Source organism: Hydractinia symbiolongicarpus, chromosome 3 (assembly GCF_029227915.1).
Source record: "Hydractinia symbiolongicarpus strain clone_291-10 chromosome 3, HSymV2.1, whole genome shotgun sequence".
NCBI lineage: Eukaryota > Metazoa > Cnidaria > Hydrozoa > Anthoathecata > Hydractiniidae > Hydractinia > Hydractinia symbiolongicarpus.
In genome coordinates, this window is record NC_079877.1 from 18,943,705 (window position 1) to 19,015,793 (window position 72,089).

Below are 72,089 nucleotides of genomic sequence, written 5' to 3' on the forward strand. Positions count from 1 at the left end.
ATCATCGCACTCGCCGGCGCAATCAAGATGTTGTTGTTATACCCCACAATTTTACCAATACGTAGGTTCATATCGGATGGTAGCATGTACACGTGGTGCATCACGGCAAAATTCACTGGGGTCCTGGCATATTGAAGCACCTTTTGAAACTCGGTGATATCGTGGCCTACGTTCTCATCACGTTGTACCATGGCTTCGAATTTCTGTAGTAGTATCTGTCTAGCTGTAAAATTGTCAGCATCCGAACCTATAAGGGATGCCTTGGCATCAGCTTGGGACCCTAGTAGTAAAATCACGTAAACACGAATACTCTCGCTAAGCTTCGACAGACCTTCCGATGTCAGGCCTTGGCTCGTAGGCATGATAAACTTAGCCCAATCACCATCTACTTGCGGCCACCATTTACCATTTGTGAGCGAGGACATGAGAGCCTTAAACTTGTATTGGGCATTGGGGTCGGCACCATATTCACGACAAATCTGGGCATATCCAGATGTAGAGTAGGGGTTCTCGTATTGGGAAAAGCCGTCATCGTGTGGCATGGGTACCTTCATTCTTGCTAGGATACGCCGCATGTGGTAATAGACGTGGAATTTAAAGATACTGTTGATGAGAGCCACGGAGCCATTCAAGTGTTTGGCGGATATACCCAGGGCGGTGCTAGCGCAATGACAAGCGAAATTAACTTGTATATTCCAGTAGCCAAGGGCTTGACCGGTCCAATTTACACTTACGGGGTCGTTCAACAGGTTAGTGGGGACTTTTATTGGGTATTTCGTGAACATTGATGTTCTAGATTAATTACACCGAGAGGCCATTCGCCTCTATTGGACTTGTATTTTGCCTTGTGGTTATAGCTATAAATGTTCATGTTTCTTTAAAGAAACATGAGACAGCTGTATGTCACGGATATAGAGAAGCCTACGATTTTTGACGATTACCTAGGGCAGGACACGAGAATTGCCCTGAAATCAATAAGTATCAGGCCCGTATGGCTGAACCTTTACAGTAACAACGATTTTGTCATTCGTATGACAGGACCTGATCAGACTGTTACCCGAATTGAAATAATGAACGGCCTGTACAAGATCGAGGATATCGCGGCCATCGTCAACAGTCAAGCACAGGACAAGATTAAGCTGTTTGTCCTGAAAAATGGACTCTGTAGGCTTAGGGTTAGTGACGGGTATACTGTGGTAATTCATCAAAAACTGCAGGAGCTTATGGGGCTACCCTACGACCCTGCAAAAAAGTATTTTACCAAAGGCGACTATGACAGCTACTACAAAACTGACGTATACCAAAGATTGAGACTCGTTTGCCCCCAGCTGGATGAAGACGATTGCCTACTGGATGGGAAGAAATCAAAAATTCTTGCTTTGCTTCCCACCAAAGATTTAAACGCATGGGGAGACATGCTTACATGGAATTTTGACACTCCAATCTACCTTCCTTTGAAAGGCTCAACAGACAGACTGGAGTTCATGCTGACGGACGAGCATCATCATGAAAAAAATGTTTCGTTCGTCGGAATTACGATGCATTTACTCATAGAATAAATGGTTGATACAATGAAGCTTTACCCAACTTTGCCGCCAAGTGCGCCTGAGCAGGAGCAGCCTGATCGCCTGGCGGCTCCGCAGGAGCAAGAAAGTCAGGTCTACAGACTAAAAAAGATCGAAGAAATTGAGCAGTACCTGCGGTCTGAGATCAAAGAGAGAGAAAAACTCTACAAAAAGTTCAAGCTTTGGGGGATGGGGCTTCGCTATGCTGATCATGGCATGATTGCTGTTACTGTCATCACCTCCGCAGCAGGTATTGCCACGCTTACAACCGGATTCGGAGCCCCTATAGCAATTGGTCTTGAAGCCGCGGCTCTTGCAGTTGGCATAGGCCAAGTAGGTTTGAAGAATGCTTCCAAAAGGATACAGTATAAGGTGCACAAGCACGAATGCATCAAACTCCTGGCAGAGTCGAAGCTAGACACTGTATACGATAAGATCTCCAGAGCGATCCAAGATGGTACAATTTCAGACTACGAGTTTACATGGATCATCCAGGAAAAACAACGCTACATGGTGCTCAAGGAGCAGATCCGACAACGAACGAAAAAAGCTGTGAAATCTATCAACGAGAATGAACGCGCAGAGTTGCTGGTGCAAGGCAGGCAAGAAGCCAAAGACGAGCTTATGAAAAAACTGCAAACTGCGCAATATGCCAGCGCTACTTAGAGTCTCCACCCGCTTACAGAGTCTAATATGTTGGTCAACAAACTAGACAATTTCGATCACTTCTCCCGTATCTTGATCTATGAGCAAGTCGCTATCATGTACGACACGTCGCTGTTTTTTAGCGAGATCCCTCAAATATTGTTCAAGATTTTTCTCCCATGCAATTTTAGCACAAGGCTCGCAGTGCGGTCCGTCCGTTTGTGTCGACGCATCCTTATACTTGACTTTGCATATGGCTTCAACAAGGTCTATTCGCTTCAACGTAGAGTACCCTTTGAGACCTAAGGCTTTAGCTTCTTGTCGCAGTTTGTCCATTTGTTTATGTGAACAGCGCCAGGCTTTCGTTATTTTTGTGACTGTCTCTAGTCACAAAAGATTACTTTTTTTGTCTTTTTAGTCCTCCACTTCCACAAGGTCGTAATCATAGTAAAATTGACCAGGATTCTTCGTAGATTGTTTCTTTCCCAGTGATTTGATGAACATCTGACCTGTTCGACCTATCAAAGCTTCTCTCAGTACACTCGTTGCCCATGCTTGAAATCGTTCACCATCGCAATCGATCAATGTGATGACAGTTGCATCACCTTTTTTGGTCTTGATCTCTTCAACATACTCAATTTTAAATATGATTCCAGTGGGAACATCACGCCACTTCATAATGCTCTCTGATTTCAAGGCATCAAATTGTTCTGCAGATAGGAAAGGCATCTCTTTATTATAGATTTTTTAAACCTCAACCAGGATCAAAATACTGGACATTACTTCCATAATTTAGATATCTCGCGCTTTTCTTCCTCATCTAAACACCAATTCCAATATCGATCCGGATGCCACGCCACTGGCATTACCTCATTCCATAGTTTTGCATAAAAATTACGCTTGTGATGATGTCGCAGCAATTCATCATGAATGACATCAAAACCACGCAGCAATACAACAATCTCGATGTGACCATTGAAAGCTGCAAGTTTCATGGCCCAATTAAAGTTCGTTGCACCCCACTCTTTGCACAGTTTAACAATCTCGATGTGACCATTGAAAACTGCAAGTCCCATGGCCCAATTAAAGTCTGTCACACCCCACTCTTTGCACAGTTTAACAATCTCGATGTGACCATTTTCAGCTGCAAGTCTCATGGCCTCATTAAAGTATGTCGCACCCCACTCTTTGCACAGCTTAACAATCTCGATGTGACCATTTTCAGCTGCATTTCGTAGAGCCCAATTAAAGTCTGTCGCACCCCACTCTTTGCACAGCTTAACAATCTCGATGTGACCATTTTCAGCTGCATTTCGTAGAGCCCAATTAAAGTCTGTCGCACCCCACTCTTTGCACAGCTTAACAATCTCGATGTGACCATTTTCAGCTGCAAGTCCCATGGCCCAATTAAAGTCTGTCGCACCCCATTCTTTGCACAGTTTAACAATCTCGATGTGACCATTTTCAGCTGCATTAAGAATGGCCCCATTAAAGTCTGTCGCACCCCACTCTTTGAACATCTTAACAATCTCAATGTGACCATTTTCAGCTGCATTTCGTAGAGCCCAATTAAAGTCTGTCGCACCCCACTCTTTGCACAGCTTAACAATCTCGATGTGACCATTTTTAGCTGCAAGTGCCATCGGCAAATCAAAGTTTGTCGCACCCCACTCTTTGCACAGCTTAACAATCTCTATGTGACCATTTTCAGCTGCATCTCGTAGAGCCCAATTAAAGTCTGTCGCACCCCATTCTTTGCACAGTTTAACAATCTCGATGTGACCATTTTCAGCTGCAATTTTCATGGCCCCATTAAAGTCTATCACACCCCACTCTTTGAACATCTTAACAATCTCAATTTGACCATTTTCAGCTGCATTTTCTGGGACGCTGGACATTTTATTTTATGTTGCGACCCCAACCAGGGTGACAACATTGCGTTCGTACGAGAGTGCTGCAGGAGAGCGGTAATTGCCCGCGGTATTGACCCTTTGCGTAGAGGATCAATATAGCGAGGAAACAGTGCTGTCTCAGACCCTTGAAATTGGGGTTTGAGTGGAAAACAGCGACCCTTTGCGCAGAGGATCAATATAGCGAGGAAACAGTGCTGTCTCAGACCCTTGAAGTTAGGGTTTATGAAAAATGTCCTAGGGAGCTCCACTTTCATTGCCTGTAATGGTCCGCTTTGCAAACTGTTTTCCATAACGCTTGACAAGCTCATAACAACTCAGACCGTTCTCCTGATGCAATATCCTCAACTTCATGGAAGTTTGTAGGTCCATTTTTTGATACTTACCCCGACTGTTTTTTGGAGACATTTTGATTTTGCGCTGGTTGTATGTTTATATATATATCTTTCTAGAAAGACGAAAATATACATGTTCTTGTTATCATTGTTTCTGTTGGCAGTTATGTACATGCAAAACAAACATAAACAAGGTCCTTTTTTCAGTTCGATCTTCCCTTACAGAGCTTAGCACTACCTTATTGGTACTAATTTTTTGAATTTTTTACTCAATATACATGTACCCTTTCATTCTTGAAAAGGTATATATATATTTTTTGCGCGTAGTACTTTTCACCCAAAACATTTTGCGCGTTGCTTCTGTACTAAATTTTGCGCGCAAATAATTTTTTTTCGCACAACTGCGTCAAAATTAATACCCACAAAAATTAGTAACAATAACGTATTCATCTAACTACAATTTTTCACGGAATATTATAATGTCTCGCGATTATCGAAAAATGCCCCATTCGCCTCGTCATCTATTGTTTTAGCATTTCTATTGTTTCCAATTTTAGCATGGCACAAAAGAAACAATGCTGGTACATACTTCAAAACATATATATAGTATCCACCTTTAGAATTAATTTAAAAATTAAGTCAAAAAAATTACTGCAAAAAATTGCCGAAAAAATTCTAAGTCTAAAATTTCAGAGACACTTCCGGTGAAAATATATTGGCTGTAAGCTACAAAAAGTGCAGTATAATCCTTTCTTACCCCCTCTCCCCCATTATCAATGTTTGGAAACGCGTTAGCACAACTTTTGATACTAGGGGGAAAGGGGGCTTTGTACTTATCAAGCTCTTGCTACACATGAAAAAAGGGTTTACTGCCATTATTTTTAACCGGGATTGTAGCTAGCTACATATGTTCCAATATCTGTAAGCAACTGTAATTATATTTTTGACATAAAGACTTGATTTAATGTAATAACTTTACGTATCTCCTGCACATTTAAAAATTTCTTGCATCTCATAGCAGCACACATGTGAGTCACCATGCCTGGTTACTTATTAGTCTTGCATGCTTTCATTTGGTCCGAAAGCCCTTGATTGCTTTAGTTTGGTCCAAAAAAGCCCTCCTAATTGCTTTCGTGTGATCTGAAATTTAAATTACACGGCAATTATTGAAAATACATGCTGTGTCACATTTCGAATGCCGTAAATATGGGTCAAAGTTGTCAGTTTTTTGTAAATCAATCAGAATACGTTATTTTGGCCGCCAAGCCAATCTTGCATGAAAATTCTTCGGATGTCAGACGCTTTTTGCCGTATCAATCAACTCAGTCACACAAAAGGAAAGTCCGTAAAATAAAGGTCAACGGTCGAAGGGACTTCGGGATCACAGTACCCTATTATTTTTTACGATTCTTAGTAAACATTATGTCAGTCGCGTGACGGCGTCGACAAGTGTAAGTCCCTATTCAGGAGAGTGATCCAAATCTAAACGAAAAGCTTTAGTTGATGTATAATGTTTTCATATTAAAAGTTGTCACCAATAGAAACATTTCAAAGTGTTGAGAATGTTATGATTGTTGATCTAGGGATTTCGTGAAAGCATGTGGTCAAGCAGTGGAGTTAAATGCTGTGCTGATCAAACCAGACCAAATTGCTTACCACGAAGATTTAAAACAACGTTACGCTGACTTGAAGATGGAAGTTGCTTCATACTTAAAAGAGGTCAGTTTTTTGTAGTTGTTTTTTTCAACTTTATCTTGTGATGGTGTTCTGCGTTATCCCAATGTTAGCTCTTATTTCGTTTCGGACCTGTGTGGTCTCAAGCCGTACAATGTAAATATCGCAACATGCTCATTGTTTTGTGGCTTTACTGATTGGTTCACATAACAATTGTTCATTTGTTTGAATATTTTTAATGCGGTATACTACGCGAAAAAGTGGATTCGATCCCACTTTTTCACATATAGCCAAAACGTCAGGCCTGTTGAAATCATATCAACTGACTTTCACGTACGACACGCGTACCCACAATTTTAATGAAAATCTAGCTTTAGCTAGTATTAACAGTGCATGGAGCCAATAGGTACAGTAAGGCATCTTACTTTCCAAGAAATTGCCCGTGTTTTTGAATATTTGTTTGAATAATGTAGAACAAATATTGAAACAGGGTTGCCACATTTAAAATTTAAAAACTTAAGGTTAACCAAGATGTATGTCAGGAAAGTTTGTGGGTTTTCCGAATTTAGCCCAAAATCCTCCTAAATTTTTCTAAAATCTCTTAAAATTGTAAAATCTTAAAGCTGTGACCATCATGGTAAAGAAGCTACTATAAAACGACGCTGTTCGGTTATGTGAGAGACGCTGCAATGCAAGCCATCATTCTGTTTTAAATAACTCTGCTTATTTCATGTTGTTGCTTCTTTTTTATCATTTCAGGATACTGCATTGGAGTTTCAAACTTTTGGTTCTCCTACTCATTCGGAAGCTTAAAGGTACAAAATAGCTGTGTCGTTAGAGGTACAAATTAACTGCGTCGTTAGAGAGAAACATTGTGTGTATAGTTGTGTACATAAACATGTTATTTGTGAACAGGATATCTTTATTTTTATACAGTAATTTAGGTTATATTTATGTGAATATTGATTCTAATTTTTATAATTTTAATTTTAATTCACATCAGCTAGAATAGATAATTTATATTTTTCGTCACCATAGTGTTTTAATTTTCATCTAATTATTTCTTTATCCTTGTTTTATTGAGACAAGTGTTAATCTCTCTTTGAGATACTACAGCAATTTATTCAATGCTATGCTGCCCAACGTCTGTTGAGACTTATTAAAACTAGCAGATATTTAAGACGAATTATTGAAGACCGTAAAAATAAAGCTGATCAAATAAATGAATGAAATTGAATTGAATTGAATTGAAAATTCGTCAATGTTGACATAGTTAAAATGTAATTCAGGAAAAGTATCTGGAGTTCAAAAGTTACTTGCGATGCAAATGTTACATAGCTGAAGTGAAGTGTTTTGAACTTACTTAACCAATTTCTGCTGTGCACGAACAAGGACTAGACGAATCGTTGATGCCATTCACTGCGTAATTGCTTGTACGGCGTAAGAACATATAGGAGATGTAAATGATGAGATAAAAATGCTCATAACTACAGTAGACTCCTGGTAACTCGAACATCGGTTAACTCGAACTTTTATTAGCTCGAACTGTTTTCTACGGTCCCTTGGACATTCCTTAATACTTCCTTAAAAAAACTACTCGTTAGCTCGAACCCCGGATAACTAGAACATTCGTTTTCTCAAACCATTTTTTGGTTTCCCTGAAGTTAATTTCTTCGGGTAACTCGAACTTTTTAGTGTCTAACATAGTTGATAGACAAAAACCCTGGTTTAGAAACTTTCGAGTTTCTCATTCATATCTTATTCAGAACGTTATTCTATTGTTCTTTTTTCTGACCGTGCACAACTCAATTTCACATTGCGCATATTACGCAAAGTTTCATAAGAAGTTGAGAATAGTATATCACCAAAGTTATTATTTTCATGATATAGAAGTATTTTTTAACCAATAAAATGTTTTCGTATAATGAAGAGAGTTATGTCTTATAATTTTACAAAAAAAATAAAACGTAAAGTTCAGCTATTCTCGCATAATCGCAAAACATGTTAAGGGAAAAATATTTTCGATTTTTCTTGACTGTTCATATATATAATTTATCAACGTGAATAAATTCATTTTTGTGTCTAGGAAACAAGATTATCATGCTTAAGTAAGTGCGGAAATAATAATACTATAACCTGTTCCCACATGCAGCTACTGCATTTCGAAATCGCGATGTGTTATAAATCAGTGTGTCAGAACAAAAATTTATTATCAACATTTTCTATAGGGTAATAGTAAAAACAAATAAAAAGAAAATATAAACTGAAAAGCTTCTGGTAATTTTAACTTCTGTGTTTTTATTTGTTTTTACAAGAACAAAAATTGATTTTCAAGTATCCAGATGCGATAAAATGCCGGGAGATAATTGTTCTATAGTTGGATGTCATACTAGTAGAAGAAAAAAAGGGGTAGGGATAAGTTGCCCTACGAGAAAGTTAATAATAAAGAATAGAGAAGGGTGTGGCTGAATGTAATAACAAAAGGTAGGGAGCGCAATAAGAATTTAAAGCTGTAGATGAAAAAACTATCGAGTTTACAACTGCGAAAGATATTTTCATGCGAAAGATATAATTACATGTAAGTAGCGTACCTTGAAAAATTACAAAACATATCATGCGGTCCGAAATATAAACTCTTTTTATAAGAATAAATGTAGACTCAGAATCATACAAATTCTAAGATTATTTACTCAGACTCAATAGCCTCAGGATAGAGGCTGTCTAAAATCTTTTTGCAGGAATCATTTACAATACAAGAAAATCTCTGAACAGTTTTGATTTACAAACCACTTCTTCATTATTTACTGCTGTTGTTGATGTATGCTTTATTTTATGGAGTTTTAACCCACCTTTACTCTTGCAACGTTTTTTCACACATTCCGCACATAAACGAACCTGGGTCAACCTATAAATGAATAAGAAATTAGCTGGATCTTTTTAAAAACTACAGTTTTATTAACAGAAGTCAGATAAAGTTAGCTAGCTAGCATGCTAAGCGTGAATTTATGATAATGCATTTTCTTAAAAATTACAAAAAGTACTTACATTTTCTGCGATAGATTGTATTTCATCTTCTGGTATTTCATTTTCTTTTAAAAACTCTGAAATTTCATCAAAATTGTCGTCTAAATAGCAAAAAGTTTCTTCCTTATGCAATGTTTTCTCTTGTCGCTCTGCCATTTTTGAATCAGCGTGCACGGTTAGCTTAAAAATGCGCACTTTCAACATTAGCGAAAAATTGATCTTTGGCCCTTTGCAGTTTACCGATTTTCTAAACCAGGGTTTTTGTCTATCAACTATAGTGTCTAAGTAGAAAATGTTTGAAAAATGAATACTGGTATGTAACGTAGCCAGAAATTTCGAAAAAGATATTCTTAAATGGTTCTCTTTACAAAGGAGCCAAAAAAGATTTCAGTGAAAACGTACTAGATTGTAACATTTGTAAATTTTATACAGTCTGAAGAAAAAATCGCCTTAACTCGAACTAATATCTAATTTTTGTCTAAGTTCGAATTAACGGGAGCTTCGTTTAAGTTGAACATTCGTTAAGTCGAACTCTTTTCTCTGGTCCCTTGGAGGTTCGAGTTAACGGGAGTTAACTGTATTTTATTGTTTTATATTTGATTTTTATATGAGTACTCCTATTTCACAGTTTAAATTGTTCGCTCGTTTTCTTTATTAAAAAGGCTTGAGGTGGATTTATAAATATTTTTCTTTTTCTGAAGTAGTAATTAATCTCACAGCATCTAGTATTTTATTATAGGTGGTAACCCCACTTAAACCCGACAAAAAGCATAGGCAGGATATTGCACTTTGGAATAATAATACTATTTTTTTTTGTTTCTAAAAAACTTTTGTAAAAGTCCTAAATATGATACACGTTTTTTAAAGTATGCCTTAAAATTAAAATTGTCGTGTGAGTTTGTATTTTTGCATGTGTCCAGGTACTAGACACGGTAGTTAACGGGCGGACATTCAGTCTGCGCATGCGCTTATTTTGTTTACATTTTTTAAAAAAATCAAAATGGCGGCCAGTCGCGTGTTTGTTATGTTTTTTCACGCCTTATTGAATTTGATCAATAAGCAAATTTAATTGCTGAAGAATTGCTGACTCAGGTTTTTGAGCACGCCGTGGAACATTCTTTTGAAGAAACGTGAGCAAGAAGGTCGGATGTCTTAAGAAAGATAGATTCTCAGGTCGAAAAATGTGCAATCAAATTTCGCGAAAATTTCAATTCCTGGATTAAATAGCTTCAAATCAAACCTCGGCCGGTTATGTCGGCATTCAATCTCCCTTGGTATTGAATTATCCAAATTAAAAGTCTTTTCAAAAAGGGGTGTTAGGGTTGTTTTCGGGAAACAAGATATTTGATGTTCTAACAATGCCGCTTTTGATTTAAGTGGAAACAGTTTACCACAATGCTTATCACATGCAACTCGGAGGCATTTAAGCATTTCCACGTGATGTTTCGAAAAACGAATTGTTCCCACCAATGATTCACTGCCGCAAGTGGGGCATTTTGCTTCCTCTTCGGTTTTCCCTTCACAATGTTTGACAAGGCATGAAAGGCAGTATGCATGCTGACAGGACAGTAAAACAGGCCGAGAAAGTAGGTTGTGACACATGGGGCACAAACACAAATTTAAGTGTGCATTGTGTTCCGGCTTAACTGCACCGAGGTCGTAAGCAGGTTCGTTTTCAGGGGTCATGCTTAAAAATTCTTCAAAGTCTTTTCTCCTCCACAGTTTTTTACCAGCTTTTGGTCTGCCTGATTTTGCTTTGGGTATGGGTTTACCCCACCTTCTAGAGCTCCCCTCCTTGCACACTCGACAGTTATCGGAATGGGGTATCCAGGATATATGCTCGTGCTTTGTTGTTGTAGAGCGATCTCGAATGTTTTTTATACGTGCATAACATTTTGAGCAAATTTTTGTTGGGTGAACTTCGGCGGAATCTTTCTCCACATTAAGGAATAGGAATCGGTTGAGGTCGTTAATCCTATCACTCACGTTATAATTGCATTTCCTTTTGCCAAGGTATTCACCACAAACTCTACAAAGCTTTGCTAAGTGCTGAACGTGCTGTTGCATATTGGCAGCCATCTTTGTAAACAAAAGTGTTGTTAATGCGAGCTAGGCTTAAGGACTTCGCTGGATAAGTAGTAGGTGTAGGAAATCGTATGTAACTTTCTCAAAAAAAAGTGGCCATCAGTTAAGATTTTCAGGTCTCTTAGATTATTTGCTAATCTACTTCAGGCATAAATTTCAACACCGTGCTAACCGGCCAGCAGAAGATATAGGCCTTGAACAGTTGTTATTTTTCCAGTCAAAGTGGAGAAGAAAATGTACGTGTTTTTTGATATATTTTTTAATGTTTCAGAATTTGTCATGTATTCCAAAATGCATAATGGAAAGTGATAAATTTCTGCAAATTTGAATATTTAAATCAAGTTTTGTTGCTACCTTTATTTTAGCTAGGTAAAAAACTGAAATTTTTGTTCCCAGAAGTTTGCGCATGCGTACTCTGAATGTCCGCTCTTTTAGTCGGGCTGAATGAACGTGTATAACGCGCAAGTTTAAGCGCGCGGAAATTAAATTGGGCGATTATGAAAATATAATGTGAATATATGTGCTCGACCATGTGAGAAAACACGCAGATTGTCATGCTTTTTAGGAGAAGTCCTATCAACTTATTTTTTGTAATCTTACAGGGTTCCTGGAAGGAAAGATTAGCTTCTTATGGAAAAGCGTGCAACACTTAATTTTAACTAATTGCACGTACGAAATAGTGTGATTGTTGGTTTACCTTCCATCGCGGCGGCGAAGTTTAGGACATTTTCATCACACTGGATTCGAATCATTGTTATTGCTCATTTCTCTACTCTATGTCCTCGCGTAAACCGTAAACGGAAAGCTGATATTGTTGTGCTTTGCTGATATAAAGGTATATAAAGATATAAAGTTAAAAAAAGTTCTTCCTCTTTTATCGAAGCACGGCCCTTAGTTAAGATGAAACAAGACGTATGATATACGCAAATAACCTCGCGGATAAAGTTCACAAAAAGCTGTCTATCTAAACGTGATTTTTGTTACGAAGTTAGACACGACATATTTTGCTATTCAGATAGGCGATATTTATTACGCACTACGCAGTTATTTTTCAAAATTAATTTGTGAGATCTTTTTGAACGGAAAATTTCTCGAAAATTCAATTTTCGATGGGTCCGTCTTGGGTAAACTGACTAACAGGAAAAAGAAAGACTCCAAACCCCACCTAAAAGTTGCTAAATTCAGTAATCCAGCATCTTATCTTTTAAAAAAAAAAAAAAAAAAAATAGTTACCAAGATGAGATTCGAACACATGACGACTCCCGTGTCGGTGCTCAGAGAGGCAAAAATTTCCATTCTTGTAGGACACATTTGCGTTTTAATACAAGCTCACGAGCTTGTAAAAAGAAGCTGTTATTGCTGTGCTATCTCTGAGTTTTCGAAATTTTGCAAGCAAAAATGAAGTGAAATGAAAAATATTTTTAAAATCAAATATCAACAATTTTAGGATGACTTGAAAGGACGCTATGTTTTTATGTTACAATACGTAATATTTCTTTCTCTCTGTAGAGTTCGTTATGGCTACCTAGAATTTTCAGAGTTTATGCAGGGAAATTTTTGATTTTTCTTTTTAGCGAAACAAACGAACAGGCAAACAAACAAAAAATTATTTTTATTATGATGAGTATATAGCTAGCTATGTAGTTACGAATCGTAGCAAAGAATTTATTTGCGGATAACTTTTGTGTACCGGATAATGTGTTAACATAAAGTTTCAATTTTTTAAGAAATTATCAGTTCATGTTTTGATTTGATTCTTTCACCTGCGCTCTCACAAAAGCGCAACTCATATTCGGTTTTTCTTTCTGCATATTCTTTTGAAATAAACTATCACGCGCAGAGAATGACAACTTTCATACAAAAAATGTATTTTTGAAAAGAAGCACCTGTCCGGAGTGATAAGAATGGTTAAAGAAACTTAAAAGCATGCAAAAGTTTGACGATCCTCGTAAAATGGACTTTCTTAAAAATCTTATTCAGAATATATGTCAGAGTTTGGCTTAATTCTTCACTAGTTTTTCTTCTTCCTTTGGCACACCATGTTCTAATTATTTTCATGAACAATTTAGTTTGACTTAAATTATTTAATTTTATTTACCCGCCCCTAATGCAGAATTTACGTGCACGTGCAACCGATGCAACTGTATATGTCTAATTATTTTTTCCATTGATATCTACATCGGTATCCTAGCTTCACATTCTTCTATTCTTGGCCGGAACGCGTACGGTGGAATGTTTTTTGATAAGTGTGATTTCAAACCGTCTGCGGTTTCTTGTTTAATGCTTAAAAGCATGCTATTGGCGCAATGTCTGTGTTGGAATGTTCTCCTTGATGTCTGATTAAACGCTGGGCAAGTTGGCGCGCCTCTACACGACAAAAACGGGATGAGTTGTCTTGGCATTATATATATAAGAGTGCCCAGAGGGATGAAAAAATACATATGGAGGTTGGTTTAACTAAATAAAACCTCCCCAAGTTAAGACAGAGGTAACGAATGATTTCCGTTTTCTATTCCGTTATTTTAGTCTCCGAAATATGAAACGGCGGCCGGCCAGGGTTTTGATGGTCTTTTTTTACGTACGCAAAAGCTCTCGGTTTTTACTCTCCCGCTTGAGTAAAGAGGTTAAATTTAAAATTGTAGGGAAGATAATTCTAAATTTATTAAAAATTACTTGGTCATGTAAAACATAATTTTAATTTTATGTTAACATGTTTAATCGATATTAATTGGTAAAACAATAAACCTACCTCTAAGTTGTGCCTAAGAATGGTGGAGGAGGGTGGCATTTGTTTTTATCATAATTTATGCAAATCAACCAAATCTCGTAATTATTTCACTTTTCACCAATTAAAAGCTGAAACTAAATCACGTGGTCGAACAGAACGTCGTGGTTCTATTTCAGCCTCTGGCTCCGTTTTACTCGATTAGTCTAGATCTGTCCTGCAAAGGGGAAACATGTGTTCTAGTTTCTCATCCATAACTTTGACTGTGATTTTAAAACCACATAAATTGACAGAAAACAAAATTTGCCATGGTCTTACTTGTTTTTTTGGTAGATACCAGCGCGTCTATGAACCAAAAGACGTGTCTTGGTACCACCTACCTTGACATGGCAAAGGGAGCTGTGGAATCTTTTCTTAAAGTAAGGATTCTCTGCGGTAGTTAAAAATGGCGTCTTCTGAGAAGAATTTTTTAGCAGTAGTATACAATTTTATTTTAATTTCAGTATTTGTTTTTTGTCAGATACGGTCTCGTGAAAACAACGTGAGTAGAGGTGATCGTTACATGCTGGTTACCTACACCGGACCCAATAAATCAGTACAGGTGAGGGAATAACATCCTGGCAAGACAAGAGAGATGGGACGAGATCTTATTATATATGGACGAAGACAGGAATATAATTTTTTAAGACACCTCGGCTACAATCTTTTTTCTTCCAGGATATATTTATAGCTAGATATAGTTTATATCAGTCACAATTAATTTAGCTAGCTACCTTAAACTTTAGTTTCAATAAAGTTTGTAATCTTTGTGCAACAAACAAATATTCTACGAAGTTAGTTGTGCAAATATTGCTTTGTTGTACAACATGCATTTTTTATATCGCTAGTTGATAAAACTGTGGAAAAATCCACTTAGAAAAACATTGGAAAAGAACCGTCGTTCGAATTTTGATGTCAGCAATGACCTTTTGATACACTAAAACAAAATTTGTTCACCTGTCGGCATGAAATTCTAATCAAAATAATGTATATGAACATAAGTTTTTGTTAATCGGTTGAAAAGATATTGTGGTTTAAAGTTTTTTTATGATATTATCAACCCCTCTCTGTTCTGAAACTAATGGATTGACTCACCTTTAGTTAATAGGTCCAAGTTATTTTCCAATTTATTGGGCCTCAAAGTTATAAGTTCAATGTAATGACTTTGTTGATTTAAATTAAGCTATTGATATTAAAATACTGTTGTTGCCATACACCATTCTCCGATTTCAGAGCGATCATAAATTTAAAATGACGTAATCTAATAATGGAGGAATTCGTATGTAAACAAACCTTAAGCGTGGTCGAACACAGAGCGTTACTATTTCTTATGGTAAACAATTAATTAAATAGACCTTTAGATTATTTTAAAATAGTTTTTTTAGTAATATATTAACTTTATTTACATGAAAAGATGCAATATGTGTTTAACGAGTCAAGTTGATGTGCTAAATGCCATCAATTTCTCAGCGTCATTTTTGTAAAAATAGTTTTACTATGCTTCTTATTATCAATATAGAAAGGGTTGCGGAGAGGTTCTCAAGGCAAAGGCATTAAGCACGGCAAGGAAATAGGAAGGGGAATCAGCATGCAAGGGTTAGGCAAGGCATGGGAGGCACAGGCAAGGGCATAGTAGTAGGCAGGCACGATAAAAGGCATAGGAAGGGTAAGCAGGGGCAGGTACCTCAACAGAAACTCTCCCCCCCCCCCACTACAACTCAAAAATTACGTATACTCAATATAATAATGTAAAATACAACAATATAGAAAGGAGAGCGTGGGACATGGTCCCCTAGGTTTGCAAGCAAAAATTTTTAGTGGTCCTTATTTTGAAAAGATTCCTTGGCAGGACGAACATGTATAATTGCCTTTTCTAAACTTGGCATTTTTGTGATGTGTAAATGAAAGTGGTTGTTGTAGATGCAAGATTATCATCTTTTACTTGCCCTGTCCAGGATTTGAACCTGGATCTCTCATTTTCATGAGTGTCTTAGCCATTAGACCAACAGGGCATAAATATATATATAAGTATATCTATATGAAAAATTTTACAGGTGCAACTTATGCTTATGGATTTACAGCACATATAGCCGTTTAATTTTTCTTGTGGATAATAAAATTCAATTTTTTCTACTAAATAGACGGGGGATCTGGTGTTGAAAAGTCTGGATAAGGAACTTTATTACCCAGTGTTAAACGTCTGGTGCAGCAATTAATAGGAAACTGTGCCACCATTCATGTGGAGCGCTTTAGTAGAAGTATGCAGTATATCGTAAATAGTGTGAAGCACACACACACAGCATTAGGGTGTTTTAGTTTAATATATTTTCCAAAAATAACTTTCCTGCAAAAATACAGTTTACATGTTGTGTCATCATAGCGAATTTTCTCAAAATATTTGCGGAAAAACTTAAAATATGAATTGTAATCCATGTAATCATGGTCAATAAAATCGTAAATTGAAGAACTAAAGATGCGAATTGGTGGTGCAATCATGAAATTGCAGAATTACAGATTGTGAATCCGATGTTGTGTAATAAAATTGCGGAATTTAAAATTGTGAATTGAAGCAATGATCCATAAATTTTTTCCACCAAGTCGCTTGATAATTCACACAAATATAGAGCATTTAATCTTGAAACCAATTTTTGAGAGTTGGGTTGTGAGAATTTAAAGAAAATAACAGAATTATGTGTATATATGTGTTATATGTTTCTTGGCAATATCTAGCCTATGTTGTGTGAGATTCAGAGTTTTTGTTTGAGAATTTTTAAAAAAATGTTCAAAATCACATTCTTACTACTTCATCAACTGCAACAAAACAAACTTCAAAAAGTTATTTGACATCATTATTACCATTGTGAAAACGGTTTTTAAATAAAAAGAAGAAGCAGTACTTACCTATATTTTGTTTTTTGAGGGGTTGGCTGTTTTTAAATGCGATCCATTTGAGATTTCATTGCTCAGACAGACTTTTAGTGAATCTAGGAGAAAAACACATACAAACTAAATGCAAAGGTATCACTCTATGTATGTTTTTTGATATCTAGGCTGGTTGGAGAGAAAATCTTCAAATCTTTACCAGGGAATTGAAAAATCTTCAAGGATGCAGTCTGTCAAATGTTGGTTGTGCACTTAAAGACGCCTTTGACCTGTTAAACATGCACCGTCTGCAATCTGGCATTGATAATTATGGAATGGTTAGTGCTTCATTCATTAGTTGACTCTACAGCAATTTGCATGTGATTCTCTGTTGGGTGAATTACATTAACAATAGCCTCATGATTATGATTTTTTTATTTTCTGTTATTTTTCTGTTTTTCTCTGTTCCGGTTTTTTGTTAAAATATATTTAAAAATTGTATAAATGTATTTTCTATTTTTTTAAAATAATCCATGGGTAAAACCTTGGAAATGCCCTAACAGAAAGAAATGGTGTCCTTAAAATAGGCGTACCAATGTGCAAATTGATTATAATCCTACCAATGTGCATCAGCCTATGGTGTCCTAATTTTTTTGGATATTGATACTGTGGCAGTATAAGCAATTTATTATTCTTTTGTTTCAGGGACGCAATCCTTATTATCTTGAACCTGCAATTATTCTCTTATTTACAGATGGATGTTCAGCTATGGACATAGACGGTGTAATCCCAGAAGTATGTTCATATTTTTTAAAGGGAATTTTTTATGTACCTAATACAGTAGAAACAAAAAAGAGTTGCTAGAAACACATGCTGTAAAACGCCTTTTTCTCAACTATTTTATAATGCACCTCTGGGCAACCTAATAATGTCAAATCGGATTAAATCTGAAATATTTTTTTTTAACAGAAAACCTTTTTAAATCACAGGAAAAGTGATAAAAGGTTAATTTCTTAGTTTTAACGATACTTATTTGCAAAACAAATGGGTTTTTTGTTCAATGATATGTGTTACAGAAATATTTTGGAGCCACAGGTAAGCCTTAGAAATTAAACCGAATCTTACAAAGTTCAGTGATCACATTAGACTATGATTTATTCATGATCTTGTATATACCTTATTACAAATACAACAGGGTTCTAACGTCTAAAAATCCTAAAAAATCCAAAAAAATAAAATTATTTTTTTGTGAAAACTCCTATATATAATATAATAATTTTCGTGGGCATTGTGTTGCCCTTAGGTGTCAACAATCACTTTCGTTCTTCTCCAGGTTGCTCTTTCATCTGCCATTTTTGTCAGCTTGTGTAGCATTGTATTTGACCATTCTATTAGACTGTCACTCCATTTTCTTTTTGGTCTACCAACTTTGTTCTTCCCTCAATTGTTCCTCGCATAACAGTGTTCATAAGTTGTTTGTTGTCGATACAGCAGATGTGGCCAAAGAGACCAAGCTTGCGTTGGATGACCGTTTGCATTACTAGTATTTTGGGTTGGACTCGTTCAACGATTTCTATGTTGGCAATCTTATACAATTGTACTCCAAGCAGTCTTCTGTAACATCTCATTTCAAAAGCTTCGAGTCTTTGTACATCTTCTTTGCGAAGTGTCCATGTTTCCGATGCATAGAGTAAGATGCTGAAAACACATGTTTGTAGCACTTAGTACTTGGTTTTTACACTGATTTCATTACTTGACCAGACTTTGCCAATGCCAGAAAGAACATCATAAGCAAGAGCTATTCTGCGTTTTATTTCCTTCTCACAACTACAGGCTGAAAACAGACTTTTTAAATATACAAAATGATCAACCGTTACAATGTCCTCTCCGTTTAGCTTGATGTTTCTATTAGTGGAATTTGTTCCGAAAACCATTACTTTCGTCTTGCTGGTGTTTATCTTCAACCTATAATCTAAGGCATCTGCTGTTATCATGTTGAGATTTTCTAGTAGTTGTATCCAATTCTTTTCTATTAGGTCTGATTGTTAATGGTATGTCCATGTACTTCAAGTCCCAGCATTGACTCTTGAGTGCGTTCCATTGTTCTTTCTAAGTAAATGGTAAAAAAGCAAGGTGATATAGGGTCCCATTGTTGAACTCCTTTCTCTTGTTTAAACCATTCACCTACCTCAGATCCTACTCTTACTGCAGCCTTAGCACTTGGGTGTACACTCATTAAAACTTTTATAAGTCCATTATCAACTCCATAAGATTCTAATACACCCCATATCAAGTCATGTTGCACACTATGGAAAGCATTTTTGAAGTCAATGAAACAGTTGTAAACATACTTTCTCTGCTTCATTGTGTACTTCTCTTCAATTAATCCTAATGTTAGGATTTGTTGAACCATACCTCTGTCACTTTTGAAACCAGTTTGTTCCTCTGGTAGGAAAGATTCGATTCTGCTGTTTAATCTGTTCAAAACTATTAATAAAAACAATTTACGCATGTGATTTATCAAAGACATTGTCCTATAAATGCTGCAGAGCCCAAGGTCTCTTTTCTTTGGAAAAGTCACCGTTACTGATTTCGTCCATTCTTTGGTTTGTTTTTTGTCTGTACAGACCTTCTTGCATAGTTCACATCTGTTCTTCTAACACAGTTCCTCCTGCTTTAATTTTTTCTGCAGGTATGCTGTCTGATCCAGGACTTCTATGAGATTTGAGTCTCTTGATGGCAGTTTCAGCTTCTGATTTTAAAATCTGGTCTTCTACAGTGTTAAGTTGAGGTGGTGCTATAGCATAAAGGTTTTCTAGCGTTCTATTTACTTCTTGATCTGGATCTTTTTGTTCTGAACAGTTCTTCACAGTACTCTGTCCATCTTCTTTTCACTGCCTTAGGTGATTGCAGGATCTTTCCGTTCTTGTCTTTTATCATTCGTTGTTTGGCTGTCCATTTCTTTTTCAAGTCTTTGATAAGTTCGTATGTCTTTTGTGATTTTTTTCTCTTGGGCGCTTTTTATTTTCTCACATCTTTGCTGCATCCACCTTGACTTGTGCAGATCTGCAAACTCGGTTGCATGCATTTTTATATTCTCTCATTTTCTCTGCTGATTGTAATCTGTTCTGCTTTGCTAATCTCAGTTTTTTGTGAAATCCATGCATTGTTAGGTTTATGCATTAATGGAATACTTTCCTTTACAGATTTATTGATCACTGCATAAAGCCTTTCCGCCTTATCTTCTAGGTTGTCAGTGTCTTTTGGATCACCCAAGTTTATATCTCTAAGTTGTATATATCTAAGTTGTTTCTGGAACTTGCACATGACCAAGCTATGATTTGAATCTATATCTGCACCTTGGTATGTATGGCAATTTCTTACGGTTGTTAATCATCAGGATCAAATCAATCATGTTGTGGTATTGGCCACCTGGTGATAGCCATGTTCATTTTCAAAATTATTTTTGCTAAAAAGGAGTGTTGGTTATGTAGAGATTGTGTTTTCCTGCAAATTCTAAATATGTTGGTGTGTACACTTGAATAACAGAAATATTCATTGGCTGTCCTGCGAATTTTGCTACAATTAGCCTTGAATGTAATTGATTTTCCCTTCTTACTTAGCAGAAAACCAACTCCACCTGTCCCCCTTTCTTCTTCGCCTGACCTATAACTTCGTTGTTTAATTCACCTTTCCCTTTCCACCTCATCTCCCAGCAGACCCTGTGCAACTGGATGTTGTCCGAGCCGGCATGGTAATTTTCTGTGTCCTTTTGTCATTGTCGATTTCTGTCGTGGTGTTTTTTATTACAGACATGGTATCTCCACCCCATGTAAAACCCTCCTATGTATTTTAATATTTTTTTTATTTTGTAGAATATAAGTCTAAAATATATTCTGCATTAGCTAATGCGGAAATGAAATCTGATCCATTAAATTTGTCTTCCTTACTTGATTCCTTTGACATTCTTGATTCTTGGGGTTTACACATACTCAAATTCTACTAAAATATCCTAATGCTAATGTTTTCTTGCTAATCAAAAAAATCTTCTAAAAAACCGTTAATGTTTTCCTAAATTCTTCTGAATATCCTTAAAAAATTACTTGCACAATGAGTGTGAACCCTGTACAAATTGACACAACTGATAAGCGCTAAAAATAAAGGTCTGTCATTAGACATTGGACTGTCAGCATATAAAAGCAAACAGTCAAGTTGACTGGAAACTAATCATGCCTTTCACAAGCAAAATGATGCTCCCGAAATTTAGAAAACAAAATAAACATCATTTATCAAGAGCGTAGCTATATCGCAAAGCATATATATTACCACAAACTATTAGCAGATAAACAAGCAATAGTTACATCAAGCTTCGAAATGTCGGAAATGAATAATTGCAATGTCATCAACAAGCTTTATGGAAGGTTTTATTACAGAAAATCGAACACAGCCACTTGCTTTCCTCATAACACCTTAACTGATTGAGCCATTGAGCCATTCACCAAGATGTCTAATATATACCAATTTTATATTTAATGAAAACATCAGCTTGTTTTTATTAGTTCATGATTCAGCGATCTGGAATGACTTGTTATTTGACTCCTTTACTTCATTAACAATTTGACAACTTTTGATTCACCTTAATAAATCGAAAATCTAATTAGACATAAGGCTACTGACTTATGGTAGAGTGTTCGCTTCAATACGCAAGGTCTTTGGTTCAAACCCTGGCTGAGTCATGCCAGCGACTATAAAAGTGGGAATCGATCCTTTCTGCTTAGCATTCAGCATGAGAATTGGAATGATATCTTAGGCAGTTGTCTAGTTGAGCAATTGCTGTGATTGCACAACATTCATAGTTTGCAGGACCTTTGTTCATAGCAGTACCAGTAGGAACTGAAGAGGCAATCCTGGGTAAATAATTTCAATAACAGTAATAAAAATAATAAACCAAATTATTATAATTGTGAACGGAAAGTTATGAAGTAAAATATAATATATTTATTTATTATTTAATATATTTTATTTTATATTTTATATAGTAGCCTAAGTAACTTACTTAGGCTACTATATAAAATATAAAATAAAATATATTAAATAATAAATAAATATAATATATTTTACTTTATAACTTTCCGTTTGCAAGTATAGCCGTTTTTGTAGTGATAAAGTTTTTTAGGCAAAATCAGTAAGCATAAGAAATCGAGGTTTACATCCTTTGGAAATAAAATGTATGTTGAAGGTTAAAAGCCATTTACAGATATTGTACACAACAAGCAACGATGTTTAATAAATTGATAGTTTAAAATGTCTTATTGTAATCACTATGTGGCAGTTAGTTGATTGTTCTTCTATTATAACTATCATTCAAGGTTTTTTTAGCAGATTGCATGATGTTTTTTGGATATAAAATATTCACTTAGTGCCTTCAGAAAACATTTCATTGATAAGTTTCGTGGAAATTTATTCTAATGAAATCATACCAAAATCAACCATGAATATTAATTCTCTTAATCTTTCCTAGATTTGCAAAAAATTAATATTGTCTTTATAACTTGGAATAAAAATGGAAGATCATAGATAACTTTGTGTGTATTTATGCCTAAAATTTAGTTAATGACAGAACAAAAATTATTTGCAAGTGGGAGTTCGAAGTAATTAAGCTTGACATAATTTGCAAAAAAACATTACCATCATTTTTAAGAACATAAAGTGTCCTAAGGTCACAATAAAAAGATCTTTCCGGCTTGCAGATAAAACTTAGCAATAAAATTCTAATAATTTTGTTTTAATATGTTGTATTCAAAGGTTTGACTTTACAAATTGCGTCACCTTCTTTTATATAATTATTATTGAAAAGTAGAGTTTCAGTGTCATAATTTTTATGAAAATATTTTTTGAAAGTGGATTAATGTAGCTTAGTAAGGTTTTAGCTGGCTGATAAATTCAAGAAAAAGCATATGGATATTAGATATTTGCAATGATGATGCAATCTTATGCTTGAATCTCTTTTTCAGTTCTTATGTTTTTACAACCATTGTTTGTAAAGTCCTTGATGTTTGTCTTCACTGCAATATTAAAAAAGGAAGTGCATCTTTTTTGCCTTTATTTTGCATTTGATAGCATTAGCAATCAGTCAGCATGCAGCCACACAGCAACATTAAACCACCGTTTGCTTCCTTTCTGAACACGCAAGGCTCATTTTTAATGGTTACCTTAGCCTTTTTAATTGGCTAGACTGCATTGAGAAAGCAGTTTTGTTAAGTTGATTTGTTTCTTTCTAGATTAAATTACCCTCTCATAATTTACTGCCTGGAGCTGAACTGACAAATGAGTTATACAGATGGGATCAGAGATTATTTGTTTTAAACTTAAAGATACCTGGATTTGCTTCATCAGTTTTTGAAAAGTTGTTAATGATACAACCAGAGGATCAGGCTTTATCAAATTTATGTGAACTTACGGGAGGTTGGTCTATTTCATTAAGAAAGATAGCATGATCTGCTGTTTTGCCATGGAATCTCACACAAAAAACTTATACATTTATAGAATACACAAGGGTTTCACAGTTCAATTATAAATAAATCCAGTGTTTACTGGTGCCATGAGACAAGGATAACTGTTTTGTTTGCTATCATGTGTATAATAGAATTTGTAATTTTTACTTTAAAGGTAAATTGTACAACGTTGGAACACATAAAAATTTAATGCAATCGATGGAGTCAATAGCTCAAAAAATGTTGACTCCGGGTGTGATTATAAATTTTGAGAAATATGGAGCTGATCCTGAAGATATTATTGAAGGTATTTAAAACTTGCTATTTTTCGCTAATGTAATTGTAAAGCCGCCCTTTAAAAATTGTTTTGTTTTCTCTGTGGAGGTGGTTAAACAAAGTGCACAACTAAGAGGTTGATAAAATTGCTTCTTGCAAGTTTCATAAAAGTCTGTCCTGGGTTCACAGCTTCTAGCCAGTTAAACGTGGTTCACACTTGCTGATAACTAGGGATATCTAACAATAGCTGATATTTTCCCATTAGTGTGAATCAAAAAACTGTCGCTAGTTGTCAGCATTTGGAGATATCTTGGTATCTGTTATAATAAAAAGTTTTGATATGCGGGACAGAACTTGTCGTTAATTTTATTTTATTTTCAAAAAGATGAAAAGATGGTACATTATTTTATACTGAATGGAAGGTTTTACTAAGTATGCAAAGTTAAAAATTTTAAACTTACATACAGACATACATATCCCCAATAAAACTGCATGTAACCAGATAGAAAAATTATTTTTTAAAGACAGCTTAATCTGCAGTAAATAATTTTTGTTAGGTGTTGACAAGCAAGAAAATGAACACAATTCTCCTGTGACCGAACTTGCACAACATTCTTCAACAAAAGAAAACTTACACAATGGTTTTATTTCATCTCATACTAATGGGCAACTTAGCGAGACTTTTGAACATCCTGTCTTGCATAATGGTTTTGCTGTAGACCCTCCAAAGATTGCAAATGGTCCATATTGTGGAAAGGGGTTACTACCGTCACCAGCACTTGTACCGCCCTCACGATTGCCATCTCTCATGGCATCATCTGTACCAATTCCAGTGAATATGCAAAATGATCAAGTAAAAGGAATATTGCCAGTGCCACAAATGCCTGGACGGATCTCGCCAATGATGTTTGTTCCAAATAACAGACATCATTTGTCGGTGAAGAATCCAATGCCGAATCCACTACCTAAAATAAATGGAAGCTATGTCGATGAGAAACAACACAATTCTTTTAAAGCTGAAGGAAATTTGACTCTACCTAAAACTGAAGCACAAGTAACTAGGTATATCATGCATTATGTTTTGTGGATGCCTTATTTATGTATGGATGCCTAAATAAATTATAGCTTTTTGTTTTGTTTTAGTTCTATGAGTATACCAGATATACCTATTAGAGGTGAAGAACAGCCAAGTGTTGATACCAACCGCAATCTCTTATCGCCAAGTGTCGCAAATACAAACTCTTCTACTTGGCAAAAGCAACGACGAATGATATATGTCCGAACTAATATTAAAGGAACTGTAGGTCATTGGCCAATTCCTGAAAGTTTCTGGCCAACCTCATCTACTTCCGTAATTGTAAGTTTTTGTGTTGTGTTTCATATCACCCTGTTTTTATATCTGTTTTTGATAAGTATAAATATTTTTAGCCTCCTCGAGATTGTCACCCTAATGTGAAATTCTTGTGTAAGGCAACAGAACCTATGATTATTGAGAATATGCCATTTGACAAATATGAACTAGAGCCATCACCTTTAACTCAGTTCATTCTCGAAAGAAAACAACCAAATGTTGGATGGCAGGTATGCTTCTTTTTTCAATTTTTTTTAGGATATATGAGATATGTAAATCTATCTATCTACATTTATGCATTTAGACATTTATCAGTGGTAGCTCGCCATCATCTGAACTTGGGTATCCGTTTGGTTATCTAAAAGCATCAACAAACCTTCAATGTGTTAATTTATTTGTCATGCCATACAATTATACCGTCATATTTCCTTTACTAGGTAAAGAGTCGTTCTAGTTCTGATGTTGGTTTGATTTTCAATCGCTGAATTAACATTTCATTGCCTTCTCTTTAGACGAGCTTTTTAAAATGCATAAATGTAAACCTACTGTAAAGTGGCGTCAAGCATTTGAAGAATACTTGAAGAGCATGCCGAGCTATTATAGTGCAGTATGTTTTAACTTAACTTAATCACTTACATGCTTTATAATCTTTTAGCTATTTTGTGTTTTTTCTTTATAGCCTCTGCGAAACGCATTAAGGCGAATGGGTGCACCAAACAATCTAATTCCTGATCATATAGACGGTTCCATGAATTACAGTGTAGTATCTTACCTGAAGAAGGTAAAACATCAAGCGAAAATTGAAGCTGAACGTCTTGCCAATTTACATAGTCAGCAGCAGACAATGGAAATACCACACTTAAATATTGCAGGGTAAACTTTGCTGTTATATAAAAAAGATCAACTTCCTGCCAGTTGTGTTTTTTCTTTTTTATGTAATCGTATCACGCAGTAGCACTCTATACACCCTTCGTGTAATGTCAAAAACTGTGTTTAACCATACTGCATGTCTGTATAGGGCACCTCAAATATCAGACGGTAAATTAAAAGATTTCAAGCAGTTTTTAATTCAAAAAACTTCATCAACAATCAATCGGGAACTTTCTCACATCCAAGTATCCAAGAATAAAAGGTTTGTTCACTTTTTTTTTGCCCTTGTGTAAGCATTAATAAGCTTCTTTAGGTGCAAATTTCAAATCAGCCTATGTATACATGCAATTTTTACATAAGGAAATACACTAGCAAGTTTTTTCGTGTGTATATTAAAACATATCGTATTTTCTGTAGCGTGGAAGAATCAAAAGATCAAATGGCAAATCGCAATCTGCCGGTCCCAGTTGAGGTAAAAATATTTTATATCTAAGTAACACAATGTTCAAACAAAATCTTAGTTTTGGAGAGATCGACTTTAATTTTACCCAATGGCTTAATGAAAGAAATTTTTGTGAAATCTGCCTTTATGAGGTTCAACAAAAGTGCTTCAAATCTCTCTGTTCTCGTCTTTGTCCTAGCACTATTTACAAACCCTGAAACTTTTGAAGCATTAGTAAATTAGTTATTTGCTAATATAAGGATTGTTTTCGATAAGAATCCTGGCGCAATCACTATGTGACTTAAAATCATCAGACCTTCTTAAGATCTTCGTCACTAAAAATTACACTATGACACCACACTGTTGGCGGTTCATCTCTGACATGTACTGAACGAAAAATTATATCCGAGATCATATCGAAGTATTAAACACAAATTGATTTTTTTGTGTGCAACACGTGCAGTTGAATTAAAGAAGTGAATTATATAGAGACTTGTATATTGTCATTCTTAGAAATCTCACGTTCGAAGTTACAAAAACCCTTTCGATATTCATCGTGGAGAAGTGTTGCAACACCTCGACAGAATCCGGACAAACTTCTTCCACATATCTTGCCTTTCTAACAGTGTGCAAGACGAAGGTAACACTAAATTTCCAAAAGGAAGCTGCAATCTAGATTTCTGCGTGTTACGGCAAATTTTTGTTCATATAGATAGTCAGCATCAAATTTCAATTGCTCAGATGGGAAACTATCAAGATTTTATCAACCAGAACAAACCGCTTCGTGAAGTCGATCCAAGTCAAGCACGTGTACATACATTTGGAAATCCTTTCAAATTAAAACAAGATCAGGTATGATCGAGGATGGTCCACGCAATGGAAGGATTTTTTTGTCTATGCTTCTTTAAGCGAGAACGTAGTTGTGACTGTAGTTAAAATATGTTGTGTTTAGATTATAGCTGTGGATGAAGCCGATGTTAACGATGTCGCTTTTAATCAAAACTCTCGTAAACGTGTTAGTGGCGACGCTTCCATGATATCGCAAAAAAATAAGAAAAAAAGGTCCGAAACGCCACCTCCTAGTAGAAGGGCCGTGGGTCCACCGAACACTCCTCCACCGAAGTCTTATTTTAAAATTTCTTCGGAGTCAGCTAAGGAATCTTTGCAACTACAGGAGGCAAAGAAAGAAAACAAGTCTTCAGAGGCTAAAGTGATGCTGCCCACTGAATCTTCTGCTAAAAACGATGTGGGCAAAAAACATAATAGCGTGAATCAACAATTGCGAAAACTTCAGCTGATGCATAAAAACAAAAAGGAAGGAGGTTTCGATGTTATCAACGAGAAGTATGATCAAGAGCCTGGACTCGAAGGTTCGCCTATACTTTCAATACTACGGAATTCCTTTGAAGAACAAGAGGAGAGGGATAATGACGAACTACGTGAAATACACGAAAATAAACTTTTATATAAAGAAGGGGACATCTCGAGAAGTAGTAGTAGTCGCAGTACTCGCAGCAAGTCGGGACAATCATCTGTTACGCCGGTAACTATCGACGAACTACCGACCGATGTGATTCGCAAAGCTCGTCTTCAACTGCAACGTAGAAGTATTGTCAAAGTGCGCTTAACATTATGGAAGGCGATAAGAGAAAGAGCTGGTAAGAAATATAGCTGTTGCATAACTTGCTAGAAATCATCTAATGTTGAACTTTCGACAAAAACGTTTTACACTTCAAAAAAAAAACGGGGTAGTTGCGATTCCTCGGGAATGTGGTTTAGCCGTTATCGAGAATTAATATTGACGTTTGTTGGAAGTTTCAAGATGCTGTTAGATGGTTAAAAGCATCTTATTTCAACCTTTTTATACTAACAGTCAATTTTGGCGCTTAACATTTCTATTATGTGCGCAATTTCAATGCCTATGTTTGCATCTTTCTACGCTTGTACTTAAGTTAGTTACCTTATTATTATTATTATTATTATTATTATTATTATTATTATTATTATTATTATTATTATTATTATTATCACAGTCAAATCTGCATAAGAAGGCTACTCTTGTTCGTCTTGTTACACGCCGTCTACGACGTTTTTATTTTAAAGCAACTACTTGAAATTATACAGGCGGTGTGATCTCCAAGTCATGCAAACTAATTTAAATGCTGTACTACGAATTCGTTTTTCGGTAGCAAAGTTTGTTTTTTGTTCTGGTTTTTAAAAGAAAAATATGGTCGTCCTACACAGATATTAACTTGCATGCGGGTAAAATATAACGACCGCTGGTCGCGTTAGGCAGGTGGTCGTCTTATAGAGTGGCAAATGATTGGGGAATCCAACATGTGGTATTTAGGACAGGTGGCCGTCTTATACAAGTTGTCGTTATTGTAAGTTTAACTGTATTTTTGTCATCATATTCGCGCAAAAACGTTTGCGATATGTGAATTTGATACAAAAACTACACGCGGAGCTTTTTGTGCGAAAATCAAAACAGGGGGAAATAAGCTTATACTGCTATTGCGTAAAATTTATACTCGGGAAGTTTTACAACGTAATGCAAAAGCGCGTATTATACTAAAAACTAAATAGTTCTTTTTTTTTACCTTTAGAATTCGAATCGATTCTTGGTTTGCTACAACCGTTAACCGTCAGTACGGAAGCGAAGTACATATTTTTAACGAACTTAATACGCGAAGCAAATGAATTTCAGTTAGTGGAGTTGTGTGAAAAACTGACCGCCATCACACCCAGACTTCGACGTGTGCTTGACACGTGACTAGAATATGCATTGTGTAATGTAGAATTGTGAGATTGTTAAGATGTACATAATTTTATACTTCTTGTCGTTGTTTTTGGTCAGCGCCCGAAGGGAGCCTGACCATTGGTTTCCCCTTTGCGTTGGTCGTCGGCGTGGTATACCGATGTTTATGGGTATAGCTATAAGTTATCCTGTTGGTGTTCTGAACAAATAAGATACAAGGACTATAATAACTGGCTGTGTAATCATTTTAATTTTCTCTATTCGTATATATAAGGATCTTTATGTTTTGTATTTAGTTATATATGTTCTTGATTTCTGGTGTATCTAATGATACGTTTATACTTTTCTCTCTTTTGAACAAAGGAAATGTCTATTTTGTCATCCAGTCGACGCGTGTACTATACCTTACGCAAGCTTACATGTATTTAGCTAGCTAGAAAGCAAGATTTCAAACTTTTATGTGATTGCATGAAGTTTATCTAAATGTCGATTTGGATAGCTTTTCCCTGACTGTCAGTATCCATGTACATGCATAATACCCTGTTCTGTTTCGGTTTTTTTTTAAATCTTTTGGACAATATTCTTTTCAAATTTTTTCTCGAGATTTTCGGAAAATAAGTCCTCGTGAAATAAGTACTGGCTTCAGCATAATTAAGAAAATTCTTTATGATTGTGCTCAACTTAGGCTAATCTGTGAGAAATAATTCCCAGAAAAAGTCGAAAATAGGCTGATCCACAAATTAAACAACAACAATTATAATTTGCTAATCGAGAATCCGCTTTGTGTCTTCTGTAACGATTCGACTAAGCGCCCATCAATTTTTAGGCCTCCCCCCTCCTCGAATAAGCGCTCAGGTAATTTCATTAAAGTTCAATAAGCGCACTTATAAAGCAACCCCCTTGATTAAGTCCCCTCCCCTCGTATGGCCCACCCTATACAATGGGCGCTTAATCAAAGACTGCCTTGAGAAACTTGGTGCTTATTCGAAAATACTAGTCGGTAGCCCGACGGGTTCACCCGTTCTTTATATATCGCATTGCGTGCGTCTCACTACTTGCGGTACCATTTTGCGTGACAGACAGACGCATACGGGTATTTTAATATAGACTAGTCGTTAGCCCGTTGGAAAATCCACGGGGTCGCCCGTCCTTTATTTTAACCTGTTGCAACAAAGTGGACAAAAGTATACCGCATTTGGTATTGGTGCGCATTTAAAAATTTCTTGTTTCCGTTACGGGACACGCCTTTCGCGGACACATACAGACAGACGACGGCTATTATTAAAGAGGAAATTACCGGCCGAGTTGAAAAATATTCAGCCCGGGGAGCTAAGATCATGCTCAAATACTAAAATAAACTTCATAAAGCTTAGAAATAAATTCCAAGAAAGGGACATTATATATTTTATCGTGATTTTCTGATAACATTTGTATAAAAATGCGATCTCTCCATATTTAGGGAGAGCTTCAAAAATAGCCAAAAAATAGAACGAGTTCTATGCATGATTTCGTATTTAAAAAATTAATTACAAAATGAAGGTTGTTATTACGTTTGTGTTGTAGAATACGAAAAATTGCGAACCTACCAAGATTAACGTACATAATTCCAATTTTTTATTAGTTAAAAAGCTTTTTTTGTCAAGACATCTATTTTTATTTATATTCGATGTTTACATAAAGGAAACTGCGAATAATTGTTTTCGAATAGAAATTTTGTTGTTCTGCTGTGTTCTCTCAGTTCATTCATGATTATTTTAGTGAATAGTTGAAGTTTGGTGGTTGTATAAATATGTGAAAGCTTGAATGGGTTTGAATACAATAGAATAATTTGATGAATACAGCGTACCTGACGGGTAGTTGAATATCTCAATACAACCACCAACAATGCTTCTATTCACAACGAGCAGTTATGAATGAAAGCTTTTATTTATTGTATTGTTATTTAAACAATAGGCTAACAATATAAAAAAGTTTAACAATAGGTAGCTAGTGAATTTTGCGAGTTTTAAAAACGAGTATTGAAAAGAAAAAACATTATTTCTGCGTCGGTTTTATGTGAGCAAAGCAATTTGGTTAGCAAGCATTGATCGGTGACCAGGTAAGTCAAACTTCCATTTTTTTCTTTGCTACTGTTTATGTTGTAATAATTTGTTGTTGTTTCGTTCTGTAGTACAAAAGCACAACATGTTATTAGTCAATACAAAACACAAAAAGCTATCTTAGCACAAAAGATTGTTTTTCGAAAGCTTTTTTCACCCATTTTTAAAATGTTGACCTTCGCTTTTGTTATTTAAGCTGTCGGCTCTTTCCATAACAAAAGCTTAATATCGAATTCTGACAGCTAGATAAAGATTTTGTTGTCTTTTAACGGTGCTTTTAAAATTAAATTTGTTTTTTACTGTATATTATTATGATCAATTATAAGTACGGCAAAACAAATTGAAATTTGAGGTAAGACTTCTACTGTCGACACACACGACTTTTTTTCTCAACAAGTTACACTTCACATCGTGCGTTCTTTTCACGTGGTGGTAAAACTATGCCGATTTTATTTTTTGTGCATATTCGGCATTGTTAAACAACATGGTAGATTAGCTTTGATTTATGTGAACTTGGATTTTTTATTTTATTATTTGAGTCATAGTACGGTGGACTTTTTTTTAACTCATTTATTTCGTATATTCATTTAAAATGTCTTTGTCTTTATTGTGCTTCGCTATTATTCTACTCTGTTGTTGTTTTAATCCTGAGGTTAATAAATACTTCTCATCACAATAGAAAAGACTCAATCCTATTTAAATCCAAACTCAGTATTATGCTATTATTTGTCTTTGTTTTACTTTGTTTATCGTTGACTAAGATTTACTGTGGATTTATAGCAACTTTTTTCACCTATTACTACTCTACAAGCTGCGATCACATTTATATTTAGACATTGCAATAAATTGTATAGTGTACGACATACTGTCGTGCGGGTTTTATTTCTACTGAATTTTTTGCACTGTTGTCCTTTCTCTTATTGCTCACATTATATTTTATTCCTGTAGCGAAAAGGACAAGAATGGAAAATAATGAGCTCGAGATAGAAGTTAAAAAAGGTCACATCAAACGACCGATGAATTCGTTTATGGTTTGGTCCCGCTTGGAACGAAAGAAAATTAGCGAAGCCAATCCGAAAATGCATAATTCTGAGATATCTAAACGTCTTGGTGCCTCATGGAAACTTTTAACGGAAGAAGAAAGAAAACCTTACGCTGAAGAAGCAAAGCGTTTACGTGATTTACATATGGAGGAACACCCCGAGTATAAATATCGTCCGAAAAGAAAACCAAAAGTCGGTCTAATAAGTCAGGAAAAAATACCTCTACCTTCACAGGCTAATCGACCTACCGCTATGTCTATTCCAGAGTATTCAAAGCAAAGGTCCGGAACTGTTCCAATGTACGCAGGTTATCACCACATCCCTGCTCATCAATATGTTGGACATCCACGTGTTGTCAATTTACCAGAAGGTGTCACCACGATCCATTACCCGTCATCGCGCTATCATTATCGCTCTCACAGTCCAATTGAAAAGCGTCGATCTCGTAGTCCCTTTGACAGAGACTTCCGCCGTCACAGTCCTGACTTAATATATCACCCGATAAGTCCACAAGAACACCACTCATTTAGAGGTGATTACATAAAGAGTACAAGAGAGTACCGGCGCAGTGTCTCACCAGTGGCACCACATAGTAAACCTCAAAGCAATTCGCCCAAACGTGAAAAGAGTCCCACGGAAGAAGATACAACAGATCGCAAGAATTCTCAACGCAATAAACGAAAAGGTGTTGATGATTTGCTGGGTGAAAAAATGAAGGAGCAAGCTCGTGATGAACAGTCGAGGCGAAGCGGCGACGAGAATTTTAATTCTTCATTTGTACGATACAATGAGAGAAGTCCTATTGCGTATCGGAGTACTGCTCCATACGTTGTTCCCGTACCTGTTATTCTGCAGCCAAGAAGTTCTCATATGTCGCCCGATGTATGCTATAAGGAATGCTGCATGGTTCCTGCAGTGCAGTATATAACGAGCGGAATGGAATATCATAATAAGTACATACCTCGCCACAGTGTGCGCACTCACTCTAGCACTAACTCTACATCGAAACGTTGCCGTTGTTCAGATTGTGAAGAAGGAGCACACAGACAATTCTACGAATATAAATCATATCCACGTTCTCCTAAGTATGAACACGAAGTAAAAAAAGAAGCTGCAGAATGCACGAACGAGTGTGATGACAGTACAAGTGGTCGTCCTCCAAGAAGTAAAGACCGGAGTCTTTCACCGTGACGATTTTGAAAGTCAACTTTGTTAATGTTGTGTAAATATCTCGTTTGTGTAAATGATAGGATATATCATAAAACTAATTAGGCCCTTCTTATACCAGGCTTCCACAGCCAACTTCTTTATTCTTATACAAGGCTTCTGCAGCCTAGTGGTAGAGCGTTCGCTTACAGTGCGGGGAGCTTTTGGGTTCAAACTCGGTCGAGACATGCCAGAGACTATAAAGGTGTGATTCTATCCTTCTGCTTAGCGTTCAGCATGAGAATAGGATTGATATCTAGCGGTTGTCTAGTTGAGCGATTGCTTTACTTGTACAGTGCAAATAGGAGCTTTAAATGCACTAGGACCTCCTTCGCAGGACCCTTTGATAGCAGTACCAATAGGAACTGAAAAGGCTATTCTGGGTAAACAAATTTCAATAATGATAAAATGATAATAATAATAATAATAATAATAATAATCCTCCCGTTATGCACATTCCATAGAGCTGGCGTGTCGTTGCTGACACCATCGATATATTTAAGTCAAATATTTTTAAAAATATTTAACTTGTTGCTTTATGACTAAGTGAACTTTGCTAATTTACTGGTTACCGTTAAAATAGTTACTATTTGTGCTCTTTTTGCTCTTTCAAGAGGTATATTTTTGTGCCGTAGAATTACTCTTTTCGTGTAAATTATTTACTTCTCGGGACACGAAATAATAAATTTTCGAGTTTTAATATCTCTCAGGTGAAAAAAGTTCAGAAGAGGGTCAGTCACTCATCATTTTCTTAACAATTGTTATATGGCAAAACATTGGTCAATAATCTATTTCCTTTGTAATGTCACAATGTACCTCCGTTACCTAATTTGAAAGTTTTTATCAATATCAGTACTTCAACTATCTGCTATTTTTTAAACCAATGTTAACAATTTTCACTGCAGTGGTTTTTTCTTGCTATTTTCAGTGGTGCTGTTGTATTTTTTTTGTCGTGGATTTTTTTTGCGTTGTGTATTTACACCAGGTAAATACACCAGCAAAAATTCAGCTCAAAAAAATAAGGTGTATCTCTGTGAGCCTTTGCTCTTTGATTTTTACGCCCATTATTAAAATGAACTAGAATAACGGCCGCCCAGCGTCCATCGCGTATAAAACTGATTTTTGGGGCCCCGCCGTTTGGGTTTTGTGGTCCTGTTTTTGTGTTAATTTAGCTGAATGCGGCATTTTCATCCTGCGAAATTTTTGATATCATCATCGGTACTGGCTTCACTATTTACACCAGTTCATACGGAAGCCGATAGGTGCAAAAAAGCTTTTCCGAAATTGTGTGAAAATGTTTGCCGAAATAGTAAAAATGTTATTCAAAATAGTAAAAATGTTATTCGAAATGGTGAAAAAATGTTTGCCGAAATAGTAAAAATGTTTCCCGAGATGGTGAAAATGTTTCTCTAAATAGAACTGGGACGAGTTGAGGTCTGGGAAAAAAACTACGGATAAATGTGTCATGTACTATATCTGATAAATATTGCGTCAACTGTGTCTCACCCAATGAATATGATTTGATTATTTCGAAATATTTTCAAAAAAGGATACCAATATCAAAGAATACTAAAATATTTGCACTGACATCATGGATTAAAAATGTCATTGCGAACATTTTGAAATCACGATTGAAATCTCTGGGTTTAAAACGCTGAAATTGCTTGACTCATAAGTCGTTGTCTAGAATGGAAAACGCTATGCGAAATGAACTCCAACTCCCCACCAGGACACGCGGTTACAGGACTATGTGGAGCATCAGGTTAAGACTTTTTCATGGCTTCTTTGTCCCAAGAGATGTTGTAATGATTAAAGTAAAACAACTTGACCCCTAAGGTTGCATAGAACGTGGGAAACGTAGATTAGTGAGAAGGCGTTATAATGTACGAGGACCGAGCGATATTTGGCACATAGATGGTTACGATAAGTTGAAGCCGTATTAATTATCAACTAGCTGTTTCCCGTGGAAGAATCCACTGTATTCTCATTTAATTTATGTAGCATCTTACATCTGCATTATTATATAAATGACCAAAAAAATTTAAGGTGTCCAACAACTGCAGTATATATGTGACATTTAAAATCTAAATCTACTAAAATTACTGCTCTGACCATCTGACAAATGCGAAAATTATTCGGAAAGAAGTTTTCAAAAGCATTTCAACATACAACTCACCCATAAAATTGAAATCACTCAAAACGCCACATATATACAAAAAAACTGATCAATGTTAAACACAAATCTCTCTCATTGTATATGTTAAAATCAGTTAGTTTATTGCAAACCCTGCCAAAGGTTGACACAAAATGTGAAAAATAAACAATAAATTTTGCCTAGGTAGAAATTTTTATCTAAGGTGTTAAAAAGGGATTTGCAAGGATAAATTATAATGCAATAAAACATTATTTGATATATTGCATACGGTCCTTCCTCACCAAACTTTAGACAAAATGCCAACAAAATAACGGTGTTTAAATCTAAAATTAATAAAGTCCTTTTAGCAATTTGCATGCTGTTTTACCATCAATAAAGTAAACAAAATTTCAAATCTCACATAGTATTCTGTCACAATTTTTCATAAAATATATATATAAGTCATAATGAGTCATGTTAAACAACAGCAATCAATCTGTATATAAGTTCAATTTATGTCAATTTTTGCACCAATTTTGCAACACAAAATACAAATTCTAAATAATACTAAAATCTCTTATTTTGGTCCTTCGCATACCGACGGTCTCCCACAAATGTTTAATCAAAATGTAAAAAATGAGAGGTATTATTTCGGTACATATATCTACAGCATATGCCCTCTAAAACAATATTTTAATCCAAAATGCCAAAGAAAAACAGTTTGCAACAAAAATCAGTTATTTCGATAATATTGCATACACTCTTTCCTCACAAAAGCTTCACAAACTGTAAAAAAAAGAATGGTTGTAGGGAGTGCTTCTGATTCAACAAAAAGAGTTTTTTTGACATATTGCATCTAGCCCTTACCCATTAAATCTTACACAAAATTTCCAAAACTATATACGATTTAGAACACATCAAATTTAAATCGAGAAGGATCAGTCATTTCGATATATTGCACGGAGTCCTCCCCAGTAAGAATTTATACAAAATATAGAAAAACAAAGCTTGCAAGGTGTAAAATTAAATTCTTCTTCTGTGTATATATATATGGTCCTTCCTCGCAAAATTAACATAAAATGTCAAAAAGGTTCAGATATAACATCTAACACAACAAAAATCAGTTCTATCAGTATATGTCATGCCATTGTCTTCCACCAAATGTTCCCCTTAAAGTTTCACAGACACAGCCTGTAAATTAAAAACAACTAAGATCAGGTATTTTGGTCTATTTCATACCATTCTGTTCCAAATAACTTATAAAATGTAAAAATTGAGTGGTAAAACAGAAATTTGCAAAATTCCATTTTTTATATGCATGTATATTATATGCCTTCTACAACAATAAGTTAATTCAAAATGTCAAAAAGAAGAAAAAAATAGCTTACAGGGTATAAAATTGAAATCAACAAAGTAGCTCTTTTGGTGTATTAAATATAAGCCATACGCTCAAAAGTTTACACTAAATGTAAGAAAATGGTTGTGTTTAGTAATTCTAAATTGAGAAAAGTCAGTTCTTTTAGCATGCTGATTAAGGTTTTTGCCCACAAATTCTTACATGAAAATGTCAAAACCACAATTTGAAACAAATTAAATTTACATTTTAAAAATAAGTAATTTCTGAACTTTATTTTTAGAATATTTGGAGGAAAAGAACTTCGCAAACCAAAAAAAACCCAGGAAAATGTTTAAAATTTTCAGGGTTAATAACGTTTGATGTGTTTTGTGGGAATATATATACTGGGAATCTTTAGTTTAAAGCTAGCATTAGCTAGCTACAGCAGCTAATAGCTAGTCACTTAAATATAAACTGGAGACTTAGCTAGGTATAAAGAACATGGCTACATATATATATATATTCCTAGCTAGCTGTTGGTGGTGGTTGGCTTTTTATGATGCTAGCTATAAAACATGTCTGGCAACAATAATATAATCAAAACTGAAAATAAAACATGAAAAAACCTTACAGAACCTTGCTATGATTAATTTATAAAACCATGCTCTTCTTCAAATGTTTTTTTAAAGATTTATTTTGAATAAAAGAGTAGAGAATACTAAAAAAGAACAGCCATCTTTTTGTAAACACAAAAAGATTTTGTTACATAAAAAAGCATGGTATATACATATTACAACTGTACTACTGTTTATTTAATCTGATTGTTCAAGTGTTTTGAATGTTTTTGAATTTTAAAATCTCTTCACAGAATAGATTATTGATTAATCGCTGCCTACAATCCTTGAAAGAGAATTGGAGAGTTCAATGTCATTGATTGTTGCAGGTTTCCTACCCCACAATGAGCGTGCGCCTCTGATGCATAGTAAAGTTGACCTTAACAAACTGAATGAGATCTTCGACCTTATGAAGTTGGTCGATTGTTGAACTTTGACATCCCGCTTTTCAGCAATCATCTCTGATAGTCGTTTGTAAAACGCTCCACACTCACGACCCATTCCTCCATTTGTTGAGAAGACAAGGGGACTGAAGGTCCCATATTCTACGGTATTTACTCGCTCGTTATAATGGCGTTTCTTTTCATCTCGATTCATGGTTGCATTGACGGATATAGCCGAAAAATCATATGGCTCAGAGCAGTACATTCGAATAGCAATACAGAAGTCATTGCACGGTTATTTTTAAATATGCCGTCTGAGAAATAGGTGGATGTCGCGAGAAATAGCTAAGCTTATATAATAATTCCCTTGCGTGAGTAAAACTGTGAGTCCACGACACGGAAATCACGGGTCACTTTCTTATGACGTGGCTGTACGCTAAAATTTAACTAAAAAGATTAGAGATGTACTTCATAGAAATCGCACATAAGGTGTAAATATATAACCCGCTGCTAATAACGATATAAATATATATACCCTTTGCCAAAAACTCTATGTTAGCATATATATATAGGTATCGCTACGTATGACACGGTATTAGATATTCACAAAGCATACGGACTGTTAAATGAAGTTCATAGCATAAAACGGAAATTGTGTTTACGAAAAAGATGGCTGTTCTTTTTTAGTATTCTCTACTCTTTTATTCAAAATAAATCTTTAAAAAAACATTTGAAGAAGAGCATGGTTTTATAAATTAATCATAGCAAGGTTCTGTAAGGTTTTTTCATGTTTTATTTTCAGTTTTGATTATATTATTGTTGCCAGACATGTTTTATAGCTAGCATCATAAAAAGCCAACCACCACCAACAGCTAGCTAGGAATATATATACATATGTAGCCATGTTCTTTATACCTAGCTAAGTCTCCAGTTTATATTTAAGTGACTAGCTATTAGCTGCTGTAGCTAGCTAATGCTAGCTTTAAACTAAAGATTCCCAGTATATATATTCCCACAAAACACATCAAACGTTATTAACCCTGAAAATTTTGTTTAGTTGATGGTGAGACAAGGCCATGACGCCAAGGAAACCGACTGGGAACGTTGTAGTCCATTGAGACTGAAAGGTCTAGATCAATGATACCATGAGCAGTCTCGTGGAACTAAGTGATTAACGTGTAAGGCCTTTATTAGGCGGCAAGAGGCCATACTACGGCTTGTCGAAGTCTATGCAAGCAGTTGCCGGTGGTATAAGGGCATGACGTCAAAGAAAACGACTTGGGACGTTGTAGTCCATTGAGACTGCAAGGACTAGACCAATGGCAAGCTGTGCGAACACATGGAACCACGTAATTCACGTGTAAGGCCTTTATTAGGGCGCAAAGCCATATTACGGCTTTTAGAAGGCTATGCACGTAGTTAACGGTGATATAAGGGCATGGCGCCAAGGAAAACGACTTGGCACGATGCAGTCCATTAAGAATGAAAGGACTAGACCAATGGCAAGCTGCGCGAACACGTGGAACAACGTAATTCACGTGTAAGGCCTTAATTATGTCGTAAAAGACCATATTACGGCATTTAGAAGGCCATGCACGTAGTGGACGATGATAAAAGGCCATGGCGCCAAGGAAAACGACTTGGCACGTTGCAGTCCATTGAGAATGAAAGGACTAGACCAATGATACCATGCGCAAGCTTGTGGAACCACGTAATTTACGTGTGAGGCCTTTATTAGGCCGCCAAGCCATATTACCTCTTTTAGAAGGCTATGCACGTAGTTGACGGTGATATAAGGGCATGGCGCCAAGGTAAATGACTTTGGACGATGTAGTCCTTTGAGACTGAGAGAACTAGACCAATGATACCATGCGCAGGCTTGTCGAACCACATAATTTACGTGTAAGGCCTTTATTAGGCGCAAAGACATATTACTCCTATTAGAAGGCTATGCACGTAGTTGACGGTGATATAAGGGCATGGCGCCAAGGCAAATGACTTTGGAGGATGTAGTCCTTTGAGACTGACAGAACTAGACCAATAGCAAGCTGTGCGGACATGTGGAACCACGTAATTCACGTGTAAGGCCTTTATTAGGCCTCAAAAGCCATATTACGGCTTTTAGAAGGCTATGCACGTAGTTGACGGTGATATAAGGGCATGGCGACAAGGCAAATGACTTTGGGCGATGTAGTCTTTTGAGACTGAGAGAACTAGACCAATAGCAAGCTGTGCAGACATGTGGAACCACGTAATTCCCGTGTAAAGCCTTAATTAGGCCGCAAAAAGCCATAATACGGCTTCTAGAAAGCTTTGCACGTAGTTGATGGTGATATAAGCCCATGACGCCAAGGAAACCGACTTGGAACGTTGTAGTCCATTGAGACTGAATGGTCTAGACCAATGATACCATGGAGCAGGCTCGTGGAACTAAGTGATTAACTTGTAAGGCCTTTATTAGGCGGCAAGAGGCCATAGTATGGCTTTTAGAAGGCTATGTTCGTAGTTGACGTTGATATAAGGCAATGGCGCCATGAAAAACGACTTGGGACGTTGTAGATCATTAAGACTGCAAGGACTAAACCCATGGCAACCTGTGCCGACCCGTGCAACCACGTATTTTAGGTGCAGGGCCTTAATTATGTCGTAAAAGACCATATTACTGCTTTAAGAAGGCTATGCACGCAGTTGATGGTGATAAAACGCCATGGCGGCAAGGAAAACGACTTGGCACGTTGCGGTCCATTGAGAATGAAAGGACTAGACCAATGATACCATGCGCAGGCTTGTGAAACCACGTAATTTACGTGTAAGGCCTTTATTAGGCCGCAAAAGCCATATTACGGCTTTTAGAAGGCTATGCACGTAGTTGATGGTGATATAAGGCCATGACGCCAAGGAAACCGACTTGGAACGTTGTAGTCCATTGAGACTGAATGTTCTAGATCAATGATACCATGAGCAGTCTCGTGGAACTAAGTGATTAACGTGTAAGGCCTTTATTAGGCGGCAAGAGGCCATACTACGGCTTGTCGAAGTCTATGCAAGCAGTTGCCGGTGGTAGAAGGGCATGGCGTCAAAGAAAACGACTTGGGACGTTGTAGTCCATTGAGACTGCAAGGACTAGACCAATGGCAAGCTGTGCGAACACATGGAACCACGTAATTCACGTGTAAGGCCTTTATTAGGGCGCAAAGCCATATTACGGCTTTTAGAAGGGTATGCACGTAGTTAACGGTGATATAAGGGCATGGCGCCAAGGAAAACGACTTGGCACGATGCAGTCCATTGAGAATGAAAGGACTAGACCAATGGCAAGCTGCGCGAACACGTGGAACAACGTAATTCACGTGTAAGGCCTTAATTATGTCGTAAAAGACCATATTACGGCTTTTAGAAGGCCATGCACGTAGTGGACGATGTTAAAAGGCCATGGCGCCAAGGAAAACGACTTGGTACGTTGCAGTCCATTGAGAATGAAAGGACTAGACCAATGATACCATGCGAAGGCTTGTGGAACCACGTAATTTACGTGTGAGGCCTTTATTAGGCCGCCAAGCCATGTTACCCCTTTTAGAAGGCTATGCACGTAGTTGACGGTGATGTAAGGGCATGGCGCCAAGGTAAATGACTTTGGACGATGTAGTCCTTTGAGACTGAGAGAACTGGACCAATAGCAAGCTGCGCGGACATGTGGAACCACGTAATTCCCGTGTAAAGCCTTAATTAGGCCGCAAAAAGCCATAATACGGCTTCTAGAAAGCTTTGCACGTAGTTGATGGTGATATAAGGCCATGACGCCAAGGAAACCGACTTGGAACGTTGTAGTCCATTGAGACTGAATGGTCTAGACCAATGATACCATGAGCAGGCTCGTGGAACTAAGTGATTAACGTGTAAGGCCTTTATTAGGCGGCAAAAAGCCATAGTACGGCTTTTAGAAGGCTATATTCGTAGTTGACGTTGATATAAGGCAATGGCGCCATGGGGACGTTGCAGATCATTAAGACTGCAATGACTAAACCCATGGCAACCTGTGCGGACCCGTGGAACCACGTATTTTAAGTGTAGGGCCTTAATTATGTCGTAAAAGACCATATTGCTGCTTTTAGAAGGCTATGCACGTAGTTGACGGTGACAAAAGGCCATGGCGGCAAGGAAAACGACTTTGCACGTTGCGGTCCATTGAGAATGAAGGGACTAGACCAATGATACCAGGCGCAGGCTTGTGGAACAACGTAATTTTCGTGTAAGGCCTTTATTAGGCCGCAAAAGCCATATTACGGCTTTTAGAAGGCTATGCACGTAGTTGACGGTGATATAAGGGCATGGCGCCAAGGCAAATGACTTTGGACGATGTAGTCCTTTGAGACTGAGAGAACTAGACCAATAGGAAGCTACGCAGACATGTGGAACCACGTAATTCACGTGTAAAGCCTTAATTAGGCCGCAAAAAGCCATAATACGGCTTTTAGAAAGCTTTGCACGTAGTTGATGGTGATACAAGGCCATGACGCCAAGAAAACCGACTTGGAACGTTGTAGTCCATTGAGACTGAAAGGTCTAGACCAATGATGCCATGAGCAGTCTCGTGGAACTAAGTGATTAACGTGTAAGGCTTTTATTAGGCGGCAAGAGGCCATAATACGGCTTTTAGAAGGCTATGCTCGTAGTTGACGTTGATATAAGGCAATGGCGCCATGGAAAACGACTTGGGACGTTGTAGATCATTAAGACTGCAAGGACTAAACCCATGGCAACTGTGCGGACCCGTGGAACCACGTATTTTAAGTGTAGGGCCTTAATTATGTCGTAAAAGACCATATTACGGCTTTTAGAAGGCCATGCACGTAGTGGACGATGATAAAAGGCCATGGCGCCAAGGAAAACGACTTGGCACGTTGCAGTCTATTGAGAATGAAAGGACCAGACCAATGATACAATGCGCAGGCCTCTGGAAATACTTGATTTCGTGTAAGGCCTTTATTAGGCGGCAAGAGGCCATAGTGCGGCTTTTAGAAGGCTATGCACATATTTGACGGTGATAAAAGGCCATGGCTATAAGGAAAACGAATTGGCACGTTGCAGTCCATTGAGAATGAAAGGACTAGACCAATGATACCATTCGCAGGCTTGTGGAACCACGTAATTTACGTGTAATGTCTTTATTAGGCCGCAAAGCCATATTACCCCTTTTAGAAGGCTATGCACGTAGTTAACGGTGATATAAGGGCATGGCGCCAAGGAAAACGACTTGGCACGATGCAGTCCATTGAGAATGAAAGGACTAGACCAATGGCAAGCTGCGCGAACACGTGGAACAACGTAATTCACGTGTAAGGCCTTAATTATGTCGTAAAAGACCATATACGGCTTTTAGAAGGCCATGCACGTAGTGGACGATGATAAAAGGCCATGGCGCCAAGGAAAACGACTTGGCACGTTGCAGTCCATTGAGAATGAAAGGACTAGACCAATGATACCATGCGCAGGATTGTGAAACCACGTAATTTACGTGTAAGGCTTTTATTAGGCTGCAAAAGCCATATTACGGCTTTTAGAAGGCTATGCACGTAGTTGACGGTGATATAAGGGCATGGCGCCAAGGCAAATGACTTTGGACGATGTAGTCCTTTGAGACTGAGAGAACTAGACCAATAGGAAGCTACGCAGACATTTGGAACCACGTAATTCACGTGTAAAGCCTTAATTAGGCCGCAAAAAGCCATAATACGGCTTTTAGAAAGCTTTGCACGTAGTTGATGGTGATATAAGGCCATGACGCCAAGGAAACCGACTTGGAACGTTGTAGTCCATTGAGACTGAATGGTCTAGACCAATGATACCATGAGCAGGCTCGTGGAACTAAGTGATTAACGTGTAAGGCCTTTATTAGGCGGCAAAAGGCCATAGTACGGCTTTTAGGAACCTTTGCACGTAGTTGATGGTGATACAAGGCCATGACGCCAAGAAAACCGACTTGGAACGTTGTAGTCCATTGAGACTGAAAGGTCTAGACCAATGATACCATGAGCAGGCTCGTGGAAATACTTGATTTCGTTTAAGGCCTTTATTAGGCGGCAAGAGGCCATAGTACGGCTTTTAGAAGGCTGTGCACATATTTGACGGTGATAAAAGGCCATGGCTGCAAGGAAAACGAATTGGCGCGTTGCAGTCCATTGAGAATGAAAGGACCAGACCAATGATACAATGCGCAGGCCTCTGGAAATACTTGATTTCGTGTAAGGCCTTTATTAGGCGGCAAGAGGCCATAGTGCGGCTTTTAGAAGGCTATGCACATATTTGACGGTGATAAAAGGCCATGGCTATAAGGAAAACGAATTGGCACGTTGCAGTCCATTGAGAATGAAAGGACTAGACCAATGATACCATTCGCAGGCTTGTGGAACCACGTAATTTACGTGTAAGGTCTTTATTAGGCCGCAAAGCCATATTACCCCTTTTAGAAGGCCATGCACGTAGTTAACGGTGATATAAGGGCATGGCGCCCAGGAAAACGACTTGGCACGATGCAGTCCATTGAGAATGAAAGAACTAGACCAATGGCAAGCTGCGCGAACACGTGGAACAACGTAATTCACGTGTAAAGCCTTAATTATGTCGTAAAAGACCATATTACGGCTTTTAGAAGGCCATGGACGTAGTGGACAATGATAAAAGGCCATGGCGCCAAGGAAAACGACTTGGCACATTGCAGTCCATTGAGAATGAAAGGACTAGACCAATGATACCATGCGCAGGCTTGTGGAACCACGTAATTTACGTGTGAGGCCTTAATTAGGCCGCAAAAAGCCATAATACGGCTTCTAGAAAGCTTTGCACGTAGTTGATGGTGATATAAGGCCATGACGCCAAGGAAACCGACTTGGAACGTTGTAGTCCATTGAGATTGAATGGTCTAGACTAATGATACCATCAGCAGGCTCGTGGAACTAAGTGATTAACGTGTAAGGCCTTTATTAGGCGGCAAAAGGCCATAGTACGGCTTTTAGGAAGCTTTGCACGTAGTTGATGGTGATACAAGGCCATGACGCCAAGAAAACCGACTTGGAACGTTGTAGTCCATTGAGACTGAAAGGTCTAGACCAATGATACCATGAGGAGGCTCGTGGAAATACTTGATTTCGTGTAAGGCCTTTATTAGGCGGCAAGAGGCCATAGTACGGCTTTTAGAAGGCTGTGCACATATTTGACGGTGATAAAAGGCCATGGCTGCAAGGAAAACGAATTGGCGCGTTGCAGTCCATTGAGAATGAAAGGACCAGACCAATGATACAATGCGCAGGCCTCTGGAAATACTTGATTTCGTGTAAGGCCTTTATTAGGCGGCAAGAGGCCATAGTGCGGCTTTTAGAAGGCTATGCACATATTTGACGGTGATAAAAGGCCATGGCTATAAGGAAAACGAATTGGCACGTTGCAGTCCATTAAGAATGAAAGGACTAGACCAATGATACCATTCGCAGGCTTGTGGAACCACGTAATTTACGTGTAAGGCCTTTATTAGGCTGCAAAGCCATATTACCCCTTTTAGAAGGCTATGCACGTAGTTAACGGTGATATAAGGGCATGGTGCCAAGGAAAACGACCTGGCACGATGCAGTCCATTGAGAATGAAAGGACTAGACCAATGGCAAGCTGCGCGAACACGTGGAACAACGTAATTCACGTGTAAGGCCTTAATTATGTCGTAAAAGACCATATTACGGCTTTTAGAAGGCCATGCACGTAGTGGACGATGATAAAAGGCCATGGCGCCAAGGAAAACGACTTGGCACGTTGCAGTCCATTGAGAATGAAAGGACTAGACCAATGATACCATGCGCAGGCTTGTGGAACCACGTAATTTACGTGTGAGGACTTAATTAGGCCGCAAAAAGCCATAATACGGCTTCTAGAAAGCTTTGCACGTAGTTGATGGTGATATAAGGCCATGACGCCAAGGAAACCGACTTGGAACGCTGTAGTCCATTGAGACTGAATGGTCTAGACCAATGATACCATCAGCAGGCTCGTGGAACTAAGTGATTAACGTGTAAGGCCTTTATTAGGCGGCAAAAGGCCATAGTACGGCTTTTAGGAAGCTTTGCACGTAGTTGATGGTGATACAAGGCCATGACGCCAAGAAAACCGACTTGGAACGTTGTAGTCCATTGAGACTGAAGGGTCTAGACCAATGATACCATGAGCAGGCTCGTGGAAATACTTGATTTCCTGTAAGGCCTTTATTAGGCGGCAAGAGGCCATAGTACGGCTTTTAGATGGCTGTGCACATATTTGACGGTGATAAAAGGCCATGGCTGCAAGGAAAACGAATTGGCGCGTTGCAGTCCATTGAGAATGAAAGGACCAGACCAATGATACAATGCGCAGGCCTCTGGAAATACTTGATTTCGTGTAAGGCCTTTATTAGGCGGCAAGAGACCATAGTGCGGCTTTTAGAAGGCTATGCACATATTTGACGGTGATAAAAGGCCATGGCTATAAGGAAAACGAATTGGCACGTTGCAGTCCATTGAGAATGAAAGGACTAGACCAATGATACCATTCGCAGGCTTGTAGAACCACGTAATTTACGTGTAAGGTCTTTATTAGGCCGCAAAGCCATATTACCCCTTTTAGAAGGCTATGCACGTAGTTAACGGTGATATAAGGGCATGGCGCCAAGGAAAACGACTTGGCACGATGCAGTCCATTGAGAATGAAAGGACTAGACCAATGGCAAGCTGCGCGAACACGTGGAACAACGTAATTCACGTGTAAGGCCTTAATTATGTCGTAAAAGACCATATTACGGCTTTTAGAAGGCCATGCACGTAGTGGACGATGATAAAAGGCCATGGCGCCAAGGAAAACGACTTGGCACGTTGCAGTCCATTGAGAATGAAAGGACCAGACCAATGATACAATGCGCAGGCCTTTGGAAATACTTGATTTCGTGTAAGGCCTTTATTAGGCGGCAAGAGGCCATAGTGCGGCTTTTAGAAGGCTATGCACATATTTGACGGTGATAAAAGGCCATGGCTATAAGGAAAACGAATTGGCACGTTGCAGTCCATTGAGAATGAAAGGACTAGACCAATGATACCATGCGCAGGCTTGTGGAACCACGTAATTTACGTGTAAGGCCTTTATTAGGCCGCAAAGCCATATTACCCCTTTTAGAAGGCTATGCACGTAGTTAACGGTGATATAAGGGCATGGCGCCAAGGAAAACGACTTGGCACGATGCAGTCCATTGAGAATGAAAGGACTAGACCAATGGCAAGCTGCGCGAACACGTGGAACAACGTAATTCACGTGTAAGGCCTTAATTATGTCGTAAAAGACCATATTACGGCTTTTAGAAGGCCATGCACGTAGTGGACGATGATAAAAGGCCATGGCGCCAAGGAAAACGACTTGGCACGTTGCAGTCCATTGAGAATGAAAGGACTAGACCAATGATACCATGCGCAGGCTTGTGGAACCACGTAATTTACGTGTGAGGCCTTTATTAGGCCGCAAAGCCATATTACCCCTTTTAGAAGGCTATGCACGTAGTTGACGGTGATATAAGGGCATGGCGCCAAGGTAAATGACTTTGGACGATGTAGTCCTTTGAGACTGAGAGAACTAGACCAATAGCAAGCTGCGCGAACACGTGGAACAACGTACTTCACGTGTGAGGCCTTAATTAGGCCGCAAAAAGCCATAATACGGCTTCTAGAAAGCTTTGCACGTAGTTAATGGTGATATAAGGCCATGACGCCAAGGAAACCGACTTGGAACGCTGTAGTCCATTGAGACTGAATGGTCTAGACCAATGATACCATCAGCAGGCTCGTGGAACTAAGCTATTAACGTGTAAGGCCTTTATTAGGCGGCAAAAGGCCATAGTACGGCTTTTAGGAAGCTTTGCACGTAGTTGATGGTGATACAAGGCCATGACGCCAAGAAAACCGACTTGGAACGTTGTAGTCCATTGAGACTGAAGGGTCTAGACCAATGATACCATGAGCAGGCTCGTGGAAATACTTGATTTCGTGTAAGGCCTTTATTAGGCGGCAAGAGGCCATAGTACGGCTTTTAGAAGGCTGTGCACATATTTGACGGTGATAAAAGGCCATGGCTGCAAGGAAAACGAATTGGCGCGTTGCAGTCCATTGAGAATGAAAGGACTAGACCAATGATACCATGCGCAGGCTTGTGGAACCACGTAATTTACGTGTGATGCCTTTATTAGGCCGCAAAGCCATATTACCCCTTTTAGAAGGCTATGCACGTAGTTGACGGTGATATAAGGGCATGGCGCCAAGGCAAATGACTTTGGACGATGTAGTCCTTTGAGACTGAGAGAACTAGACCAATAGCAAGCTGCGCGGACATGTGGAACCACGTAATTCACGTGTAAAGCCTTAATTAGGCCGCACCGACCGACTTGGAACGTTGTAGTCCATTGAGACTGAATGGTCTAGACCATTGATACCATGAGCAGGGTCGTGGAACTAAGTGATTAACGTGTAAGGCCTTTATTAGGCGGCAAGAGGCCATAGTACGGCTTTTAGAAGGCTATGTTCGTAGTTGACGTTGATATAAGGCAATGGCGTCATGGAAAACGACTTGGGACGTTGTAGATCATTAAGACTGCAAGGACTAAACCCATGGCAACCTGTGCGGACCCGTGGAACCACGTATTTTAAGTGTAGGGCCTTAATTATGTCGTAAAAGCCCATATTACTGCTTTTAGAAGGCTATGCACGTAGTTGACGGAGAGAAAAGGCCATGGCGGCAAGGAAAACGACTTGGCACGTTGCGGTCCATTAAGAATGAAGGGACTAGACCAATGATACCATGCGCAGGCTTGTGGAACCACGTAATTTACGTGTAAGGCCTTTATTAGGCCGCAAAAGCCATATTACGGCTTTTAGATGGCTATGCACGTAGTTGAAGGTGATATAAGGGCATGGCGCCAAGGCAAATGACTTTGGACGATGTAGTCCTTTAAGACTGAGAGAACTAGACCAATAGGAAGCTGCGCGGACATGTGGAACCACGTAATTCACGTGTAAGGCCTTAATTAGGCCGCAAAAAGCCATAATACTGCTTTTAGAAAGCTTTGCACGTAGTTGATGGTGATACAAGGCCATGACGCCAAGGAAACCGACTTGGAACGTTGTAGTCCATTGAGACTGAAAGGTCTAGACCAATGATGCCATGAGCAGTCTCGTGGAACTAAGTGATTAACGTGTAAGGCTTTTATTAGGCGGCAAGAGGCCATAGTACGGCTTTTAGAAGGCTATGCAAGCAGTTGCCGGTGGTATAAGGGCATGGCGTCAAAGAAAACGACTTGGGACGTTGTAGTCCATTGAGACTGCAGGGACTAGACCAATGGCAAGCTGTGCGAAGACATGGAACCACGTAATTCACGTGTAAGGTTTTTATTAGGGCGCAAAGCCATATTACGGCTTTTAGAAGGCTATGCACGTAGTTAGCGGTGATATAAGGGCATGGCGCCAAGGAAAACGACTTGGGACGATGCAGTCCATTAAGAATGAAAGGACTAGACCAATGATACCTTGCCCAGGCTTGTGGAACCAGGTAATTTACGTGTAAGGCCTTAATTGGGCTGCAAAAGCCGTACTACGGCTTGTCGAAGGCTATGCAAGCAGTTGACGGTATTATAAGGGCATGGCGTCAAAAAAAAACGACTAAGGATGTTGTAGTCCATTGAGACTGCAAGGACTAGACGAATGGTACCATGCGCAGACTGGTGGAAATACGTGATTTTCGTGTAAGGCCTTTATTAGGCGGCAAAAATCCATATTACGGCTTTTAGTAGGCTATGCACGTAGTTGACATTGATATAAGGCAATGGCGCCATGGAAAACGACTTGGGACGTTGTAGATCATTAAGACTGCAAGGACTAAACCCATGGCAAGCTGTGCGAACACGTGGAACAACGTAATTCACGTGTAAGGCCTTAATTATATCGTAAAAGACCATATTACGGCTTTTAGAAGGCCATGCACGTAGTGGACGATGATAAAAGGCCATGGCGCCAAGGAAAACGACTTGGCACGTTGCAGTCCATTGAGAATGAAAGGACCAGACCAATGATACAATGCGCAGGCCTCTGGAAATACTTGATTTCGTGTAAGGCCTTTATTAGGCGGCAAGAGGCCATAGTACGGCTTTTAGAAGGCTGTGCACATATTTGACGGTGATAAAAGGCCATGGCTGCAAGGAAAACGAATTGGCGCGTTGCAGTCCATTGAGAATGAAAGGACTAGACCAATGATACCATGCGCAGGCTTGTGGAACCACGTAATTTACGTGTGATGCCTTTATTAGGCCGCAAAGCCATATTACCCCTTTTAGAAGGCTATGCACGTAGTTGACGGTGATATAAGGGCATGGCGCCAAGGCAAATGACTTTGGACGATGTAGTCCTTTGAGACTGAGAGAACTAGACCAATAGCAAGCTGCGCGGACATGTGGAACCACGTAATTCCCGTGTAAAGCGTTAATTAGGCCGCAAAAAGCCATAATACGGCTTCTAGAAAGCTTTGCACGTAGTTGATGGTGATATAAGGCCATGACGCCAAGGAAACCGACTTGGAACGTTGTAGTCCATTGAGTCTGAATGGTCTAGACCAATGATACCATGAGCAGGGTCGTGGAACTAAGTGATTAACGTGTAAGGCCTTTATTAGGCGGCAAGAGGCCATAGTACGGCTTTTAGAAGGCTATGCACGTAGTTAGCGGTGATATAAGGGCATGGCGACAAGGAAAACGACTTGGCACGATGCAGTCCATTGAGAATGAAAGGACTAGACCAATGATACCTTGCCCAGGCTTGTGGAACCACGTAATTTTCGTGTAAGGCCTTAATTGGGCTACAAAAGGCCATACTACGGATTGTCGAAGGCTATGCAAGCAGTTGACGGTGATATAAGGGCATGGCGTCAAAAAAAAACGACTAAGGACGTTGTAGTCCATTGTGACTGCAAGGACTAGACGAATGGCACCATGCGCAGACTCGTGGAAATACGTGATTTTCGTGTAAGGCCTTTATTAGGCGGCAAAAATCCATATTACGGCTTTTAGTAGGCTATGCACGTAGTTGACGTTGATATAAGGCAATGGCGCCATGGAAAACGACTTGGGACGTTGTAGATCATTAAGACTGCAAGTACTAAACCCATGGCAACTGTGAAGACCCGTGGAACCACGTATTTTAAGTGTAGGGCCTTAATTATGTCGTAAAAGACCATAGTACGGCTTTTAGAAGGCCATGCACTTAGTGGACGATGATAAAAGGCCATGGAGCCAAGGTAAACGACTTGGCATGATCCAGTCCATTGAGAATGAAAGGACTAGACCAATGGCAAGCTGCGCGAACACGTGGAACAACGTAATTCACGTGTAAGGCCTTAATTATATCGTAAAAGACCATATTACGGCTTTTAGAAGGCCATGCACGTAGTGGACGATGATAAAAGGCCATGGCGCCAAGGCAAATGACTTTGGACGATGTAGTCCTTTGAAACTGAGAGAACTAGACCAATAGGAAGCTGCGCGGACCTGTGGAACCACGTAATTCACGTGTAAAGCCTTAATTAGGCCGCAAAAAGCCATAATACGGCTTTTAGAAAGTTTTGCACGTAGTTGATGGTGATACAAGGCCATGACGCCAAGAACCCGACTTGGAACGTTGTAGTCCATTGAGACTGAAAGGTCTAGACCAATGATACCATGAGCAGTCTCGTGGAACTAAGTGATTAACGCGTAAGGCTTTTATTAGGCAGCAAGAAGCCATAGTACGGCTTTTAGAAGGCTATGCTCGTAGTTGACGTTGATATAAGGCAATGGCGCCATGGAAAACGACTTGGGACGTTGTAGATCATTAAGACTGCAAGGACTAAACCCATGGCAACTGTGCAGACCCGTGGAACCACGTATTTTAAGTGTAGGGCCTTAATTATGTCGGAAAAGACCATAGTACGGCTTTTAGAAGGCCATGCACTTAGTGGACGATGATAAAAGGCCATGGAGCCAAGGTAAACGACTTGGGACGTTGTAGATCATTAAGACTGCAAGGACTACACCCATGGCAACCTGTGCGGACCCGTGGAACCACGTATTTTAAGTGTATGGCCTTAATTATGTCGTAAAAGACCATATTACGGCTTTTAGAAGGCCATGCACGTAGTGGACGATGATAAAAGGCCATGGCGCCAAGGAAAACGACTTGGCACGTTGCAGTCCATTGAGAATGAAAGGACCAGACCAATGATACAATGCACAGGCCTCTGGAAATACTTGATTTCGTGTAAGGCCTTTATTAGGCGGCAAGAGGCCATAGTACGGCTTTTAGAAGGCTGTGCACATATTTGACGGTGATAAAAGGCCATGGCTGCAAGGAAAACGAATTGGCGCGTTGCAGTCCATTGAGAATGAAAGGACTAGACCAATGATACCATGCGCAGGCTTGTGGAACCACGTAATTTACGTGTGATGCCTTTATTAGGCCGCAAAGCCATATTACCCCTTTTAGAAGGCTATGCACGTAGTTGACGGTGATATAAGGGCATGGCGCCAAGGCAAATGACTTTGGACGATGTAATCCTTTGAGACTGAGAGAACTAGACCAATAGCAAGCTGCGCGGACATGTGGAACCACGTAATTCCCGTGTAAAGCCTTAATTAGGCCGCAAAAAGCCATAATACGGCTTCTAGAAAGCTTTGCACGTAGTTGATGGTGATATAAGGCCATGACGCCAAGGAAACCGACTTGGAACGTTGTAGTCCATTGAGATTGAATGGTCTAGACCAATGATACCATAAGCAGGGTCGTGGAACTAAGTGATTAACGTGTAAGGCCTTTATTAGGCGGCAAGAGGCCATAGTACGGCTTTTAGAAGGCTATGTTCGTAGTTGACGTTGATATAAGGCAATGGCGCCATGGAAAACGACTTGGGACGTTCTAGATCATTAAGACTGCAAGGACTACACCCATGGCAACCTGTGCGGACCCGTGGAACCACGTATTTTAAGTGTATGGCCTTAATTATGTCGTAAGAGACCATATTACTGCTTTTAGAAGGCTATGCACGTAGTTGACGGAGAGAAAAGGCCATGGCGGCAAGGAAAACGACTTGGCACGTTGCGGTCCATTGAGAATGAAGGGACTAGACCAATGATACCATGCGCAGGCTTGTGGAACCACGTAATTTACGTATAAGGCCTTTATTAGGCCGCAAAAGCCATATTACGGCTTTTAGAAGGCTATGCACGTAGTTGACGGTGATATAAGGGCATGGCGCCAAGGCAAATGACTTTGGACGATGTAGTCCTTTGAGACTGAGAGAACTAGACCAATGATACAATGCACAGGCCTCTGGAAATACTTGATTTCGTGTAAGGCCTTTATTAGGCGGCAAGAGGCCATAGTACGGCTTTTAGAAGGCTGTGCACATATTTGACGGTGATAAAAGGCCATGGCTGCAAGGAAAACGAATTGGCGCGTTGCAGTCCATTGAGAATGAAAGGACTAGACCAATGATACCATGCGCAGGCTTGTGGAACCACGTAATTTACGTGTGATGCCTTTATTAGGCCGCAAAGCCATATTACCCCTTTTAGAAGGCTATGCACGTAGTTGACGGTGATATAAGGGCATGGCGCCAAGGCAAATGACTTTGGACGATGTAATCCTTTGAGACTGAGAGAACTAGACCAATAGCAAGCTGCGCGGACATGTGGAACCACGTAATTCCCGTGTAAAGCCTTAATTAGGCCGCAAAAAGCCATAATACGGCTTCTAGAAAGCTTTGCACGTAGTTGATGGTGATATAAGGCCATGACGCCAAGGAAACCGACTTGGAACGTTGTAGTCCATTGAGATTGAATGGTCTAGACCAATGATACCATAAGCAGGGTCGTGGAACTAAGTGATTAACGTGTAAGGCCTTTATTAGGCGGCAAGAGGCCATAGTACGGCTTTTAGAAGGCTATGTTCGTAGTTGACGTTGATATAAGGCAATGGCGCCATGGAAAACGACTTGGGACGTTGTAGATCATTAAGACTGCAAGGACTACACCCATGGCAACCTGTGCGGACCCGTGGAACCACGTATTTTAAGTGTATGGCCTTAATTATGTCGTAAAAGACCATATTGCTGCTTTTAGAAGGCTATGCACGTAGTTGACGGAGAGAAAAGGCCATGGCGGCAAGGACAACGACTTGGCACGTTGCGGTCCATTGAGAATGAAGGGACTAGACCAATGATACCATGCGCAGGCTTGTGGAACCACGTAATTTACGTATAAGGCCTTTATTAGGCTGCAAAAGCCATATTACGGCTTTTAGAAGGCTATGCACGTAGTTGACGGTGATATAAGGGCATGGCGCCAAGGCAAATGACTTTGGACGATGTAGTCCTTTGAGACTGAGAGAACTAGACCAATAGGAAGCTGCGCGGACATGTGGAACCACGTAATTCACGTGTAAGGCCTTAATTAGGCCACAAAAAGCCATAATACTGCTTTTAGAAAGCTTTGCACGTAGTTGATGGTGATACAAGGCCATGACGCCAAGGAAACCGACTTGGAACGTTGTAGTCCATTGAGACTGAAAGGTCTAGACCAATGATGCCATGAGCAGTCTCGTGGAACTAAGTGATTAACGTGTAAGGCTTTTATTAGGCGGCAAGAGGCCATAGTACGGCTTTTAGAAGGCTGTGCACATATTTGACGGTGATAAAAGGCCATGGCTGCAAGGAAAACGAATTGGCGCGTTGCAGTCCATTGAGAATGAAAGGACTAGACCAATGATACCATGCGCAGGCTTGTGGAACCACGTAATTTACGTGTGATGCCTTTATTAGGCCGCAAAGCCATATTACCCCTTTTAGAAGGCTATGCACGTAGTTGACGGTGATATAAGGGCATGGCGCCAAGGCAAATGACTTTGGACGATGTAGTCCTTTGAGACTGATAGAACTAGACCAATAGCAAGCTGCGCGGACATGTGGAACCACGTAATTCCCGTGTAAAGCGTTAATTAGGCCGCAAAAAGCCATAATACGGCTTCTAGAAAGCTTTGCACGTAGTTGATGGTGATATAAGGCCATGACGCCAAGGAAACCGACTTGGAACGTTGTAGTCCATTGAGTCTGAATGGTCTAGACCAATGATACCATGAGCAGGGTCGTGGAACTAAGTGATTAACGTGTAAGGCCTTTATTAGGCGGCAAGAGGCCATAGTACGGCTTTTAGAAGGCTATGCAAGCAGTTGCCGGTGGTATAAGGGCATGGCGTCAAAGAAAGCGACTTGGGACGTTGTAGTCTATTGAGACTGCAAGGACTAGAATAATGGCAAGCTGTGCGAAGACATGGAACCACGTAATTCACGTGTAAGGTTTTTATTAGGGCGCAAAGCCATATTACGGCTTTTAGAAGGCTATGCACGTAGTTAGCGGTGATATAAGGGCATGGCGACAAGGAAAACGACTTGGCACGATGCAATCCATTGAGAATGAAAGGACTAGACCAATGATACCTTGCCCAGGCTTGTGGAACCACGTAATTTTCGTGTAAGGCCTTAATTGGGCTACAAAAGGCCATACTACGGCTTGTCGAAGGCTATGCAAGCAGTTGACGGTGATATAAGGGCATGGCGTCAAAAAAAAACGACTAAGGACGTTGTAGTCCATTGTGACTGCAAGGATTAGACGAATGGCACCATGCGCAGACTCGTGGAAATACGTGATTTTCGTGTAAGGCCTTTATTAGGCGGCAAAAATCCATATTACGGCTTTTAGTAGGCTATGCACGTAGTTGACGTTGATATAAGGCAATGGCGCCATGGAAAACGACTTGGGACGTTGTAGATCATTAAGACTGCAAGTACTAAACCCATGGCAACTGTGAAGACCCGTGGAACCACGTATTTTAAGTGTAGGGCCTTAATTATGTCGTAAAAGACCATAGTACGGCTTTTAGAAGGCCATGCACTTAGTGGACGATGATAAAAGGCCATGGAGCCAAGGTAAACGACTTGGCATGATGCAGTCTATTGAGAATGAAAGGACTAGACCAATGGCAAGCTGCGCGAACACGTGGAACAACGTAATTCACGTGTAAGGCCTTAATTATATCGTAAAAGACCATATTACGGCTTTTAGAAGGCCATGCACGTAGTGGACGATGATAAAAGGCCATGGCGCCAAGGTAAACGACTTGGCATGATGCAGTCCATTGAGAATGAAAGGACTAGACCAATGGCAAGCTGCGCGAACACGTGGAACAACGTAATTCACGTGTAAGGCCTTAATTATGTCGTAAAAGACCATATTACTGCTTTTAGAAGGCTATGCACGTAGTTGACGGAGAGAAAAGGCCATGGCGGCAAAGAAAACGACTTGGCACGTTGCGGTCCATTGAGAATAAAGGGACTAGACCAATGATACCATGCGCAGGCTTGTGGAACCACGTAGTTTACGTGTAAGGCCTTTATTAGGCCGCAAAAGCCATATTACGGCTTTTAGAAGGCTATGCACGTAGTTGACGGTGATATAAGGGCATGGCGCCAAGGCAAATGACTTTGGACGATGTAGTCCTTTGAGACTGATAGAACTAGACCAATAGCAAGCTGCGCGGACATGTGGAACCACGTAATTCCCGTGTAAAGCGTTAATTAGGCCGCAAAAAGCCATAATACGGCTTCTAGAAAGCTTTGCACGTAGTTGATGGTGATATAAGGCCATGACGCCAAGGAAACCGACTTGGAACGTTGTAGTCCATTGAGTCTGAATGGTCTAGACCAATGATACCATGAGCAGGGTCGTGGAACTAAGTGATTAACGTGTAAGGCCTTTATTAGGCGGCAAGAGGCCATAGTACGGCTTTTAGAAGGCTATGCAAGCAGTTGCCGGTGGTATAAGGGCATGGCGTCAAAGAAAGCGACTTGGGACGTTGTAGTCTATTGAGACTGCAAGGACTAGAATAATGGCAAGCTGTGCGAAGACATGGAACCACGTAATTCACGTGTAAGGTTTTTATTAGGGCGCAAAGCCATATTACGGCTTTTAGAAGGCTATGCACGTAGTTAGCGGTGATATAAGGGCATGGCGACAAGGAAAACGACTTGGCACGATGCAATCCATTGAGAATGAAAGGACTAGACCAATGATACCTTGCCCAGGCTTGTGGAACCACGTAATTTTCGTGTAAGGCCTTAATTGGGCTACAAAAGGCCATACTACGGCTTGTCGAAGGCTATGCAAGCAGTTGACGGTGATATAAGGGCATGGCGTCAAAAAAAACGACTAAGGACGTTGTAGTCCATTGTGACTGCAAGGATTAGACGAATGGCACCATGCGCAGACTCGTGGAAATACGTGATTTTCGTGTAAGGCCTTTATTAGGCGGCAAAAATCCATATTACGGCTTTTAGTAGGCTATGCACGTAGTTGACGTTGATATAAGGCAATGGCGCCATGGAAAACGACTTGGGACGTTGTAGATCATTAAGACTGCAAGTACTAAACCCATGGCAACTGTGAAGACCCGTGGAACCACGTATTTTTAGTGTAGGGCCTTAATTATGTCGTAAAAGACCATAGTACGGCTTTTAGAAGGCCATGCACTTAGTGGACGATGATAAAAGGCCATGGAGCCAAGGTAAACGACTTGGCATGATGCAGTCTATTGAGAATGAAAGGACTAGACCAATGGCAAGCTGCGCGAACACGTGGAACAACGTAATTCACGTGTAAGGCCTTAATTATATCGTAAAAGACCATATTACGGCTTTTAGAAGGCCATGCACGTAGTGGACGATGATAAAAGGCCATGGCGCCAAGGTAAACGACTTGGCATGATGCAGTCCATTGAGAATGAAAGGACTAGACCAATGGCAAGCTGCGCGAACACGTGGAACAACGTAATTCACGTGTAAGGCCTTAATTATGTCGTAAAAGACCATATTACTGCTTTTAGAAGGCTATGCACGTAGTTGACGGAGAGAAAAGGCCATGGCGGCAAGGAAAACGACTTGGCACGTTGCGGTCCATTGAGAATAAAGGGACTAGACCAATGATACCATGCGCAGGCTTGTGGAACCACGTAGTTTACGTGTAAGGCCTTTATTAGGCCGCAAAAGCCATATTACGGCTTTTAGAAGGCTATGCACGTAGTTGACGGTGATATAAGGGCATGGCGCCAAAGCAAATGACTTTGGACGATGTAGTCCTTTGAAACTGAGAGAACTAGACCAATAGGAAGCTGCGCGGACATGTGGAACCACGTAATTCACGTGTAAAGCCTTAATTAGGCCGCAAAAAGCCATAATACGGCTTTTAGAAAGTTTTGCACGTAGTTGATGGTGATACAAGGCCATGACGCCAAGAACCCGACTTGGAACGTTGTAGTCCATTGAGACTGAAAGGTCTAGACCAATGATACCATGAGCAGTCTCGTGGAACTAAGTGATTAACGCGTAAGGCTTTTATTAGGCAGCAAGAAGCCATAGTACGGCTTTTAGAAGGCTATGCTCGTAGTTGACGTTGATATAAGGCAATGGCGCCATGGAAAACGACTTGGGACGTTGTAGATCATTAAGACTGCAAGGACTAAACCCATGGCAACTGTGCAGACCCGTGGAACCACGTATTTTAAGTGTAGGGCCTTAATTATGTCGGAAAAGACCATAGTACGGCTTTTAGAAGGCCATGCACTTAGTGGACGATGATAAAAGGCCATGGAGCCAAGGTAAACGACTTGGGACGTTGTAGATCATTAAGACTGCAAGGACTACACCCATGGCAACCTGTGCGGAGCCGTGGAACCACGTATTTTAAGTGTATGGCCTTAATTATGTCGTAAAAGACCATATTACGGCTTTTAGAAGGCCATGCACGTAGTGGACGATGATAAAAGGCCATGGCGCCAAGGAAAACGACTTGGCACGTTGCAGTCCATTGAGAATGAAAGGACCAGACCAATGATACAATGCACAGGCCTCTGGAAATACTTGATTTCGTGTAAGGCCTTTATTAGGCGGCAAGAGGCCATAGTACGGCTTTTAGAAGTCTGTGCACATATTTGACGGTGATAAAAGGCCATGGCTGCAAGGAAAACGAATTGGCGCGTTGCAGTCCATTGAGAATGAAAGGACTAGACCAATGATACCATGCGCAGGCTTGTGGAACCACGTAATTTACGTGTGATGCCTTTATTAGGCCGCAAAGCCATATTACCCCTTTTAGAAGGCTATGCACGTAGTGGACGGTGATATAAGGGCATGGCGCCAAGGCAAATGACTTTGGGCGATGTAATCCTTTGAGACTGAGAGAACTAGACCAATAGCAAGCTGCGCGGACATGTGGAACCACGTAATTCCCGTGTAAAGCCTTAATTAGGCCGCAAAAAGCAATAATACGGCTTCTAGAAAGCTTTGCACGTAGTTGATGGTGATATAAGGCCATGACGCCAAGGAAACCGACTTGGAACGTTGTAGTCCATTGAGATTGAATGGTCTAGACCAATGATACCATAAGCAGGGTCGTGGAACTAAGTGATTAACGTGTAAGGCCTTTATTAGGCGGCAAGAGGTCATAGTACGGCTTTTAGAAGGCTATGTTCGTAGTTGACGTTGATATAAGGCAATGGCGCCATGGAAAACGACTTGGGACGTTGTAGATCATTAAGACTGCAAGGACTACACCCATGGCAACCTGTGCGGACCCGTGGAACCACGTATTTTAAGTGTATGGCCTTAATTATGTCGTAAGAGACCATATTACTGCTTTTAGAAGGCTATGCACGTAGTTGACGGAGAGAAAAGGCCATGGCGGCAAGGAAAACGACTTGGCACGTTGCGGTCCATTGAGAATGAAGGGACTAGACCAATGATACCATGCGCAGGCTTGTGGAACCACGTAATTTACGTATAAGGCCTTTATTAGGCCGCAAAAGCCATATTACGGCTTTTAGAAGGCTATGCACGTAGTTGACGGTGATATAAGGGCATGGCGCCAAGGCAAATGACTTTGGACGATGTAGTCCTTTGAGACTGAGAGAACTAGACCAATGATACAATGCACAGGCCTCTGGAAATACTTGATTTCGTGTAAGGCCTTTATTAGGCGGCAAGAGGCCATAGTACGGCTTTTAGAAGGCTGTGCACATATTTGACGGTGATAAAAGGCCATGGCTGCAAGGAAAACGAATTGGCGCGTTGCAGTCCATTGAGAATGAAAGGACTAGACCAATGATACCATGCGCAGGCTTGTGGAACCACGTAATTTACGTGTGATGCCTTTATTAGGCCGCAAAGCCATATTACCCCTTTTAGAAGGCTATGCACGTAGTTGACGGTGATATAAGGGCATGGCGCCAAGGCAAATGACTTTGGACGATGTAATCCTTTGAGACTGAGAGAACTAGACCAATAGCAAGCTGCGCGGACATGTGGAACCACGTAATTCCCGTGTAAAGCCTTAATTAGGCCGCAAAAAGCCATAATACGGCTTCTAGAAAGCTTTGCACGTAGTTGATGGTGATATAAGGCCATGACGCCAAGGAAACCGACTTGGAACGTTGTAGTCCATTGAGATTGAATGGTCTAGACCAATGATACCATAAGCAGGGTCGTGGAACTAAGTGATTAACGTGTAAGGCCTTTATTAGGCGGCAAGAGGCCATAGTACGGCTTTTAGAAGGCTATGTTCGTAGTTGACGTTGATATAAGGCAATGGCGCCATGGAAAACGACTTGGGACGTTGTAGATCATTAAGACTGCAAGGACTACACCCATGGCAACCTGTGCGGACCCGTGGAACCACGTATTTTAAGTGTATGGCCTTAATTATGTCGTAAAAGACCATATTACTGCTTTTAGAAGGCTATGCACGTAGTTGACGGAGAGAAAAGGCCATGGCGGCAAGGAAAACGACTTGGCACGTTGCGGTCCATTGAGAATGAAGGGACTAGACCAATGATACCATGCGCAGGCTTGTGGAACCACGTAATTTACGTGTAAGGTTTATTAGGCCGCAAAAGCCATATTACGGCTTTTAGAAGGCTATGCACGTAGTTGACGGTGTTATAAGGTCATGGCGCCAAGGCAAATGACTTTGGAGGATGTAGTCCTTTGAGACTGAGATAACTAGACCAATAGGAAGCTGCGCGGACATGTGGAACCACGTAATTCACGTGTAAAGCCTTAATTATGTCGTAAAAGACCATATTACTGCTTTTAGAAGGCTATGCACGTAGTTGACGGAGAGAAAAGGCCATGGCGGCAAAAAAAACGACTTGGCACGTTGCGGTCTATTGAGAATGAAGGGACTAGACCAATGATACCATGCGCAGGCTTGTGGAACCACGTAATTTACGTGTAAGGCCTTTATTAGGCCGCAAAAGCCATATTACCGCTTTTAGAAGGCTATGCACGTAGTTGACGGTGATATAAGGGCATGGCGCCAAGGCAAATGACTTTGGACGATGTAGTCCTTTGAGACTGAGAGAATTAGACCAATAGGAAGCTGCGCGGACATGTGGAACCACGTAATTTACGTGTAAAGCCTTAATTAGGCCGCAAAAAGCCATAATACGGCTTTTGGAAAGCTTTGCACGTAGTTGATGGTGATACAAGGCCATGACGCCAAGAAAACCGACTTCGAACGTTGTAGTCCATTGAGACTGAAAGGTCTAGACCAATGATACCATGAGCAGGCTCGTGGAACTAAGTGATTAACGTGTAAGGCCTTTATTAGGCGGCAAGAGGCCATAGTACGGCTTTTAGAAGGCTATGTTCGTAGTTGACGTTGATATAAGGCAATGGCGCCATGGAAAACGACTTGGGACGTTGTAGATCAATAAGACTGCAAGGACTAAACCCATTGCAACCTGTGCGGACCCGTGGAACCACGTATTTTAAGTGTAGGGCCTTAATTATGTCGTAAAAGACCATATTACTGCTTTTAGAAGGTTATGCACGTAGTTGACGGTGAGAAAAGGCCATGGCGGCAAGGAAAACGACTTGGCACGTTGCGGTCCATTGAGAATGAAAAGACTAGACCAATTATACCATACGCAGGCTTGTGGAACCACGTAATTTACGTGTAAGGCCTTTATTAGGCGGCAAAGCCATATTACCCCTTTTAGAAGGCTATGCACGTAGTTGACGGTGATATAAGGGCATGGCGCCAAGGCAAATGACTTTGGACGATGTAGTCCTTTGAGACTGAGAGAACTAGACCAATAGCAAGCTGCGCGGACATGTGGAACAACGTAATTCCCGTGTAAAGCCTTAATTAGGCCGCAAAAAGCCATAATACGGCTTCTAGAAAGCTTTGCACGTAGTTGATGGTGATATAAGGCCATGACGCCAAGGAAACCGACTTGGAACGTTGTAGTCCATTGAGACTAAATGGTCTAGACCAATGATACCATGAGCAGGGTCGTGAAACTAAGTGATTAACGTGTAAGGCCTTTATTAGGCGGCAAGAGGCCATATTAGGGCTTTTAGAAGGCTATCTTCGTAGTTGACGTTGATATAAGGCAATGGCGCCATGGAAAACGACTTGGGACGTTGTAGATCATTAAGACTGCAAGGAATAAACCCATGGCAACTGTCCAGACCCGTGGAACCACGTATTTTAAGTGTAGGGCCTTAATTATGTCGTAAAAGACCATAGTACGGCTTTTAGAAGGCAATGCACTTAGTGGACGATGATAAAAGGCCATGGAGCCAAGGTAAACGACTTGGCATGATGCAGTCCATTGAGAATGAAAGGACTAGACCAATGGCAAGCTGCGCGAACACGTGGAACAACGTAATTCACGTGTAAGGCCTTAATTATATCGTAAAAGACCATATTACGGCTTTTAGAAGGCCATGCACGTAGTGGACGATGATAAAAGGCCATGGCGCCAAGGAAAACGACTTGGCGCGTTGCAGTCCATTGAGAATGAAAGGACCTGACCAATGATACAATGCGCAGGCCTCTGGAAATACTTGATTTCGTGTAAGGCCTTTATTAGGCGGCAAGAGGCCATAGTACGGCTTTTAGAAGGCTGTGCACATATTTGACGGTGATAAAAGGCCATGGCTGCAAGGAAAACGAATTGGCGCGTTGCAGTCCATTGAGAATGATAGGACTAGACCAATGATACAATGCGCAGGCTTGTTGAACCACGTAATTTACGTGTGATGCTTTTATTAGGCCGCAAAGCCATATTACCCCTTGTAGAAGGCTATGCACGTACTTGACGGTGATATAAGGGCATGGCGCCAAGGCAAATGACTTTGGACGATGTAGTCCTTTGAGACTGAGAGAACTAGACCAATAGGAAGCTGCGCGGACATGTGGAACCACGTAATTCCCGTGTAAAGCCTTAATTAGGCCGCAAAAAGCCATAATACGGCTTCTAGAAAGCTTTGCACGTAGTTAACGGTGATATAAGGCCATGACGCCAAGGAAACCGACTTGGAACGTTGTAGTCCATTGAGACTGAATGGTCTAGACCAATGATACCATGAGCAGGGTCGTGGAACTAAGTGATAAACGTGTAAGGCCTTTATTAGGCGGCAAGAGGCCATAGTACGGCTTTTAGAAGGCTATGTTCGTAGTTGACGTTGATATAAGGCAATGGCGCCATGGAAAACGACTTGGGACGTTGTAGATCATTAAGACTGCAAGGACTAAAGCCATGGCAACCTGTGCGGACCCGTGGAACCACGTATTTTAAGTGTAGGGCCTTAATTATGTCGTAAAAGACCATATTACTGCTTTTAGAAGGCTATGCACGTAGTTGACGGTGAGAAAAGGCCATGGCGGCAAGGAAAACGACTTGGCACGTTGCGGTCCATTGAGAATGAAGGGACTAGACCAATGATACCATGCGCAGGCTTGTGGAACCACGTAATTTACGTGTAAGGCCTTTATTAGGCCGCAAAAGCCATATTACGGCTTTTAGAAGGCTATGCACGTAGTTGACGGTGATATAAGGGCATGGCGCCAAGGCAAATGACTTTGGACGATGTAGTCCTTTGAGACTGAGAGAACTAGACCAATAGGAAGCTGAGCGGACATGTGGAACCACGTAATTCACGTGTAAAGCCTTAATTAGGCCGCAAAAAGCCATAATACGGCTTTTAGAAAGCTTTGCACGTAGTTGATGGTGATACAAGGCCATGACGCCAAGAAAACCGACTTCGAACGTTGTAGTCCATTGAGACTGAAAGGTCTAGACCAATGATACCATGAGCAGTCTCGTGGAACTAAGTGATTAACGTGTAAGGCCTTTATTAGGCGGCAAGAGGCCATAGTACGGCTTTTAGAAGGCTATGTTCGTAGTTGACGTTGATATAAGGCAATGGCGTCATGGAAAACGACTTGGGACGTTGTAGATCATTAAGACTGCAAGGACTAAACCCATGGCAACCTGTGCGGACCCGTGGAACCACGTATTTTAAGTGTAGGGCCTTAATAATGTCGTAAAAGACCATATTACTGCTTTTAGAAGGCTATGCACGTAGTTGACGGTGAGAAAAGGCCATGGCGGCAAGGAAAATGACTTGGCACGTTGCGGTCCATTGACAATGAAGGGACTAGACCAATGATACCATGCGCAGGCTTGTGGAACCACGTAATTTACGTGTTAAGCCTTTATTAGGCCGCAAAAGCCATATTACGGCTTTTAGAAGGCTATGCACGTAGTTGACGGTGATATAAGGGCATGGCGCCAAGGCAAATGACTTTGGACGATGTAGTTCTTTGAGACTGAGAGAACTAGACCAATAGGAAGCTGCGCGGGCATGTGGAACCACGTAATTCCCGTGTAAAGCCTTAATTAGGCCGCAAAAAGCCATAATACGGCTTCTAGAAAGCTTTGCACGTAGTTGATGGTGATATAAGGCCATAACGCCAAGGAAACCGACTTGGAACGTTGTAGTCCATTGAGACTGAAAGGTCTAGATCAATGATACCATGAGCAGGCTCGTGGAAGTAAGTGATTAACGTGTAAGGCCTTTATTAGGCGGCAAGAGGCCATAGTACGGCTTTTAAAAGGCTATGTTCGTAGTTGACGTTGATATAAGGCAATGGCGCCATGGAAAACGACTTGGGACGTTGTAGATCATTAAGACTGCAAGGACTAAACCCATGGCGAAATGTGCGGACCCGTGGAACTACGTATTTTAAGTGTAGGGCCTTAATTATGTCGTAAAAGGCCATAGTACGGCTTTTAGAAGGCTGTGCACATATTTGACGGTGATAAAAGGCCATGGCTGCAAGGAAAACGAATTGGCGCGTTGCAGTCCATTGAGAATGATAGGACTAGACCAATGATACAATGCGCAGGCTTGTTGAACCACGTAATTTACGTGTGATGCTTTTATTAGGCCGCAAAGCCATATTACCCCTTGTAGAAGGCTATGCACGTACTTGACGGTGATATAAGGGCATGGCGCCAAGGCAAATGACTTTGGACGATGTAGTCCTTTGAGACTGAGAGAACTAGACCAATAGGAAGCTGCGCGGACATGTGGAACCACGTAATTCCCGTGTAAAGCCTTAATTAGGCCGCAAAAAGCCATAATACGGCTTCTAGAAAGCTTTGCACGTAGTTAACGGTGATATAAGGCCATGACGCCAAGGAAACCGACTTGGAACGTTGTAGTCCATTGAGACTGAATGGTCTAGACCAATGATACCATGAGCAGTGTCGTGGAACTAAGTGATAAACGTGTAAGGCCTTTATTAGGCGGCAAGAAGCCATAGTACGGCTTTTAGAAGGCTATGTTCGTAGTTGACGTTGATATAAGGCAATGGCGCCATGGAAAACGACTTGGGACGTTGTAGATCATTAAGACTGCAAGGACTAAAGCCATGGCAACCTGTGCGGACCCGTGGAACCACGTATTTTAAGTGTAGGGCCTTAATTATGTCGTAAAAGACCATATTACTGCTTTTAGAAGGCTATGCACGTAGTTGACGGTGAGAAAAGGCCATGGCGGCAAGGAAAACGACTTGGCACGTTGCGGTCCATTGAGAATGAAGGGACTAGACCAATGATACCATGCGCAGGCTTGTGGAACCACGTAATTTACGTGTAAGGCCTTTATTAGGCCGCAAAAGCCATATTACGGCTTTTAGAAGGCTATGCACGTAGTTGACGGTGATATAAGGGCATGGCGCCAAGGCAAATGACTTTGGACGATGTAGTCCTTTGAGACTGAGAGAACTAGACCAATAGGAAGCTGAGCGGACATGTGGAACCACGTAATTCACGTGTAAAGCCTTAATTAGGCCGCAAAAAGCCATAATACGGCTTTTAGAAAGCTTTGCACGTAGTTGATGGTGATACAAGGCCATGACGCCAAGAAAACCGACTTCGAACGTTGTAGTCCATTGAGACTGAAAGGTCTAGACCAATGATACCATGAGCAGTCTCGTGGAACTAAGTGATTAACGTGTAAGGCCTTTATTAGGCGGCAAGAGGCCATAGTACGGCTTTTAGAAGGCTATGTTCGTAGTTGACGTTGATATAAGGCAATGGCGTCATGGAAAACGACTTGGGACGTTGTAGATCATTAAGACTGCAAGGACTAAACCCATGGCAACCTGTGCGGACCCGTGGAACCACGTATTTTAAGTGTAGGGCCTTAATAATGTCGTAAAAGACCATATTACTGCTTTTAGAAGGCTATGCACGTAGTTGACGGTGAGAAAAGGCCATGGCGGCAAGGAAAATGACTTGGCACGTTGCGGTCCATTGACAATGAAGGGACTAGACCAATGATACCATGCGCAGGCTTGTGGAACCACGTAATTTACGTGTTAAGCCTTTATTAGGCCGCAAAAGCCATATTACGGCTTTTAGAAGGCTATGCACGTAGTTGACGGTGATATAAGGGCATGGCGCCAAGGCAAATGACTTTGGACGATGTAGTTCTTTGAGACTGAGAGAACTAGACCAATAGGAACCTGCGCGGGCATGTGGAACCACGTAATTCCCGTGTAAAGCCTTAATTAGGCCGCAAAAAGCCATAATACGGCTTCTAGAAAGCTTTGCACGTAGTTGATGGTGATATAAGGCCATAACGCCAAGGAAACCGACTTGGAACGTTGTAGATCATTAAGACTGCAAGGACTAAACCCATGGCGAAATGTGCGGACCCGTGGAACTACGTATTTTAAGTGTAGGGCCTTAATTATGTCGTAAAAGGCCATATTACTGCTTTTAGAAGGCTATGCACGTAGTTGACGGTGAGAAAAAGCCATGGCGGCAAGGAAAACGACTTGGCACGTTGCGGTCCCTTGAGAATGAAGGGACTAGACCAATGATACCATGCGCAGGCTTGTGGAACCACGTAATTTACGTGTAAGGCCTTTATTAGGCCGCAAAAGCCATATTACGGCTTTTAGAAGGCTATGCACGAAGTTGACGGTGATATAAGGGCATGGCGCCAAGGCAAATGACTTTGGACGATGTAGTCATTTGAGACTGAGAGAACTAGACCAATAGGAAGCTGCGCGGACATGTGGAACCACGTAATTCACGTGTAAAGCCATAATTAGGCCGTAAAAAGCCATAATACGGCTTTTAGAAAGCTTTGCACGTAGTTGATGGTGATACAAGGCCATGACGCCAAGAAAACTGACTTGGAACGTTGTAGTCCATTGAGACTGAAGGGACCAGACCAATGATACCATGCGCAGGCTTGTGGAACCACGTAATTTACGTGTAAGGCCTTTATTAGGCCGCAAAAGCCATATTACGGCTTTTAGAAAGCTATGCACGTAGTTGACGGTGATATAAGAGCATGGCGTCAAAGAAAACGACTTGGGACATTGTAGTCCATTGAGACTGCAAAGACTAGACCAATGGCAAGCTGTGCGAACAGGTGGAACAACGTAATTCACGTGTAAGGCCTTTATTAAGCCGCAAAAGCGATATTACGGGTTTTAGAGAGTTTTGCACGTAGTTGATGGTGATAGAAGGCCATGACGCGAAGGAAAACGACTTGGCACGTTGCGGTCCATTGAGAATGAAGGGACTAAACCAATGATACCATGCGCAGGCTTGTGGAACCACGTAATTTACGTGTAAGGCCTTTATTAGGCCGCAAAAGCCATATTACGGCTTTTAGAAGGCTATGCACGAAGTTGACGGTGATATAAGAGCATGGCGCCAAGGCAAATGACTTTGGACGATGTAGTCCTTTGAGACTGAGAGAACTAGACCAATAGGAAGCTGCGCGGACATGTGGAACCACGTAATTCACGTGTAAAGCCTTAATTAGGCCGCAAAAAGCCATAATACGGCTTTTAGAAAGCTTTGCACGTAGTTGATGGTGATACAAGGCCATGACGCCAAGAAAACCCACTTGGAACGTTGTAGTCCATTGAGACTGAAAGGACCAGGCCAATGATACCATGCGCAGGCTTGTGGAACCACGTAATTTACGTGTAAGGCCTTTATTAGGCCGCAAAAGCCATATTACGGCTTTTAGAAGGCTATGCACGTAGTTGACGGTGATATAAGGGCATGGCGCCAAGGCAAATGACTTTGGAGGTTGTAGTCCATTGAGACTGCAAAGACTAGACCAATGGCAAGCTGTGCGAACAGGTGGAACAACGTAATTCACGTGTAAGGCCTTTATTAGGCCGCAAAAGCCATATTACGGCTTTTAGAAAGCTATGCACGTAGTTGACGGTGATATAAGAGCATGGCGTCAAAGAAAACGACTTGGGACATTGTAGTCCATTGAGACTGCAAAGACTAGACCAATGGCAAGCTGTGCGAACAGGTGGAACAACGTAATTCACGTGTAAGGCCTTTATTAGGCCGCAAAAGCCAAGTTACGGCTTTTAGAAGGCTATGCTCGTAGTTGACGTTGATATAAGGCATTGGCGCCATGGAAAATGACTTGGGACGTTGTAGATCATCATGACTGCAAGGACTAAGCCCATGGCAACCTGTGCGGCCCCGTGCAACGACGTATTTTATGTGTAGGGCCTTAATTATGTCGTAAAAGACCATATTACTGCTTTTAGAAGGCTATGCACGTAGTTGACGGTGATATAAGGGCATGGCGCCAAGAAAAACGACTTGGCACGATGCAGTCCATTGAGAATGAAGGGACTAGACCATTGATACCATGCGCAGGCTTGTGGAACAACGTAATATACGTGTAAGGCCTTTATTAGGCCGCAAAAGCCATATTACGGCTTTTAGAAGGCTATGCACGTAGTTGACGGTGATATAAGGGCATGGTGCCAAGGCAAATGACTTTGGAGGTTGTAGTCCATTGAGACTGCAAAGACTAGACCAATGGCAAGCTGTGCGAACAGGTGGAACAACGTAATTCACGTGTAAGTCCTTTATTAGGCCGCAAAAGCCATATTACGGCTTTTAGAAAGCTATGCACGTAGTTGACGGTGATATAAGAGCATGGCGTCAAAGAAAACGACTTGGGACATTGTAGTCCATTGAGACGGCAAGGACTAGACCAACGGCAAGCTGTGCGAACACGTGGAACCACGTAATTCACGTGTAAGGCCTTTATTAAGCCGCAAAGCCATATTAGGGCTTTTAGAAGGCTATGCACGTAGTTGACGGTGATATAAGGGCATGGCGCCAAGGAAAACGATTTGGGACGTTGTAGTCCATTCAGACTGCAAGGACTAGAGCCATGGCAACCTGTGCGGACACGTGGAACCACGTATTTTAAGTGTAGGGTCTTTATTAGGCCGCAAAAAGCCAGATTACGCCTTTTAGAAGGCAATGCACGTAGTTGATGGTGATATAAGGGCATGTCGCAAAGGCAAATGACTTAGCACGTTGCAGTCCTTTGAGACTGAGAAACTAGATCAATAGCAAGCTGCGCGGACATGTGGAACCACGTAATTCCCGTGTAAAGCCTTAATTAGGCCGCAAAAAGCCATATTACTGCATTTAGAAGGTTATGCACGTAGTTGACAATGATATAAGGCCATGACGCCAAGGAAAACGACTTGGCACGTTATAGTCCATTCGAATGCAAGGACTACAGCCATGGCAACCTGTGTGGACATGTGGAACCTCGTAATTTAAGTGTACGGCCTTTATTAGGCCGCAAAAAGCCATATTACGACTTTTAAAAGGCTGTGCAAGTAGTTGACGGTGATATAAGGCCATGACGCTAAGGAAACCGACTTGGAAAGTTGTAGTCCATTGAGACTGAATGGTCTAGACCATTGATACCATGATCAGGCTCGTGGAACTAAGTGATTAACGTGTAAGGCCTTTATTAGGCGGCAAGAGGCCATAGTACGGCTTTTAGAAGGCTATGTTCGTAGTTGACGTTGATATAAGGCAATGGCGCCATGGAAAACGACTTGGGACGTTGTAGATCATTAAGACTGCAAGGACTAAACCCATGGCAACCTGTGCGGACCCGTGGAACCACGTATTTTAAGTGTAGGGCCTTAATTATTTCGTAAAAGACCATATTACTGCTTTTAGAAGGCTATGCACGTAGTTGACGGTGATAAAAGGCCATGGCGGCAAAGAAAACGACTTGGCACGTTGCGGTCCATTTAGAATGAAAGGACTAGACCAATGATACCATGCGCAAGCTTGTGGAACCACGTAATTTACGTGTAAGGCCTTTATTAGGCCGCAAAAGCCATATTACGTCTTTTAGAAGGCTATGCACGTAGTTGACGGTAATATAAGGGCATGGCGCCAAGGCAAATGACTTTGGACGTTGTAGTCTTTTGAGACAGAGGGAACTAGACCAATGGTACCATGCGCAAACTCGTGGAAATACGTGATTTTCGTGTAAGGCCTTAGTTAGGCGGCAAGAGGCCATAGTACGGCTTTTAGAAGGGTATGCTCGTAGTTGACGGTAATATAAGGGCATGGCGCCAAGGCAAATGACTTTGGACGTTGTAGTCCTTTGAGACAGAGAGAACTAGACCAATGGTACCATGCGCAAACTCGTGGAAATACGTGATTTTCGTGTAAGGCCTTAGTTAGGCGGCAAGAGGCCATAGTACGGCTTTTAGAAGGCTATGCTCGTAGTTGACGGTAATATAACAGCATGGCGCCAAGGCAAATGACTTTGGACGTTGTAGTCCTTTGAGACAGAGAGAACTAGACCAATGGTACCATGCGCAAACTCGTGGAAATACGTGATTTTCGTGTAAGGCCTTAGTTAGGCTGCAAAAGGCCATACTACGGCTTGTCGAAAGCTATGCACGCAATTGCCGGTAATATAAGAGTATGGCGTCAAGGAAAACGACTTGGGACGTTGTAGTCCATTCCGACTGCAAGGACTAGAGCTATGGCAACCTGTGCGGACAAGTGGAACCACGTAATTTAAGTGTAGGGTCTTTATTAGGCCGCAAAAAGCCATATTACGCCTTTTAGAAGGCTATGCACGTAGTTGACGGTGATATAAGGGCATGGCGCCAAGGCAAATGACTATGGATGTTGTACTCCTTTGAGACAGAGAGAACTAGAGCAATGGCATCATGCGCAGACTCGTGAAAATACGTGATTTTCGTGTAAGGCCTTAATTAGGCTGCAAAAGGCCATACTACTGCTTGTCGCAGGCTATGCAAGCAGTTGCCGGTGATATAAGGGCATGGCGTCAAGGAAAACGACTTGGGACGTTGTAGTCCATTGGGACTTCAAGGACTAGACCAATGGCAAGTTGCGCGAACACGTGGAACAACGTAATTCACGTGTAAGGCCTTTATTAGGCCGCAAAAGCCATATTACGGCTTGTCAAAGGCTGTGCAAGCAGTTGCCGGTGATATAAGGGCATGGCGTCAAGAAAATCGACTTGGCACGTTTTTAGTCCATTGAGACTGCAAGGACTAGCTCAATGCCAAGCTGCGCGAACACATGGAACCACGTAATTCACGTGTAAGGCTTTTATTAGGCCGCAAAAGCCAAGTTACGGCTTTTAGAAGGGTATCCACGTTTTTAAGGGTGATATAAAGGCATGGCGCCATGGAAAACGACTTGGGACGTTTTAGATCATTATGACTGCAAGGACTAAACCCATGGCAACCTGTGCGGACCCGTGCAACGACGTATTTTATGTGTAGGGCCTTAATTATGTCGTAAAAGACCATATTACTGCTTTTAGAAGGTTATGCACGTAGTTGACGTTGATATAAGGCAATGGCGCCATGGAAAACGACT

The 72,089-nt window shown here is 40.3% G+C and overlaps 4 protein-coding genes across 6 annotated transcripts in view; 3 read left to right on the forward strand and 1 right to left on the reverse strand.

The window, feature by feature from the left end:
• The window catches only part of LOC130636112 (dedicator of cytokinesis protein 9-like), a 90,553-nt gene extending 83,392 nt beyond the window's left edge, over positions 1–7,161 (forward strand). For all 3 annotated transcript variants that reach the window (XM_057445729.1, XM_057445731.1, XM_057445730.1), the window contains 2 exons: positions 6,039–6,174; positions 6,889–7,161. In XM_057445729.1, the coding sequence (XP_057301712.1) occupies positions 6,039–6,174; positions 6,889–6,942 (190 nt within the window). In that variant the 3' untranslated portion in view covers positions 6,943–7,161. The remainder of the gene's footprint in view (positions 1–6,038; positions 6,175–6,888) is intronic.
• Positions 7,162–10,305: 3,144 nt separating this feature from the next.
• On the reverse strand, positions 10,306–11,232 carry LOC130636915 (V(D)J recombination-activating protein 1-like). Its single transcript, XM_057446766.1, has one exon. It carries the CDS (start codon positions 11,230–11,232, stop codon positions 10,306–10,308), a length of 927 nt encoding a protein of 308 aa, XP_057302749.1.
• Positions 11,233–14,149: 2,917 nt separating this feature from the next.
• LOC130636114 (integrator complex subunit 6-like) lies at positions 14,150–29,130 on the forward strand. Its single transcript, XM_057445732.1, has 18 exons — positions 14,150–14,382; positions 14,484–14,564; positions 17,053–17,202; positions 17,570–17,659; positions 23,146–23,329; positions 23,534–23,665; positions 24,192–24,696; positions 24,778–24,991; positions 25,063–25,215; positions 25,290–25,422; positions 25,498–25,592; positions 25,665–25,858; positions 26,004–26,117; positions 26,273–26,327; positions 26,811–26,937; positions 27,010–27,149; positions 27,250–27,955; positions 28,904–29,130. Exons 1-18 carry the CDS (start codon positions 14,272–14,274, stop codon positions 29,068–29,070), a joined length of 3,351 nt encoding a protein of 1,116 aa, XP_057301715.1. The 5' UTR covers positions 14,150–14,271; the 3' UTR covers positions 29,071–29,130.
• Positions 29,131–31,004: 1,874 nt separating this feature from the next.
• LOC130636115 (uncharacterized) lies at positions 31,005–33,465 on the forward strand. The gene is made up of 2 exons (XM_057445733.1): positions 31,005–31,153; positions 32,103–33,465. The coding sequence occupies exon 2, from the start codon at positions 32,117–32,119 to the stop codon at positions 33,386–33,388; it is 1,272 nt and encodes a 423-aa protein (XP_057301716.1). The 5' UTR covers positions 31,005–31,153; positions 32,103–32,116; the 3' UTR covers positions 33,389–33,465.
• The last annotated feature ends 38,624 nt before the right edge of the window (positions 33,466–72,089 follow it).

What these genes read in the sequence shown, in the direction of transcription:
- LOC130636915 (XM_057446766.1), bottom strand. Translation starts at nt 11,232, where the DNA reads ATGGCTGCCAATATGCAACAGCACGTTCAGCACTTAGCAAAGCTTTGT.
- LOC130636114 (XM_057445732.1), top strand. Translation starts at nt 14,272, where the DNA reads ATGGTCTTACTTGTTTTTTTGGTAGATACCAGCGCGTCTATGAACCAA. An exon ending in GACCCAATAAATCAGTACAG is followed by an intron (nt 14,565 to 17,052) that starts GTGAGGGAATAA and finishes TTTGATATCTAG; the next exon opens with GCTGGTTGGAGAGAAAATCT. An exon ending in TCAAATTAAAACAAGATCAG is followed by an intron (nt 27,150 to 27,249) that starts GTATGATCGAGG and finishes TGTTGTGTTTAG; the next exon opens with ATTATAGCTGTGGATGAAGC.
- LOC130636115 (XM_057445733.1), top strand. Translation starts at nt 32,117, where the DNA reads ATGGAAAATAATGAGCTCGAGATAGAAGTTAAAAAAGGTCACATCAAA.